Source organism: Bombina bombina, chromosome 6, assembly GCF_027579735.1.
Source record: "Bombina bombina isolate aBomBom1 chromosome 6, aBomBom1.pri, whole genome shotgun sequence".
NCBI lineage: Eukaryota > Metazoa > Chordata > Amphibia > Anura > Bombinatoridae > Bombina > Bombina bombina.
The window spans coordinates 572,441,060-572,513,148 of NC_069504.1; positions in this window are offsets into that span (position 1 = coordinate 572,441,060).

Here is a 72,089-nt window from a genome sequence, read left to right on the forward strand (position 1 = left end):
AAATGTACAAAATAAGGAATAAAGAACGAAAGCAATAGAGACATGTTATGAGCAGCACCTATAATTGATAACTGGGGTACAAATAGCTTACACTATAATGTCTGTAGATATATATCATCAGAACCCAGCAAACTGCATACATTTCAGTGTTAGATGTGACACTGGTATCCAAAATCAATATTAAGGTAAATATAAAATAATATGTAAATAAATGAATACATAGTTAAATGGAGGACAGGTATCCTTTTAAGGACTACTAACATGCCCAAAGGTACTAAATAATAAACTGGATGGAAAAATAAATAAAAGGAAATAAACTGCGGTAAACTAAAAGTAAGGTCCCTAATAAACCAGTTACTGCCAAAAATTAATCAAGTCGAACTCTGAGTTGAGTCCTAAAGGCAATCTAGTTTTTAGCCTAAAAATCCAGAACATTTCCTGACGTTCAAGACTTTTTGTACGGTCTCCACCTCTACCCACTAGTGGTATTCTCTCTATGATGTTCCAAGCAAAAGTATCAATGCTCTTATTATGATGATAAAGAAAATGCTGTACTAGGGGTGTTTTTGCTTTGCCAATTTGTATGGTAGAAAAATGTTCCCTGATACGAGAGTTCACGTCCCTAGTCGTGAGCCCTACGTATTGTAGGGAACAAACTGTACAGGTGATCAAGTAGACCACAAAGTTATTAGTACAATTAAGGCAATTGCGTATAGCAAAGGTTTCTCCTGTCACTGCAGATCCGAAATGTGTACCCACAAGTGCATGTTCACAAGGTTTACACCTGGATTTACCACATTTGAACATGCCTTTGTGTTGTAACCAGGAGGAGACCCTAGGTTTTTGTTTGATAACCTCAGAGGGTGCCACTAAATTCCCAATCGATTTAGCCTTTCTGTATGCACACCTCATACCTTTGTCAACCACAGAAACCAACCGATCATCTGCAGTTAACATCCTGAAATGTTTACGCACTATATTACACACCTGGTTATAGTGTGCACTATAGTTAGTAATGAAAGTGACTCCATCAAATTTAGTTTTGGATAAATCAACTTTATCCTCCAGCAGGAGGTCTCTATCCAAATCTTGAACCCCCTGTCTAGCTCTATGTATCACATGTTTCTTGTAACCTCTATCTCTCAAGCGATGACAGAGCAGATCTGCCTCTTTTTCATAAATAGCATTGTTGGAGCAATTTCTTTTAGTGTGAATAAATTGCCCCTTCGCCACAGCATGTGGCACATGGGAGGGGTGACAACTTTTAGCACTTTGGCAAAGCAAAAACAATTGGCAAAGCAAAAACACCCCTAGTACAGCATTTTCTTTATCATCATAATAAGAGCATTGATACTTTTGCTTGGAACATCATAGAGAGAATACCACTAGTGGGTAGAGGTGGAGACCGTACAAAAAGTCTTGAACGTAAGGAAATGTTCTGGATTTTTAGGCTAAAAACTAGATTGCCTTTAGGACTCAACTCAGAGTTCGACTTGATTAATTTTTGGAAGTAACTGGTTTATTAGGGACCTTAATTTTAGTTTACCGCAGTTTATTTCCTTTTATTTATTTTTCCATCCAGTTTATTATTTAGTACCTTTGGGCATGTTAGTAGTCCTTAAAAGGATACCTGTCCTCCATTTAACTATGTATTCATTTATTTACATATTATTTTATGTTTACCTTAATATTGATTTTGGATACCAGTGTCACATCTAACACTGAAATGTATGCAGTTTGCTGGGTTCTGATGATATATATCTACAGACATTATAGTGTAAGCTATTTGTACCCCAGTTATCAATTATAGGTGCTGCTCATAACATGTCTCTATTGCTTTCGTTCTTTATTCCTTATTTTGAACATTTTTTCTGTATTATCTTTTTGCACGTTTTATGTCAGGTTTTTTGGTGTGATTCGGTATGTTTTTTGTATTATTGATTCTCCATATATGTTTCTGCATTTACCGATGTTGCATTATATTGACTTAGATATTATGTCATATATTTAGGTTTAAGAGTAAGATAATATTAGGCACGGTATCCTATCTCACTATTTGGTTACTGGCCATTTAAGTACTGTTCTAGTGTTTAACTTTCCCAGGTGTGTTAATGCAAATTTTGCTACATTTGTTATTAACCAATCAGTGCACGTTTTAAGAATTTAAAAAGGTGCAGTGTGTCAGGTTGTTTAGGCTATGATTATGGCTCACGCCGAAACGCGTAAGCCAATCTGACACACTACACCTTGGATAAGGACCTTGGCTCTGAAGATTTTACACTTATGTGTTGAATAAAAGTTACGTTTTATTTTTCATCCACATCCGGACTAATCGCCTCTTTATCCTAGTTGTTATTTGCTCCGGATACTGGGACTGCCAGCTCTAACCCATTGGCTATTGCCCCGCATGTGACAGCTCCACCGCGAGAGTGGGGACGTTGCCGTAGGACGCCGAAGACTGGAAGCTGTAGCTGTACACAGTGGACGGGACACTCTTACCGGATCACGCAGGATTTATGTAAGCGTGTCTGAGACTGGGCTCGGAATTTATCGGGTGCCGCAAGTAGTTGAAGTGGTGTCCGCACGAACGGAACGTCAGGTGAGCTGTACTTGCACTTTCTGTGGGCTGACTGCTTAGCCATTGGGTTGAATCTTTATGTGATAAGAACTGGTTGAGAGCTGCTTGTTTCTACAGCAGCATCTTTGTCAAAAGGATATTCTTCAATATCACTTCAGCTGTTTAGCATTTTCTCTTGGAACTTTTATTTATTTAAAGGGACATAATACTCATATGCTAAATCACTTGAAACTGATGCAGTATAACTGTAAAAAGCTGACAGGAAAATATCACCTGAGCATCTCTATGTAAAAAAGGAAGATATTTTACCTCACAATTTCCTCAGCTCAGCTGAGTAAGTTCTGTGTAAAAAGTTTTACTCAACTGCTGCTCAGCTGCAGGTAAAAAATAAAATAAATACATGAACAGCAGCCAATCAGCATCAACAGTGCTGAGGTTATGAACTCTTTTACTGTGATCTCATGATATTTCACTTAACTCTCATAAGATTTAATTGTAAACTTCCTTACATTGAATAGAGAAATAAGATGAGAGTGCACGTAAGCTCAATCCTTCGGCTGTCCCAGGACAGACATACAGATTTGTTGTTTAGAAGTCCTTTATAATGGGATGTGGCTACTGAGGAATTTTTGAGGTAAAATATCTTTCTTTTTTACATAGAGATGTTCAGGTGATATTTTCTAGTCAGCTTTTTACAGCTATACTGCATCACTTTCAAGTGTTTAAGCATTTGGGTATTATGGCCCTTTAACAAAGTTTTAAATGTTATCCATGTAGCCTCTGTATTTTTATTAGAGAATAATTTGTCCCAATTTATGTTATTTAATTATTTCCTTACATCATTGAATTTTGCTTTCTTAAAATTAAAATTCTTAGTTAAACCTTTAAGACACTGGTTATGAAAAGAGATTTCAAATTTCTTATGATCACTGTAATCTAAATGTCCTTTGACTTCTATGTCTGATATTATATCTGTATTGTTTGATAGCACTAAATCCAATATAGCTTTACTCCTAGTTGGATCCTCTATTAATTGTGACAAGAATTTATCCCTGAGAACATTTAAAAATATATCCCCCTAAGCTGAATTACTAGTTTCATTGACCCAGTTTATATCAGGGTAGTTAAAATTTACAATAATTACAGCACTCTTATTAGCAGCCTTACCTATTTGCATTAGTAGTTGAGTTTCCTCCATGTGACTAATGTTGGGGGGCTTGTAGCATGTTCCAAGTAATATTTTCTTAGGATTTTTCCCCACTCTTTATTTTAACACACAGGGTCTCTACATTGGCACCTGTACCATTATAAATATATTCCCTTATTGTAGGTTTAAGGTTAGGTTTAATATACATGCTGATTCCTCCACCTCTTTTATTATTCCTGTCCTTCCTAAATAAAGTATACCCCTCTAAGTTAACTGACTATTCATGTGAATCATCCCATCAAGTTTCAGTTATAATGATAATATCATAGTCCTCTTTTGCAACTAAGAGCTCCAGCTCCCCCATTTTACCCATCATGCTTCTTGCATTTGTTGTCCTACATTTAATTTTTATGTGCTTTCTGCGGCTACTTGGTGTGCCTTCCTCCATACTTTCTAATATGACATTTCTTAAGTCATCCCTTCCTTGAGATAGTATAGGAGTCACATATTCACAGACTGATCTCTCTGTTCTATTGTGTTCTAACTGACACTCCCCCCTTTGCCTAGTTTAAAATATTCTCTAAATGTGCTACCACCCTTTCCCCCAACACACCTGCACCCATGTCATTCAGGTACAATCCATCCTTAGGGGCCAATTTATCAAGGGCCAAATGGCCCCTGATGCCCCTGTTTCTTTGCGAGCCTTCAGGCTAGCCAGAAACAGCAGTTACAAAGCAGCGGTCTTAAGACCGCTGCTCCATAACTGGTCAGCTGCCTCTGAGGCTGCGGTCTGCAATCCGCCGGATCTTATACGATTGAGCTGATTGACACCCCCTGCTAGCGGCCGATTGGCCACAAATCTGCAGGGGGCAGCATTGACAAGCAGTTCTGGTGAACTGCTTGTGCAATGTTAAATGTCGACAGTGTATGCTGTCGGCATTCAGCAATGCTTTTCGGACATGATACGCTACAGTGTATCATGTCGGACAGACATTGATAAATTGGCCCCTAACTGTACAAATTGTACCCAAGTGAAAAGTCCGCCCAGTGCTCTAAAAAGTCAAACCCCTCATTTTTACACCATGTTTTTAACATGAATTAACAGACCTTAGCTCCTTCTGCCTTACTGAGTTAGCACAAGGCACTGATAATATCTCTGAAAATATTACTTTGGAGGTCCTTGCTTTAAGATTGCTACCTAAAGTCAGTTTTTAGGACTCTCCATCACCCGTTGATTCCTTCATTAGTACCAATAGATACCATGACTGCAGGATCAGACCCACATCCCTCTAACAATCTATCAATATGTTCAACAATATGCCTAACACGAGCCCCTGGAAGACAGCAAACTTTTCTATTTAAAGGGTCTTGGTGACAAACTACCTTATCAACCTTCCTCCTTCCTAATAATAGAGTTTCCTACCACCAACATCTACCTCATGCCTTGACTTGTATGCCCCTCTTCCATGACTGAAGGACTGTTAACTATAGTATTCCCCTCTACCATGACTGAAGCACTGCCCACCATAGTATTCTCCTTTTCCTTAACAAAAGGACTGTTCCCTATACTAGGCAAAACAGCCCTCTCTGCCACTGCCACCCCTCAACTTATATCCCCAACATCTTCACTTAATCTGCCAAATTTGTTGGGGTGTACCAGCTCAGATTTGGCCTGTTTCTTCCGCTTACCATTACTTCGCCCTCTAACTGTGACCCAGCTACATCCTGGAGTCTCCTCATCTGAATCCTCCCTATTCCCACTGCTAGAACCATTAACAACCAGCTCAGTCCTATCCATTTCCCTTTCAAGTGTCTAAATTTCATGCAGTGTTGCAATTTGTTCCTCCAGAACTCCAATACGAGTTTCTAAAGAGACAATATGCTCACATTTGCCACAGACATAAAACCCCTGAAGTGGCAGCTCCAGTGATGCAAACATATGGCAAGCTGTACACTGAATGAGATTCTCACACATTATTGATAAAAGTTAAAAAGTTAAAATAATTATATTTCCCCTTGGTTACTCCAAATCCTTGTTTGCCTAACTCCCTTGTTTAGCTAGCTACTTTTCTTAAACAGACAATCTTACTTTAACAGATAATCAATGCAGCAGACCCTCTCAGAGCAGGCTCCAAGAGTTACTACTCTAAATGTATAGTCTAGGTAGGCTCAAACAGGTGAAAATAACACCTCCCCTAATTACCCACACAGGAAACAAACAAAAAAGAAGTTAAGAAACAAACTTAAATAAAAACAGTTATTATTTATTTTTTTAAATGCACTCCATTACACAGCAAACAATTTAAAAGTTCCCTTGTTATTGCTAACTGCTTTACTTAAACAGAAAAATCTTACTTTAACAGATAATCAATGCAGCAGACCCTTTTAATGCATTAATAAATAAAAAATTAGAGACCAGAAAATGTAATTTTTTTTGAATATTTGGGAATCCAATTAAAGCTTGGCCAAAAAAAATGGAAAAGTTTAAAAGTAAGTTTATGGGGCCTTCAGGCTCGCCGGAAACAGGAGTTAAGAAGCAGCGTTCTTAAGATTGCTGCTCCTTAACTCGTCCGCTACCTTTGAGGCGGCGGACAGCAATCTGCCCAATCACATATGATTGGGTTGATTGACACCCCCTGCTAGAGGCCGATTGGCCGCAAATCTGCATGGGGCGGTTTTGCAGAAGCATTGTTTGTGCAATGATAAATGCTGACAGCGATGTGCGGCGGACATGATCCACTACAACGGTAAATCGGCCCCTTTATATCTACCAATTTTAAAAAATTTTGGAAATCCAGACTTTCCAACAGATGTAGCGCCTTGAGACACATAAGGGTGATTAGCCGCTCTTTATATTATATTATATTGTACCCTATATTGTACCTTATATTTTTTAAAACTTACTCACATTTGAATCGTGTATATAGTATTCACGATCATACCATCTTGGTATTACTATTTTTCAAATTACTATTTTTCAAAATATTTATTAATTTAAATTGCCCAATGAATATACATAGATGTTCACTTTATTTACCTAGAGTGCCTGGTGAGCATATATGGATGTTTCTCTTGAAAGAGTCAGAGAGCTAATTCCGGAACACTAAGTGAAGTGAAAATCTTTTTTCTTTTTTCCTCCTTTTTTCTTTTTTTCTTTTTCTTTTTTTCTATTTTTAGTATATCAAGTAATATATCATTTATTTACTTATTAGCAGCAATTGGTATAGTGTACTGTTGTTAACTAATGCATTTTAATATTGTTTTATCAACTGCAACATCGATAATGATTAAATCCTCTTGGTTAGAATGTATCCAATCAACATAGAATACCTGCTATTTAAATCGAACAACGGATGTAGTAAGCATCTTGATAAAGGCCCCTGGTGGCTGAAACACGTAGATTTGCTCACTTTGGGTACAAATATATCATTTGGGTTCAACCGGTGTGGTCTAACTGTGAGTAGATAGGGCAGGTACATTGAGCTATTCCCCAAACTCGAATTGTCTCCAAATGTATAATTCCTGTCCCAGGACCTACTTTTACAAATAAGACCCATCGATCCCATTGATTCTTCTACTATTCCGGTACCAATCATTGCCTAGGATTTCAAATCTCTAATACATCCTACAGGAACGGCTTTGACCTAACAACCGGAACTAATTTACCTGCAGCGAGGACACACTGTTTCAAGTGGTTGTCTAGCACGCTGAAGACACACTGTGCTGCTCATAGCACTTAAGCTAATGATTTAGCCAACGGAGATTCCTCAGCACAGTTTCAAATATCAGGTACTCACATAAACGACCCTGCTAACTCACGGAACTTTGTTATACAAGCCGAGGACATAAGGTGTAAATAGGGAAAATCTCAAAGACGCTACACAAGCTTCCCTCACAGATACATAGTATCAAGCTCTGATTGCTAGCATATCATCTGCAGCCTGTCTTGAGCTCACATACATTATATATCGGTTGCTTAGATCATTTGTATGTATAATATGTGCTTTTATTGTGCTTCATTTTTTTTAGAGTATTATGAATATTAAGTATTACATTATCTGATGCCGGCATCTTCGTAGAAACTATCAATTACGTAGTTTATAGAAATTATCAATTGTGAGCTGCTGGTGCAATGCTGAATATGGAGAGCGTATTGCAATGAGACAAAATTTTACAGACAAATACAGGAGGAATTGTGGGCCCTATTCCCATGGGAACTTACAATCTAGATGGGTAGGAAGATGGGAAACAGGAGGTTGCGACTGCAAAGGTGAGAATGATATTAGTGAGGAGATAGATGAGGGCAACTGTTAGGTAAGTGAAGTTAATTTGTTAATGAGTTGGGTGATAAGCTTCCCTGAAATAAAGGTCTTTAGGGAACGTTTAAAGGAGGAGAGGTTAGGGAAAAGTCTGACAGCTTGAGGAAGTGCGTTCCAAAGGGTTGGTGCCGTACAAGACAAGTCCTGTAGCCTAGCATGAGAGGAGGTGATGGAAGAGGACGCAAGAAGCAGGTCATTGTTGGATCTTAGGGGACAGGCTGGAGTATATTTGTTGATGAGTGAGGACATTTAGGGTGGGGCAGCATTGTTGAGGGCTTTATAGGTCAGGGTGAGAATTTTAAATTTAATTCTGCTGTGAATGGGGAGCCAGTGAAGGAACTCACAGAGAGGTGCAGCAGAAACAGAGTGTCGAGAGAGATAGATTAGCCTTGCAGAAGCATTTAGGATGGATTGAAGGGGAGAGAGGTGGGAGAGAGGGAGGCCAGATAGTAAGTTATTACAGTAGTCAAGTCAGGAAATTACCAGGGAGTGGATTAGCTGTTTAGTAGTTTCAGCACTCAGAAACGGACATAGATATTCCATAGGTGGTTGCGGCAGGATGAAGAGAGCAATTGGATGTGGGGAATGAAGGACAGATATGAGTCAAGTGTGACTCCGAGGCAGCGGACTTGGGGTGATGGGGAGATAGTGGTGCCGCCAACAGTGATGGAAAAATAAGAAACTGAAGCAGAGTTAGAGGGAGGAATTAGAAGTAGTTCAGTCTTGCACATGTTTATTTTTAGGTGGTGAGAGGCCATCCAGGAGGAAATGCCAGATAAGCAGTCGCTGATGTGAGAATCGACAGAAGGAGAGATTGCAGGGGTGCAAGGTAGATCTGGGTATCATCAGCATAGAGGTGATAGGTGAAACCATAGCTGTTGATAAGTTTACCCAGTGAAGAAGTGTAAATAGAGAAGAGCAGAGGACCCAGGACAGAGCCTTGAGGTACTCCAACAGACAGAGGCAATGGAGAGAAGGAGTCACCAGCAAAAGAGATGGAGAAGGATCTGTTAAAGAGATAAGAGCGAATCCAGGCAAAGGCAGTGTCACAGAGCCCAAGAGAGCTGAGAGTCCATAGGAGAAGGGGATGGTCACCAGTGTCGAAGGCAGCAGAGAGGTCAAGTAAGATGAGTATAGAGTAGTAGCCTTTGTTTTTAGCAGAAAGGAGATCATTAATAACCATGGGAGGACAGAAGCCAGATTGCAGGGAGTCGAGCAATGAGTTGGAGGACAGGAAGTGGGTTAGGCAATCAAAAGCTAGTTTTTCAAGGATTTTTGAAGCTAGCGAGAACAGTGATATGGTGCAGTAGTTTGCAGGAGAGTTATGGTCAAGGGAGGGTATTTTGAGGATGGGATGACATTTGCATGTTTGAAGGAGGCAGGGAATGAGCCAGTATAAAGGGATAGGTTAAATATATGAGTAAGAGCCAGAGTGAGGGTGGGAGACAGAGAAGATATTAGATGTGAAGGAATAGGGTCAAGTGGGCAGGTAGTGGGGTGTGAGGGAGACAATAGGGAAGCCACTTCACTCTCAGTGGTTGGGAGGATGGTGCAGAGAGTGGCAGAGGGGGTGACTGGGAGTGAAGTTGGGAGATTGCAGGCTTGTGTTGGAATGTTTATTCGGATGGTATGCTGTTGGGATTTTTTCGATATGAGGCGGACATGATACACTACATCATATCATGTCCGCTCGCACATTAATAAATATACCCCTAAGGCTGACTTAGTGAATTATGAATATAACTTAATACTAAGGCATAGATTAGAAGTGGATTGCAAAAATATTAGTGCTATTGTGCTTTTTTGCTCATAACACAAAACTCATAATCTAGATGATTGTAAGTCAAAATGGGTGTTTAAACCTTTTGATACCAAGGTGTCCAAAGCATGGATCCACTTTGTCTCATGCTGCAAGAGGATTTTCGCTCTGCCCCCCCCCCCCCCATGACTAAGGGGCAGGACATTATTGATTATAATGTAACGTAAGTCAGCCACAGTATGTTTGGCAACCAAAAAATGTTTAGCCACAGGTTGATCACTCACACCAGTGTCTATTGCGTGTCGTATGGCAGGCATGTGATTAGCCATCCGTGCATGCAAGTCATCGCTGGTCTTACCAATTTAACATTTGCCACAATTGCAATGTAACATGTACACTACATATTTTGTAGTACGTTACCCTGTGCTTAATGGCATATCTCTTTTTGTGCCATGGATGGACAAAATGGGTACTCTGTACCAAACCTTTGCATGTTTTTCATCCACTGCACCTAAAACAACCTGGTTTAGGTGCACCAAGCCACGTAGATGTGGTATAGCTGGGTCTATGATCAGATCTCATCAGTATATCCTTGATTATCCTTCCTCTTCTATAGCCAGTTCTGGGTAAGTCAAGCTCCTTGAATGGTAGTCGAGGGTCACTGGATAGAATACTCCAGTTTTCTTTCATAATACTGCTCAACTGTCGTTTGTCCGGAGTGTACTTAATTACAGACGTCAAACGTGATCTATCCTCTGTCAGGCTTGTCTTCTTCATACACTAGTTAAATCCTATATCTGAAGGTATATATGTATAAACTATGTTTATTTTCAAAAAGCCAATTTGATATGATCACTTGGAGTAAATTACAAATGTATATTGTCACTGTGATACATTTTTTAATATGTCATTTCCAGTTCCTAGATAGAATATATACTAGGATTGTTTGCAAACACTTACCTTAGGGTATAATTATAGTTAGCCTTTGTTTCTTACTGTTTGTTTAAGAAGAGACACATGGCACTGAGTGGAACTTACAAGTTGGAGTATGACAACATCCGGTAGTTATGAAACTGGAAGTGATGTAAATTAACTACTTCCGGTTTCACAAATAGGCTATTGCTAATAACCGCATAAGAGGTTTTGATATGCATGTTTCAAGAAAGTATACGCTTAACATTATTTGTTATAACACTATTAAAGGGACACTGAACCCAATTTTTTTCTTCGTGATTCAGATAGAGCATGCAATTTTAAGCAACTTTCTAATTTACTCCTTTTATCAATTTTTCTTCATTCTCTTGCTATATTTATTTGAAAAAGAAGGCATCTAAGCTAAGGATCCAGACAATTTTTGCTTCAGAACACACATGCAATATTTTAACTTTGGATTTTTGAGCTCATTGGGTTAGTGCGAGAGAGAAAACAGTTTTCTTTCCACTCATAATATGAGCGCAACCCGCAGTTAACGCTGGAGCGGGAGCATTAGCTAGCACTCTGATTTTAATCTGGCCCTAAATCTTTAAATAGGTTTTCCACAATGTTTTGAAGCCCTCTGAGATTCATGGAGCTTGACTGTGGAGGAGTGGCAGCAAAGAGAAAGGGAACCAGGGCTGCTGGATCCTGATCAGCAGTCTGGCTCTGAGCTTATAGACTTGGACAAGGGAGTCACCCCAGCAGAGGTGCTGACAACAGGGCAGAGAGCCGCCGGCCTCTTCCCAGCACCTGTAACAGCTCCAGGAAACCTGGGAGCGGAGGTAGTTGTCCTCCCTCCCCTTACAGAGAACCCCTTGCCGGTAGAGATGGATGTCAATAACTCTCCCCAGCAGCAGAACCCCTTCCCGGGAGTGGAGACAGTTGATCTCTCTCCCCAGCGGCAGAGCCAGGAGCCGGGAGAGGAGACAGTCTGTCTCTCTCCCCAGCAGCAGAGCCATCCCCTGGGAGCAGAGGTAGTTGTCCTCCCTCCCGTAAACAGAACCCCTTCCCGGGAGTGGAGACAGTCGGTCTCTCTCCCCAGCGGCAGAGCCAGGAGCCGGGAGAGGAGACAGTAAGTCTCTCTACCCAGCGGCAAAGCCAGGAGCCGGGAGAGGAGACAGTCGGTCTCTCTCCCCAGCGGCAGAGCCATCCCCTGGGAGTGGAGGTAGTTGTCCTCCCTCCCCGTAAACAGAACCCCTTCCTGGGAGAGGAGACAGTCGGTCTCTCTCCCCAACGGCAGAGCCAGGAGCTGGGAGAGGAGACAGTCGGTCTCTCTCCCCAGCGGCAGAGCCATCCCCTGGGAACGGAGATAGCCGTCCTCCCTCCCCGTAAACAGAACCTCTTCCTGGGAGAGGAGACAGTCAGTCTCTCTCCCCAACGGCAAAGCCAGGAGCCGGGAGAGGAGACAGTCGGTCTCTCTTCCCAGCGGCAGAGCCATCCCCTGGGAGCAGAGGTAGTTGTCCTCCCTCCCCGTAAACAGAACCCCTTCCTGGGAGAGGAGACAGTCGGTCTCACTCCCCAGCATCAGAACCAGGAGCCAGGAGAGGAGACAGTTGATCTCTCTCCCCAGCGGCAGAGCCATCCCCCGGGAGCGGAGGTAGTCGTCCTCCCTCCCCTTACAGAGAAACCCTTGCAGGGAGAGACGGGTATCGATATCTCTCCCCAGTGGCCGAATCCCTTTCTGGGAGAGGAGACAGTTGGTCTCTCTCCCCAGTGGCAGCACAGTTTCCCATGGAGCAGAAGTAGCAGACCTCCCTCCCCAGCGGTAGATCTCCTTCTTGGGAGAAGAGACAGACGGACTCTCCCCTCAGTAGCTTGGCAGGGTCTCTACCCTTTTCTAGTCCCGGAGTATTTCTCACAGGGGGCAGGCGTTGCATTGGGCAAGGAGGATAAAAGTGTATTCAGTTGGTGTCACATGTTTGGGCACCCGAGCTTTACCTGCCCCACCAAGGAGCAACCTCCCCCACTGGTCTGGGGTGGGAATACAGCTGGGAAAACGGCACTAGCTTTGTTTGTGGGTGGGTCAGCCAGTACTCAACAGCGTGTCACAGAGGAAGACAGTTTGGCCATGGAACTTAAGGACACTGGAACTTGTGGAACAGCAATTGTTTGGGAGCCGGCCTTAGCAAACTTGTTTGGGACTTTGCATTATGTGACTATCCCTGCGCCCAGGGCGCAGGGTATAAACTCCAGCAGGAACCCCCCCAGGGTGCCCCAAGATCAGGAGGGATGGGATAACCTCTCTCAGCAACCGAGAAGTGGAGGGCCACCGTCGGACAGCCCTAGGCCGACCCGTTAAAGGTCTAGCCGAACTGGAGGGGGGGATATGTCACAGATATCAGACGGCTAAGGCTACCCCCCATCCCCCTACAACCTCACCCCTGTTGTTTCTCAGTGGTTTTAGGCTCCTCAGAGCAACCACCATCTCTGGAGACTGTTTGTTTGCTTTATGTTAGCATGTTTTTGTGTTCAGAGAAGCGTTAGTTTATGACCAGGAAAACCCTCCTAGGCTGGCCGGGCTCCTGGAACTCCCAGTTGGCCGCCTCACAACGGACACCCGCCTAACCCCTCTCAGGCTGGCCAGGCTCCTGGAACTCCCGGTCGGCCACAGGACAGCAGGAAACCCCCTAGATTTACCCCATGTCACTCCAGCAACCATATGCCCCAGATCTCCGCTCTTTTGGGGATTAGTAGCCCCTAGGGAGGACAAGAGGTGGGGTAATTACCGGAGGGGAGCTCCGTTGGGAACTGGGGGTTTTGGACACCCCTAACCCCATAATTTCAACGGACTGTAACTCCAGTCCCCAGTAATGAATCATGCTGATTTTTGGACTGTGGCATCTGGGGACCGAGAGCTTTAAAATGACTCCCTGAAAGTGCCGCCACTCCACCGGGATCACCCGAAACTGCCACCCCTAAGTATTGGGATTATGTGAGACTGTGGCTCCTATGGAGGTGCCGGGCTGTCTGGAGGGACGAGAATGGCTGGAAAATAGTGGGATTGTCCAGGGTCTTATCAAGATGAACTGTCTGTATAAAAGGAGTGTATGTCTTCAATATAATCAGTTCCTGTGTAACCGGAATACTAGTGTATCTAGTTATTTGGGTGAGCTCCAGCTAAAATCACTATCCTGAGCTACATAGCAGCCTGTTCCAGGCAGAGGAAGGACACGCTGGAAGAATTACCTAGTCTGGGTAGCTGGAGTCTGCCACAGGGTGGGACCCTGAGTACTGGTGCTGTCAGGCATCAGGGGTGGCTACAGGCTGTGGTCACTTGCCAGCTACATAGCTGCAGTCGGCAGGGAGGAAGCAGGACCCCTTTTGGTGGAGCTACCCAGTCGGGGTAGCTGGGGGTATCCGTCACAAGTACCAAACCACCAAAGAAAGTACTCCTGTTAGAAAATCTTTAAAGAAGACAGGTCATACAGTCTGGTTATTTATTACCACATGATGTCCGTAATGCCTATATATATATATATATATATATATATATATATATATATATATATAGCTCCAAATGCCTATAAACATGGCACAGCTTGAACAAAAGACCCTGTCCAATCAGCTTCAGGGAACAGCTTATGAGATCCAAGTTTTCGCTATCACATAGCTACCTTCCACAGCTCTGGAGACCCGGAGCAGGAGTGATGCGTCTTGCTGTGCTTCTCCTCCTCTCTCCACGGGTCGATCGACAGAGTCTTCCATTACACGTGACCTCCGCTGGACCAATCAAGGAGCTCAGTCGGCAAAACACGTATCAGTGATGTATGCAGGTAAATGAGACCAGTATTCCAAACCAAACACGGACCTTATCCTGAAGAATGGAATGGAAATCTCTCAGAGGGGAGAGGGACTCCTTGTAATCCCAATAATAATGGGAAAAAAAAGTCCTGGAAACTTCCGTAATTGAATAAAGAAATATTTTCCACTATGATATGGGGATTTGAAGAGAGTTGTTGAGGGTGGATGCAGATGTGTCTTTTTTAAGATCTTAGCAATAGGTAACATTCTTTCACCTAGCCAATTGCCCACCACTTCCCCTATGAGCTCTTGGCTCAGCACTAATGGTAAATATAGATGAGCAATGTGAGATGCAAGTCTTGTGATTTTTTAATCACAGGCAATGATTTTTATTCAAGTGTTACAGGACAGCACTTTGTCATGAAAGGATGTATCAATTGTTCAACATCCTATGTAGTGTATTTCAGAGAATGCACTCAACATCATATGCAATATGTAGGTATGACCACTAGGACTGCCAGATCTAGAATACGTGAACAATTGGGGTATATTACTACTGAAAAATGTTGCTCATTCCAGTCACATGCATATGGGAGAGGGAATAACTTCTCTCTATTTATGTATCTGTTTCATATGCATTAGGTCCTCTTTATAATTTACAGAGCAAACTTCATAGGCAAAATGATCTTTACCTCATAGTAATACAGTGTGCGTATCATCATTTGGACATTGTTTGTATCAACATTTATAATAACATTAGTATGTATTCGTACCTTTTATGCTTGTTAAAGATTGCACACATATCAAGGTTTGTGCTGATAATAGTACTCTTTACTTAGAACCAATGCTCGCATAATTGTACAATTTAGCAAATTTGTCCCTACTTTAATGTATTGATGTATCTTCCATGGCCTCCCAGTTAAAAGTTTATTTATGTTTATACTTATTTCTTATGTTCAAATATCACCTTACCCACATTTTGAATTATCTACAGACGCTTTAGTAATAATGTTGGACATGTGTGTTTAAATGTAAAGCCTACCCTGTGCCACTGGTGGTAGCCTGTTCCTGAATAAACCTTTATTATTTACTGGACGACTCAGCATTTCTTCTTCCTCGTGTTTATGGGGGTGTTAACCTCCAGTTCTTAATTAACCAATGATATCACTTTAATAGCTTTTTTAAACTCTGCTGACTAGTACATTGTGAAGTCTATGATTACAGCACCTTCCGAAACGCGTAATACCAGGTAGCCTTTTATGTCTGTTGTGCTCTCTTTTTAATCTGGTTCCCTATAAAGGCTATAATAAAGGAACCCAGTTATCAAAAATATAATCTGCTTATTTATTAGTATATATGTATTAATAGGCAAATTGGACTTCCTGTCATGTGTTGGTATTAAAGTTTTAAAGGCATTAAAGGGTGCATCCATTTTGTAATTTGTGTTAAATCAACCAAACTTTGGCTCATACATTTAAACTAAATTAGCATTACTCTGCTAGCAGTTTTTCTACCATAAATAACAATCTAAAGACAGCATATGTTACCAGAGTGCAAATGCATTATTTGTTATACCAAAATTCTGTGACAGCTTTTCACAACCATAGCAACCATTACCATTTCTGTTGTCAATGCAACTTTTACTACAGCCCCTAGTGTTGCTTGGAAAAATACAGTACCAAGAAAGTAAAAATGTAAAGTTTACATATCTTTTTCAATGGACATTCAGCAAGACAGCTGAATTCAACTAGGGACATACGGACTAGAATACGCGAGCATCTGGGTTATATAAAAAACAAGAAATTATGTTCTGCCTTATCAAGACACTTCATTGAGGTACACAAGGGGGATGTGAGATCCTTTAAGTGGAGGGCAATTGAAACCATTAGGAGACCCCCCAGCAGAGGGGATAAAGATAGACTCTTAGCCAGACAGGAAACTTTCTGGATCTTTAAATTAAAGACCCAGGCCCCTGATGTTTTCAATTCAGAATTCAATCTTATCAATCACTGGCATTGAATTATTGTTTGTACACACTATAACATCTTTGATATATGTTTGGCCCTCTTAAATTATCTCTGGGTATTATATCATATTAGAGGTATATCTATTATTATTATTTTCTACTATTCACAGGGTGTCGTGTTCTGCTTGTTCCTGATACCCTTTACATATTCTGTTCACACATATATATGTGTATTATTTTCTGACTGCTACTCTATTCGTTCCTATCTATACCAAGCATATCGTAATTACTGTGCATATGATTGAAAGCTTTGAATATCTATGGGTGTTTTAATAATATTACTGCATTCTGTATATGTATATAGTTTAATATGTATATATTTATTTAATATTAGGTCAATTAAGGAATTTACCATTTCACCTAGTTACCCCAGATGTATTCCTATAGTCTTGTAGCCTTTCATTGAATATGAATGTATATGGTTGGATATGCAGAGATTTAGTTTTCTAGTTATGAATGTCAAGTACTTTTGAACCATTACCTAACGTGTACACCAACATATTAAGAATTCTGAAAATGTTCAGTCCCAATTCATTATGTTATACAATATATATCATACAATATGGAAGTTCAGTCCTATTTCGTTTACTTTGTATATTTATGTAATATCTTGTTCTAAGTGAACAGCGAGTCCGATGAGTCAGGGGTTAATGAGGAGGTCCTGACCCTCCCTGTAAATCAATACCTGAGTGGTACACCCTTTTTAAATTACCCAAGATCCGTTGTACAGCAGGTTTATGATGAGCCGAAATTAAGCCATCTTGTTTTGTTTTTTATTGTCCTGTATTTTGGTGCTATGGATTTTATCCGTATTTAAATAAAGTTTGTGGATTTTTAATATTCAGAGGATCTCTGCACCTTCTTTTGTTTATCGTTTCATCAGGACTACAAGGAGTCCTTTTACTGGCAGATATCCTTTAGTGTCAGCACACTTGACTACCGTTATTGCCTAAGTCCGTGAAACAGCTGAGATGCAGCACTGCTTGAAAAATCAAGGAGGCCAGTTGGCCAAAAACCACACACCTACCCACACCCCCCCCCCGCTGACTTCACACTTAAGACCCAGAAACAAGCACTGGAGAGGAAACAGCGTCCATGTGAGTTGTTTTATTCCATTGGAATATCTCACACGCTACAGGCAATTATCTCCAAGAAATACTTGTAACAGGGGAAGCAAGGTAACGGGCAGTTGCTTTTGGCAGAAGGGTGAGTCATATGCTCCTTACTCCGCTATAAGTGGATGCCGAACAATATAGTATTGGGGTCCCTGTGTGAGGGCTCCACTCAGTAATACCAGCACACACAAAAGTGTGCTGGCATTACAAGTAAAGCGCAATGCGAACGCAACCTCATGCTCACATTGCATGGAGGCTTTGCACTCATGAGAGCGTGCTTCCATAGGCTCCAATGGGAGCCTCTTTCTCATGCCGTTAGACATGGCTTAGAACCTAGTGAAGCGAAGGGGGTAAGTTGCACCGCGTTGGGCAGCAAATATTAAATATTTATGTATATATACATATATAGTTATGTGTTTATATGTGTATATGCACATATTAACACATACATATATATGTAAATAAGCATATACATAAAAATTTATAGAGAACACACATATAGGGGCATATGTATCAAGCTCCGAATGGAGCTTGAAGCCCTGTGTTTCTGGTGAGCCTGCAGGCTCGCCAGAAACAGCAGTTATGAAGCAGCGGTCACAAAGACCGCTGCTCCATAACCTGTCCGCCTGCTCTGAGCAGGCGGACACACATCGCCACAATACAACCCGATCGAGTACGATCGGGTTGATTGACACCCCCCTGCTGGCGGCCCATTGGCCGCGAGTCTGCAGGGGGTGGCGTTGCACCAGCAGCTCTTGTGAGCTGCTGGTGCAATGCTGAATACGGCGAGCATATTGCTCGCCGTATTCAGCGAGGTCTGGCGGACCTGATCCGACACTGCGGATCAGATCCACCAGACCATGATAACTAGAGGCCATAGACCGCAATGTAAAGACACTTTTAAATGCGTTTTTTATTTTTCTAACACCCCACACCCGCTTACTTTAAGCCCATAAAACTGCTTTGTGCAGTATATTAAAAAAATAAATAAAGATGCTGATATTTTATATTTTTAACAGGGATATGCACATTTAAGTCTGGGGGACCTTTTTTAAATTAACCAGAGGTCTAACCTCTGGTTAATTTTCGGAGCGCTAATTGCTTCAGGTTGCAATAACCAGCCATTTGTAATGGCTGGTTATTTATAGTGGACCCATAAACAGGTGAATTTGCACTCCACTTGAAATCTAGCCCAATGTGGGGACATATATTTTTAAACCATAAAAATTGGATATTTTTAAGGTTGCTGTTACTTTAAATGTTACTTCTGGGCTGTACACAGTGTATTTTCCTTCACCTGTGCTAAATGTCTTCTTGTTTCCTTCAGGTTTTTGGCTTTAGCTTTTTAATGCACCTTTTCTAAGCTTTAATCCATTCCTGTTTCTTTGTTGCTGTAACCTATTCAGCATGTATGGAAGGCTCCAAGGAAGGGTGGAGGGCGTGAGGCACTCTGATTAACAGAGCTTTGTTAAAAATGTATTGTACCAATTTTATTTAACCTTTTATGTGCTGTGTTTTTTTTTTTTGCTGTTTTTTCATCACTTATTTGAGAGTACCTTATGATTATTCTTACTGTTTCCCTCAATTTTACATCCTGACATTTTTTCCCCTTCAGGGTTAAATATCTGTGTGCTTTGTACTGCTTATTTTTTTTAGTCTTTCTCTGATACTTAACCTATTTACTTACTGTTACTGTGGAAAAAACGAGTGCAGCTCAGGCCTCTAGTCCATCAGCGGATATTATAGAAGAGAGACCTTCTAATACTGTAACCCCTTCCAGTTTGTGTTTGCTTTGTAAGAATTTTCAGGCTTCTTCCCCTGCTGAGCTATGTACCTCATGTGCTGATGTCAAATCTTAAATAGGGTTTTGCTGAACTTCAGTGTGTTCAGGGGGTTTTACCCTCTGAAAGTTGTTCTCAGGAGATTTCATCTGTACTTTCTTAAGAACTTAAAGAGTAATCACTCTATTATTAATGAGGTTTTAACTATTTTGCAGCAAGCTGTTACATTTGCAAGGATTGAAAGGTGCACCTTTTTTGGCCTTTAACTCATCAGGGACTTCCCTTATGAGTGGCCGCTCTAAGTTACCCATTCATGACAGTCTCTAATTCTAATGATAGTCTCTCTTAGTCACAGGACTGTGTCCTTTAATTTCAGGCTTGAGCATATTTATGCTTCATTGCAGGAAGTTGTATTTGCTTTAGTGGTAGAGTATTGTCCTGCTACTGTAAAGCAACCAGTTAAGAGGATTGATACATTTTAAGGCAGCTCCAAATCAGCCAACCTTTATTCTCATACACAAATCAGTTTCTGAACTTATTTCTAAGAAATTGCAAAAGCCAAGTATTCCTTTTGTTTTAATTGCCAAGTCTACATCTATCATCTGTTTTCCTTCTGTGAAGACAGAGATTTGGGAAATTATTACTAAGATGGATGCAGCTATTTCTATTCTTGTCAGGCATACTTTTTTTAAGGATCCTTTATATAGAAAACCTGAAGGTTTTCAATTAGTGATCCTGCCAACTTTGGAAAAATACAAACAATTCATTATACAAAAACAATTGTAAAAGGTAAAAGTAAATGGTAAGAATAAATGCTCCCCTTCAGGAGCGGAGCCGTTGCCTCCCACAGTTTCTCTCAGCAAACTGTTAGTAGATATGGTTTGGATAGAGGGGCGCTTGCTCCAATGTGTAATCCACCAATTCAATGTCAGTCCAGAAGACTCCAATTTTGTGTTTGTATACATTTAATAAAAATAAGTGCAGTATACACACTGAATCAAAAATCCAGTATCAGCGATGCCACAATATGACAAGAAAGAAACCTTAATGTCTTTATAAAAACATAGGTTTATTAAGCTCTACGCGTTTCCACGAACCAGTCTTCTTTTTCAAGAGCAAATTAAAAGGCAAAACAAAGTAAGGCTTACTTTGTTTGCTTTTTAACTTGCTCTTGAAAAAGACGACGCTTCGTTGAAATGCGTAGACCTTAATAAACCTGTGTTTTTATAATGCTATAATGCTATAAATGTTGCAATAGCTGTTTTGCCTACACAAGTTTTGTGGTTTAAGTCTTGGGGGTTTATTTATCATACCATGAGTGAACATGATGATTTGTTATAGAGAATCATGTCCGTTCTGCATCGCTAAATGCTGACAGTACAAGCTGTCTAAATTTAACATTGCACAAGCATTTCTGGTTAAATGCTTGTGCAATGCCGCCCCCTGCACATTAGCGGCCAACCGCCGCTAGCAGGGGGTGTCAATCATCCCGATCATATCTTATCATGATGATTGCAGTCCGCCACCTCAAAGGTGGTGGATGAGTTAAGGAGCAGCGTTCTTCAGAGACCGCTGTTTCTCAAATCCTGTTTCCGGCGAGCCAGAAGGCTCATGTGGAATAAGCATTGCTTGATAAATGTACCCCTGAGCTGATATGGTATCTAAACACAGATTGCTTTCTCTCCCCTTCCAGGCTAAATCTCTGTTTGTGCCTGGACTACATGTTATTACTGCCCCAAGCACTGGGAGAAAGGAGCATTTTACCCCAAGGTAAAAAAAATCTTAGGATAAGCTTAGGTCTGCAGGATATATTCATTTTTTTTGCAATCTAAGGCTCAGAAAGGTTGCCCTCTTTGCCCACACTTGTGGCTGCTCCAAAACCACTAGTCCAAGATGTCTACCTCAGCCTCTAAGACTGCATAAAGATGCAGCCCCCACACTCAAGGATGCCACACATCCAGATTCCAGTTTGGTCATGTGACATCTGCTAAGGTGCAAAATGTGCAGGAAAGAAAGTGAAATATGCTTTGCCTTACAAGCACCGATCTTTCAGTGACAGTGTCAGGAGGTCTGTGCTAACGGCCAGTTTTACAGACTTAGGGCCCCACACAGCACCGTGCAAGAGAGAAAGCATGTTAAGCGCTGGTATAAAGCAGCATCAAACAGGTCCCTGACATTGACTTCTATGGGGAATGCGAAAAGGCGATGGCGTTTGCGAGATCTCTGTTTTTTTTCCACTTTTTTTCTGCATTGATCTCTATGGGGGAATACATGCACATGCACGTGAAAACTTGTTAGGTTTTTCACACTATTCGGGTTAACGCTAGCTCAAAAAACAAATGCAACCCAGCAACCTGTGAAAATGAAAATCCTAGTGGAGTTCTCGCGTCCGCAAAAAAAAAAAAAGCGTGCCAGTTGTAATCTAGCCCAAAGTGTAATTACTGTTTTATCATAAAATAGGATGAACATGGACATGTATGAAATTGTCTCTCAAATCCCAGGATAGATTTTTAAACATTTTGGCCCTACAGATCTCTCTGTATTTTCTTGCAAACTAAAAGTTTGCAAGGTTTTGACAAAATAAGCAAAATACTTAATACCCTAATAGAAAAACACATGCATACAAAAATAGAGGCGATTGTAAGATGCTATGCACAGAAAGCAGCACAATGTGATTTGTTTTTGATGCATGATTACATTTTTAAAGTTCGTCCCCTGCTTACTGCTAACTTTGTTCTAGCCAGCAGTTTCCCCTTCCAAGGAGCTCCATTACTTTCTATAGAAGTTGTCTCGCCATTCGCAAGAACTGTCCATTGTTTTAAGATAGTTCCATCAGGGCAGTTCCCTTGCGAGGGTCAGCATAAAAAAAATCACGTCTGATCCAGCAAAGTTTAGATAATTGGGCCCTAAACCTCTTTCAGGGTGCTTGTGGGAGATCTGATCAGGACCCCTGGATATTGCAGATCATTTCCCAGGGGTATCAAATAAGCTTTCATTCAAGTCCTCCTTGGAGAAGATTCTTTCTGTCTTGAGTTCCTCAAGTTAAAGGCCCAAGCTTTCTTGGCTTGTGTAAGAGATCTGAAATTTATTCATATCTCTTAATAGTAACAAAGAAAAAGGGTACTTTTTGGCCTGTTTTGGATATCAAGACATTGAACTAATTCCTGAAAGTTCCTATTTTCAAGATGAAGACAGTTCACACTTTACTTCCTTTAGTGCAGGAGGGTCAATTGATGTCTACCAAAGACTTAAAGGATGCTTATTTGAATATCCACATTCACAGAGATCACGTCAAGTTCCTGAGATTTGCTTTTCTAAACAAGCATTATCAGTCTGTGGCCTTCCCTTTTGGTCTGGCTACAGCTCCCAGAATATTTTTAAAAGTGCTGGGCTCAAGGGATTTTTGTAGTTTTTTACTTTGAAGACCTTCTGGTTCAGGACCCATCGTTTCATTTGGCTGTGTCTCACACTCAGATGGTACTTCAGTTGCTTCAGAGTCACTGTTGGAAAATAAATCTTCCAAAGCAATTTCTTCTTTTTTTTTCTCTTTTTTCTTGTTTTTTTCGAGTATAATAAACAGTAACACAAAAATATGCTTTTTAGATGTCTTACAGCTTACGCATCAATAGAAAGGTACAAATTCATAAATACAAAACAAAGTGACTAAGTCTAATATTGTTCCCTAACTCTCTCAGTTGTATTACATACAATAAAATTCTTAGAAGCATTTTAACATTATTCGTTTCCGTTATCTTAAATCACTTTAACTTAATATCAATCGAAAAATACACGTACCAAGAAAAAATAATATAATTTCACTTGGGGGCACAGCTCCACCAGCCTTCAGATATCACTGCAGTAATGTTTCTATATGCCACCAAGCAACCTCGCTTAAATGTTTAAACTTCACTTATTTTGATTTTGCGAACTTAAATGTACGTAAATCTTCATATATGCTACCGGTTACTTCTCATCTTCACAATACATGTATCAAAAACAAAACAAGACAAAACAAAAAGAAAAAGAAAAGGAAGAGAGAAAAAAAAAAGAAAAGACACCGAACCCCCCCTGTCCCCTCCACCTATCCTTTCTTGCCCTGTACCATATAAAGGTCACCTATCTGCTTATCATCCATTGTTGTGGGAGAATATTTTTTAGTATAAGAAGTATAAACTCTGGAGCGCTCCGTAGGAGATACACTAATTGAATCTGAACTGTCAAGGGCCATTCCTTTATTATATTCAACCATTTAGAAAAAAAGGACTTTAGTCTCTTTTCTGTCATAGGTTTGATATCCAGTAGCTCAATGGACATTTGTGTTTCCATTGTGTTTATTAGTTCTGTAAGATTAGGGGCCTCTGCCAATTTCCAGTTTTTAAATATTCAGTTTTGTGCTGCCATAATGGTCATATTTATCAAGAGTTTGTCGCCTTTATACTCGCAATCGTCATAGAGAAGAAAGATATTCATTGGAGAAAGAGAGAACCTAACACATACAAATTTATTCAGCCAATAGTTCACTTTCCCCCAATATTGTTTGATTTTCGGACAGTTCCACAGACAGTGCATAATATCAGCACTCTCTGCCTTACTTCTATAGCAATTGCATTGTTGCCCTACTGTTGTCCACTTATTTATTCTATCAGGAGTTAAATAAAAATGATTTAATAGTTTAACCTGTTTCAGATAACTGTAGTTGCTTCCATGTTTCTTAAGCACTTTGTATATCCTGAGTCTGCACCTGGGGAAAAACTTATTTAAAGGGACACTGAACCCAATTTTTTTCTTTCGTGATTCAGATAGAGCATGAAATTTTAAGCAACTTTCTAATTTACTCCTATTATCAAATTTTCTTCATTCTCTTGGTATCTTTATTTGAAATGCAAGAATGTAAGTTTAGATGCCGGCCCATTTTTGGTGAAGAACCTGGGTTGTTCTTGCTGATTGGTGGATAAATTCATCCACCAATAAAAAAGAGCTGTCCAGAGTTCTAAACTAATAAAAAACAGAATTTATGCTTACCTGATAAATTACTTTCTCCAACGGTGTGTCCGGTCCATGGCGTCATCCTTACTTGTGGGATATTCTCTTCCCCAACAGGAAATGGCAAAGAGTCCCAGCAAAGCTGGTCACATGGTCCCTCCTAGGCTCCGCCCACCCCAGTCATTCGACCGACGGACAGGAGGAATATATATAGGAGAAACCATATGGTACCGTGGTGACTGTAGTTAGAGAAAATAATTCATCAGACCTGATTAAAAAACCAGGGCGGGCCGTGGACCGGACACACCGTTGGAGAAAGTAATTTATCAGGTAAGCATGAATTCTGTTTTCTCCAACATTGGTGTGTCCGGTCCACGGCGTCATCCTTACTTGTGGGAACCAAAACCAAAGCTTTAGGACACGGATGAAGGGAGGGAGCAAATCAGGTTACCTAAACGGAAGGCACCACAGTTTGCAAAACCTTTCTCCCAAAAATAGCCTCCGAAGAAGCAAAAGTATCAAATTTGTAAAATTTGGCAAAAGTGTGCAGTGAAGACCAAGTCGCTGCCTTACATATCTGGTCAACAGAAGCCTCGTTCTTGAAGGCCCATGTGGAAGCCACAGCCCTAGTGGAGTGAGCTGTGATTCTTTCAGGAGGCTGACGTCCGGCAGTCTCATAAGTCAATCGGATAATGCTTTTAAGCCAAAAGGAAAGAGAGGTAGAAGTCGCTTTTTGACCTCTCCTTTTACCAGAATAAACAACAAACAAGGAAGATGTTTGTCTGAAATCTTTAGTAGCCTCTAAATAGAACTTTAGAGCACGGACAACGTCCAAATTGTGTAACAAACGTTCCTTCTTTGAAACTGGATTCGGACACAAAGAAGGTACAACTATCTCCTGGTTAATATTTTTGTTAGAAACAACTTTAGGAAGAAAACCAGGCTTAGTACGCAAAACCACCTTATCTGCATGGAACACCAGATAAGGAGGAGAACACTGCAGAGCAGATAACTCTGAAACTCTTCTAGCAGAAGAAATTGCAACCAAAAACAAAACTTTCCAAGATAGTAACTTAATATCTATGGAATGTAAAGGTTCAAACGGAACCCCTTGAAGAACTGAAAGAACTAGATTTAGACTCCAGGGAGGAGTCAAAGGTCTGTAAACAGGCTTGATCCTAACCAGAGCCTGAACAAATGCTTGAACATCTGGCACAGCTGCCAGTCTTTTGTGAAGTAAGACAGATAAAGCAGAGATCTGTCCCTTTAGAGAACTTGCAGATAATCCTTTCTCCAAACCTTCTTGTAGAAAGGAGAGAATCTTAGGAATTTTTATCTTATTCCATGGGAATCCTTTGGATTCACACCAACAGATATATTTTTTCCATATTTTATGGTAAATCTTTCTAGTTACAGGTTTTCTGGCCTGAACCAGAGTATCTATCACAGAATCTGAAAACCCACGCTTTGATAGAATCAAGCGTTCAATCTCCAAGCCGTCAGTTGGAGGGAAACCAGATTTGGATGTTCGAATGGACCCTGAACAAGAAGGTCCTGTCTCAAAGGTAGCTTCCATGGTGGAGCCGATGACATATTCACCAGGTCTGCATACCAAGTCCTGCGTGGCCACGCAGGAGCTATCAAGATCACCGAGGCCCTCTCCTGATTGATCCTGGCTACCAGCCTGGGAATGAGAGGAAACGGTGGGAATACGTAAGCTAGGTTGAAAGTCCAAGGTGCTACTAGTGCATCTACTAGAGTCGCCTTGGGATCCCTGGATCTGGACCCGTAGCAAGGAACCTTGAAGTTCTGACGAGACGCCATCAGATCCATGTCTGGAATGCCCCATAATTGAGTTATTTGGGCAAAGATTTCCGGATGGAGTTCCCACTCCCCCGGATGAAATGTCTGACGACTCAGAAAATCCGCTTCCCAATTTTACACAAAGAAGGTACAACTATCTCCTGGTTAATATTTTTGTTAGAAACAACTTTAGGAAGAAAACCAGACTTAGTACGCAAAACCACCTTATCTGCATGGAACACCAGATAAGGAGGAGAACACTGCAGAGCAGATAACTCTGAAACTCTTCTAGCAGAAGAAATTGCAACCAAAAACAAAACTTTCCAAGATAGTAACTTAATATCTATGGAATGTAAAGGTTCAAACGGAACCCCTTGAAGAATTGAAAGAACTAGATTTAGACTCCAGGGAGGAGTCAAAGGTCTGTAAACAGGCTTGATCCTAACCAGAGCCTGAACAAATGCTTGAACATCTGGCACAGCTACCAGTCTTTTGTGAAGTAAGACAGATAAAGCAGAGATCTGTCCCTTTAGAGAACTTGCAGATAATCCTTTCTCCAAACCTTCTTGTAGAAAGGAGAGAATCTTAGGAATTTTTATCTTATTCCATGGGAATCCTTTGGATTCACACCAGCAGATATATTTTTTCCATATTTTATGGTAAATCTTTCTAGTTACAGGTTTTCTGGCCTGAACCAGAGTATCTATCACAGAATCTGAAAACCCACGCTTTGATAGAATCAAGCGTTCAATCTCCAAGCCGTCAGTTGGAGGGAAACCAGATTTGGATGTTCGAATGGACCCTGAACAAGAAGGTCCTGTCTCAAAGGTAGCTTCCATGGTGGAGCCGATGACATATTCACCAGGTCTGCATACCAAGTCCTGCGTGGCCACGCAGGAGCTATCAAGATCACCGAGGCCTTCTCCTGATTGATCCTGGCTACCAGCCTGGGAATGAGAGGAAACGGTGGGAATACGTAAGCTAGGTTGAAAGTCCAAGGTGCTACTAGTGCATCTACTAGAGTCGCCTTGGGATCCCTGGATCTGGACCCGTAGCAAGGAACCTTGAAGTTCTGACGAGACGCCATCAGATCCATGTCTGGAATGCCCCATAATTGAGTTATTTGGGCAAAGATTTCCGGATGGAGTTCCCACTCCCCCGGATGAAATGTCTGACGACTCAGAAAATCCGCTTCCCAATTTTCCACTCCTGGGATGTGGATCGCAGACAAGTGGCAGGAGTGATCCTCCGCCCATTGAATTATTTTGGTCACTTCTTTCATCGCCAGGGAACTCTTTGTTCCCCCCTGATGATTGATATATGCAACAGTCGTCATGTTGTCTGATTGGAACCTTATGAATTTGGCCTTTGCTAGTTGAGGCCAAGCTCTGAGAGCATTGAATATCGCTCTCAGTTCTAGAATGTTTATCGGGAGAAGAGACTCTTCCCGAGACCATAGACCCTGAGCTTTCAGGGATTCCCAGACCGCACCCCAGCCCACTAGACTGGCGTCGGTCGTGACAATGACCCACTCTGGCCTGCGGAAGCTCATTCCCTGGGACAGATGGTCCAGGGTCAGCCACCAACGGAGTAAATCTCTGGTCTTTTGATCTACTTGAATCATTGGAGACAAGTCTGTATAATCCCCATTCCACTGTTTGAGCATGCACAGTTGTAATGGTCTTAGATGAATTTGTGCAAAAGGAACTATGTCCATTGTTGCAACCATCAATCCTACTACTTCCATGCACTGCGCTATGGAAGGACGAGGAACAGAATGAAGCACTTGACAAGAGCTTAGAAGTTTTGATTTTTTGACCTCTGTCAGAAAAATCCTCATTTCTAAGGAATCTATTATTGTTCCCAAGAAGGGAACTCTTGTTGACGGGGACAGAGAACTCTTTTCTTTGTTCACCTTCCATCCGTGAGATGTGAGAAAGGCTAGAACGATGTCCGTATGAGCCTTTGCTTTTGACAGGGACGACGCTTGTATTAGAATGTCGTCCAAGTAAGGTACTACTGCAATGCCCCTTGGTCTTAGAACCGCTAGAAGGGACCCTAGCACCTTTGTGAAAATCCTTGGAGCAGTGGCTAATCCGAATGGGAGAGCCACAAACTGGTAATGTTTGTCCAGAAAAGCGAACCTTAGGAACTGATGATGTTCTTTGTGGATAGGAATATGTAGGTACGCATCCTTTAGGTCCACGGTAGTCATAAATTGACTTTCCTGGATGGTGGGTAGAATCGTTCGAATAGTTTCCATTTTGAACGATGGTACCCTGAGAAATTTGTTTAGGATCTTCAAATCCAAAATTGGTCTGAACGTTCCCTCTTTTTTGGGAACTACGAACAGATTGGAATAAAATCCCATTCCTTGTTCCTTTATTGGAACTGGGTGTATCACTCCCATCTTTAACAGGTCTTCTACACAATGTAAGAATGCCTGTCTCTTTATTTGGTTTGAGGATAAGTGAGACTTGTGGAACCTTCCCCTTGGGGGTAGTTCCTTGAATTCCAGGAGATAACCTTGAGAAACTATTTCTAGCGCCCAAGGATCCTGAACATCTCTTGCCCAAGCCTGAGCAAAGAGAGAGAGTCTGTCCCCCACCAGATCCGGTCCCGGATCGGGGGCTATTCCTTCATGCTGTTTTGTTAGCAGTGGCAGGCTTCTTGGCCTGCTTACCCTTGTTCCAGCCTTGCATTGGTTTCCAGGCTGGTTTGGGTTGTGAGGCATTACCCTCTTGCTTAGAGGATGCAGAATTAGAGACTGGTCCATTTCTGCGAAAGGGACGAAAATTAGGCTTATTTTTAGCCTTAAAAGACCTATCCTGTGGAAGGGCGTGGCCCTTTCCCCCAGTGATGTCTGAAATAATCTCTTTCAAATCAGGTCCAAATAAAGTTTTACCTTTGAAAGGGATGTTAAGCAATTTTGTCTTGGATGACACATCCGCTGACCAAGACTTTAGCCAAAGCGCTCTGCGCGCCACGATAGCAAACCCTGAATTTTTCGCCGCTAATCTTGCTAATTGCAAAGCGGCATCTAAAATAAAAGAGTTAGCCAATTTAAGTGCGTGAACTCTGTCCATAACCTCCTCATATGGAGTTTCTCTACTGAGCGACTTTTCTAGTTCCTCGAACCAGAACCACGCTGCTGTAGTGACAGGAACAATGCATGAAATTGGTTGTAGAAGGTAGCCTTGCTGTACAAAAATCTTTTTAAGCAAACCTTCCAATTTTTTATCCATAGGATCTTTGAAAGCACAATTATCATAGTAGTGCGTTTGTTTAGAGTAGAAACTGCCCCCTCGACCTTGGGGACTGTCTGCCATAAGTCCTTTCTGGGGTCGACCATAGGAAATAATTTCTTAAATATAGGGGGAGGAACAAAAGGTATGCCGGGTTTTTCCCACTCCTTATTTACTATGTCCGCCACCCGCTTGGGTATAGGAAAAGCGTCGGGGGGCACCGGAACCTCTAGGAACCTGTCCATCTTGCATAATTTCTCTGGAATGACCAAATTGTCACAATCATCCAGAGTAGATAACACCTCCTTAAGCAGTGCACGGAGATGTTCTAATTTAAATTTAAATGTCACAACATCAGGTTCAGCTTGATGAGAAATTTTTCCTGAATCTGAAATTTCTCCATCAGACAAAACCTCCCTCATGGCCCCTTCAGATTGGTGTGAGGGTATGACAGAACAATTATCATCAGCGTCCTCTTGCTCTTCAGTGTTTAAAACAGAGCAATCGCCCTTTCTCTGATAAGTAGGCATTTTGGATAAAAGATTTGCTATGGAGTTATCCATTACAGCCGTTAATTGTTGCATGGTAATAAGAATTGGCGCACTAGATGTACTAGGGGCCTCCTGCATGGGCAAAACTGGTGTAGACACAGTAGGAGATGATGTAGTATCATGTTTACTCCCCTCATTTGAGGAATCATCTTGGGCAATAATATCATTATCTGTGGCAGTACTGTCCTTACTTTGTTTGGACGCTATGGCACAATTATCACATAAATTTAAATGGGGAGACACATTGGCTTTCATACATATAGGACATAGCTTATCTGAAGGTACAGACATGTTAAACAGGCTTAAACTTGTCAACAAAGCACAAAAAACGTTTTAAAATAAAACCGTTACTGTCACTTTAAATTTCAAAAAGAAAACACTTTATTACTGAATATGTGAAAAAGTATGAAGGAATTGTTCAAAAATTACCAAAATTTCACCACAGTGTCTTAAAGCCTTAAAAGTATTGCACACCAAATTTCAGAGCTTTAACCCTTAAAATAACGGAACCGGAGCCGTTTTTCAATTTAACCCCTATACAGTCCCAGCTATAGTCTTTGCTAAGACCCAACCAAGCCCTGAGGGGAATACGATACCAAATGACGCCTTCTAAAAGCTTTTTCAGAGATTCTTAGATCCTCACACATGCATCTGCATGCCCTGCTCTCAAAAAACAACTGCGCATTAATGGCGCGAAAATGAGGCTCAGTCTATAACTAGAAAGGCCCCCTGACTGAAAAAGGTGTCCAATACAGTGCCTGCCGTTTTATAAGCGTTCCCCAAGATTATAAATGTCAAATGTTAGCCTAAATCTGAATAATATGCACAAATAAAGCAATCGATTTAGCCCATAAAAATGTCTACCAGTTTTTTAGCCCATAATAAGCCCTTTATTCTGTTTGTTTGACTAAGAAAATGGCTTACCGGTCCCCATGAGGGGAAATGACAGCCTTCCAGCATTACACAGTCTTGTTAGAAATATGGCTAGTCATACCTTAAGCAGAAAAGTCTGCTAACTGTTTCCCCCAACTGAAGTTACTTCATCTCAACAGTCCTATGTGGAAACAGCAATCGATTTTAGTTACTGTCTCCTAAAATCATCTTCCTCTTACAAACAGAAATCTTCATCCTTTTCTGTTTCAGAGTAAATAGTACATACCAGCACTATTTTAAAATAACAAACACTTGATAGAAGAATAAAAACTACATTTAAACACCAAAAAAACTCTTAACCATCTCCGTGGAGATGTTGCCTGTGCAACGGCAAAGAGAATGACTGGGGTGGGCGGAGCCTAGGAGGGACCATGTGACCAGCTTTGCTGGGACTCTTTGCCATTTCCTGTTGGGGAAGAGAATATCCCACAAGTAAGGATGACGCCGTGGACCGGACACACCAATGTTGGAGAAAAAAGCTTAGATGCCTTTTTTTTCAAATAAATATAGCAAGAGAACGAAGAAAAATTGATAATAGGAGTAAATTAGAAAGTTGCTTAAAATTGCATTCTCTATCTAAATCACAAAAGAAAAAATTTGGGTTCAGTGTCCCTTTAAGTATCCTTTAAGCTTACCTAAATGATTAACCCCTGACTTGTCCAATACTAAGTTATACCAGATTGCAATCGATCTTAATCCTGCTTTTTTAGAGTTTGATACCTGCTTCAATTTCCTGCATATTCCAGTCACTCCCATATAAATGTTCTTTTTGTCTAATATAGCTCCTAATCTGAAGGTAGGCATAAAAATGTTTTGCTGGCAAATTAAATTTACTTGTGATCTCTGCAAATGTTTGTATATTATATGAACCCTCTTGTTTAAATTGTCCAAAATATCTTAGTCCCTTTTCTTTCCATGCTTTAAAAACCCCATCACAACTGCCGGGTGCAAAATCTGGCATACCCATTATGGGAAGATACTGCGATACCTGAAACTGGCTATTCATTGTATTACAAAAATGTTGTCATGCCTTAATAATATTAGAAAAGGTGAGCATCTTGTTTATATTATTTGGTAGTTCCTTCTGTTCAAGATGTAAGACCGCTTTGAGATCAAATGGTAAATAATTCTTTTTCTATATTATAGTATGTTACCTGGTCGCCTTCTACTAGCCAGTCTAAGGCAAATTTTATCATTGTAACCCAGTTATAATATTTAATACTAGTTAGCACAAATCCACCCTCTTTCTTTTGTTGTATCAATCTGTCTAGTGCCAGACGTGGTTTCTTGTTATTCCATAGAAAATGTGTTATCATACTGTTATATTTTGCCAGGTCTCCATTTGTTATAAACAGTGGTAAATTTTGTAACAAAAACAGGATCTTTGGAAAATCAATAGTTTTAATCAGCATAATCTTAGCCGTCAGTGATAGATTATATATTTTCCATCTTTCTAGGATGGCTGGTAAATTATCAAATACTTCTTTATAATTGAGCTGGTTCCATTCGCAGGGGTTTTTACTCAAGTTGAGACCTAAATATTTTATATGTTGCACTTCTTGAAACCCAATGCGCTCTGAAGCTACTATTTTTTTTTAGCGATCCAGAGAATTTCTGATTTTTGCATATTTATTTTATATCCGGAAAATTTACTATAGTTACTGATAATTTCTAGACTTTGCAGGATGCTTTTAGGGGTGTTATATAGAAACAAGATTATATCGTCAGCATATAATGAAATAACTATTTAGTTATTAAGAAATAGCAATTTCTTAACTCCTCAAACCTGTGTGTCTTTTCTGGGGTTCATTATTTATTTAGTGGCTATGCATTTGTCTCTGTCAGCTCAATTCAAACTAAAGCTACAAAAGGCCTGTGCCCTTCTGCAGCTGAATCCTCTCCATTTGGTTGCCCAGTCCACAGAAGTAGTGGGTCTCATTGTGACTGCCTCATATGCAGTTCCTTTTGCCAGAATGCAGATGATGCATTAATGTAATGGGGACAACAATGATCTGTTACAGATGATTCTTTTAGATCACAGGAAAATACAGTCCCTGATTTGGTGGCAGATTCACCATTCCAAGGTTCTGGTATGGGTAGTAATTTCCAGAGATACCAGTCTGTTAAGTCGAAGTGCAGTCTGTGTTTCTGAGAGAGCACAAGGAGTTTGGTCTGCTCAGGAGGCGAGGTTACCAATACATATTCTAGAACGATGTGCAATCTTCAGTGCTCTTCAGAGTTTGCCTAACCTCAGACAGGAATCTTTTCTACGTATTCAGTCAGACAATGTCACAACAGGGGCTTTTATCAATCAACAGGGAGGTGCTTGCTTCTTTAGCAATAAGGGATTTGTACTGCATCATCACCTGGGCAGAATGCCATCATTGCATGATTTCTGCCTTCTACATTCCAGGTCTAAGCAATTTGGATGAATAATTTCTAAGTTGACAGTCTCTTCACATAGGGGAATAGTCTCTGAATCAGAAAGTTTACTACAAATTTGTGAGATGGGGTCTACCAGAGATAGCTCTTATGGTCTCTACATTGATTCCCAAACTGCCTCAGTATTGTGCCAAGTCTCGAGACCCTCAGGTGAGTCTGACAGATGCTCTAATCATTAGTAAATCACGTTGAATGGCCAGAGAACCATTAGGGTCTAATGGTTCTCTGGCCATTCAACGTGATTTACTTTTTCCTTCATTTGTTTTACTATCCATTGTGATAGCCAGAATCTAGCAAGAACAAGTCTCAGCAATTCTGATTGCTCCATCATGGCCTTCCAAGATTTGCAGATTTGGTTCAGATGTCCATGTACCCACTTTGGAGGCTTCTGCTAAGAAGTGATTTTATCTCTCACAGTGCTTTCTTTTATCAAAATCTCAAAACTCTCAATTTGATGGAATGGCAATTGAATGCTTAATTCTGTCTCAGAGAGGTTTTTATGACAAGGTTATTGATACCTTGATTCAGGCTAGGAAAACCTCTTACCAGAGTCTTTTTTGCATGGTGTTCTCGCAAGTGATATTTCTGGATTTTTTTCAGAATTCCTAAAGTTTTTGAGCTCTTGCAGGAAGGTCTGTATAAGTGTTTGTCTGCCACTTCTCTGAAGCTCAGATTTTGGAACTTTTTGGTTTGATTAATAAGAAAATTGCTAAAATTCAAGCCTTTGTTTAGGCTCTGATCAGAATTAAATCTGTCTTCCGACTAGTTTCTCCTCTCCCATTTATGTAATGTTGGAGGGGTTAGGGTTTTTTCACTAAAAGAGATGATAGCTTTAGGGCAATGCCCTACATTTTAAGGGCTATTTGTAGTTTATTTCTAGAATAGGGATTTTTTTTTTATGTTGGTGTTGTTTTTAAGGGGCATTAGAATAGGATTACATTTTTTTATTTTTGGTAATTAATTTTTTTATTTTATGTTATGTTATTTTTTTTTTATTATTTTAAATGTTAGGGTTTTTTATTTTTGTGTAATGTTAGTTTTTTTATTTACCTGTAATGTTAGTTTTTGTTGTGTAAGTTAGGTTTCTTTAATTTGTGTAATGTTAGATATTTATTTTCAAAGGTAAGATTAGGTTTTTATTTGATTTTACAGATACGTTTTTTTGAAAGTAGTTAGGATTTTCTTAGTTAATTTAGGGGTATTTTAATTTGGGTTAAGTTAGGGGGTGTTAGGTTAGGGGTTTAGATGTTAGTTTATAACTTTACATTGTAGGGGGTGGCGGTTTAGGGGTTAATAGTTTTAATTAGTGTTTGCGATGGGGGATAGCGGTTTAGGGGTTAATAGTTTATTTATGTACTTTGGGATGTGGGGGGGATGGCAGTTTAGGTTTAATAGTTTTAATTTGTGTTTGTGATGTGGGGGGATGGCATTTAGGGGTTATTAGTTAATTTAGGTACTCTGCAATGTGAGGATAGCGATTTAGGGGGTAATAGTTTATTTCGGTACTTTGCAATGTCGGGGATGGTTATTTTGGGGTTACTAGCTTTAATTAGTGTTTGCGATGTGGGGGGATGGCGGTTTAGTGGATAATAGTTTATTTAGGTACTCTGTGATGTGGGGGGATGGCAGTTGCGTGGTTAATAGTTTTAATTAGTGTTTGTGATGAGCGTGATGGCGGTTTATGGGTAATAGTTTATTTAGGAACATTGCGATGTGCGGAATAGCGGTTTAGGGATTATAGTTTATTTAGGTACTTTGCCATGTGGGGGGATGGTGGTTTAGTGGTTAATAGTTTATTTATGAGTGTACTTTGTAATGTATTTTTGTTGTGTTTTGTGCAACTTTTTATTTTCGGAAACCAGTTTACCACAGCTCTTATATTGCGGGAAAGGATTGAAGCATAAAAGGCGATTGCACTGGCGCAATTGCGATTTCGCTGAAATTGTAGTATCAGTGGAATGAAAATGGCTTGAGAAATTGTGATTGCGCTAGCGCAAAACCTTTTGCACCTCACTTGTAATCTAGCCTAAAGTCTTTATAACTGTTATTTCTGCCTAGAATTCATACATAGTAGGAATTTAATACTTGCAGAACTGTATAATTAAGTAGAGTCTTGTCATTCAGAATGAGTATGATCACATGATTTAAGATGAGTTTTTACTAAGAGGTCTTAGAATAGCTCTAAATGGACAATGGTGGTGTCATGGTTAAAGTAGATAAATAGTTATGAGAATATTAAACTATAGTAATGGAAAGGTGCAGAGAAATTATTATAAAATAGTTGGAGATCTTTCTACTTAATAATATGATCATTTTAATAAATTTATAAAGTTATGGGAAAAAGACTGCAATATAACTCTATGTTCTGAAGTGGGTTAAGCAATAATAAAAGATTTAGTGAGTCCTTTTTCATTTTATTGTACAAAGCAAGATGCAGTAGTTTCCACTTTACATATTTGAGCACACAATTTGTTGGATTTAGTGACAATGCTAAATCTTGTTTTCTTTACCCTAATGCCAAATTAACTTTAATTAAAACTGTGATGCAAGCTGTGATACAAACGTACTCTCATTTCAGTGTTACTTAAGACTGTGCACAACAGCTGACAAGGTATAGGGACATTATTCTCCCCCTGTCCCTGGTTATTTTTCAGTTTTATAACACAGGCCTCATTAAATAGATGTAGACAGTAATGGCAATGAAATAAGAGACAGCAGCAACTGCCTTGGTAAAATATAAACAGAAAGGGACATTAAATACTAAATACTTTTCATGCACTCCCCACTAATTATGGGTGCTGCCCTTTTGGAACCTAAGTTTCACAGCAATTATCTAAGGAAATGTTTCTGCACATAAGCAAAGACATGTGGAATGCAATAAAAACTAGATTTCGACATGGCAGCTCCCATGAGTAAAGGAGCATGGAAGATATCTTCAATACTATGCTAATACAATCAATTTGTGTTTAATGTGCCTTTAACACCTCAGAATGTTTTACTCTCCTAAAACAGATGACATGCACTATGTATTTGTGTGTTTCAATCAAAATTTTGCTCTCTTATTATGATTTGCCCCCCAGTCCTACTGGCTCTAATCAAAATAAACCAAGGACCCAATATTTAATAAATATGAATACATGCTTCTTGCTTAATATCTGCTTCATTGTCTTCTTGAAGTATTTGAGGAACAAAAGGAAGAGGAAAGACCACAGCAATATAGCATATTTACAAGCTTTATGATCACATGTCTGCTAAGTAGGGCCTATCTCCTGTGCCTAGCATAACACCGGACATTATTGATTCCCATATATATTTTATTAATATTTAAATTTAAACCTTTTTATTGTCATTTTTCAAAGCTGATCAAGTCTTTTATTTTCATACTCTCACACTCAAGACTTACTACTCATGCTGCAACTAACAAGCCCTATGTGTTTATATGTGTGCAGAATCTACACCTATATCCATCCAAACTTGAATCCACTTTTCTCAAGGTATGATGCGCCTAACATCGAAACTCATCAGATATTGCTCCCACAAATACACTATCCCTATGATTCTCCTTTGTTGATTAACGTCCCTAAGACACCATCCCACTGGATCTTCTGGGACATCTAACAATATAGAGCACAACTATTTCTCAGAATATTAACCAATGCATCCTGCCTTGATCAAATGCTTCATTATTCACCTACCTCTATGACACCAACCTCTAACCCCCTCACTTTGCCACCTATCTGCTGCTGTTTTTTGCTGCCCTCAGTTTTTAATAAAGTTAAGTTTCTAATCTATCCCCTCTTTAGGGCAATTCAAATTAAATGTTTAAAAAAAGACCTAAAGGATCTAACATTGTAATCTATGCATGAATGAGGATGGAGACAGACAGCCCTGCTTATCATAGAACATTACTGTTCCTTATTAATTAGAAATAGATCTTAATGATAAAATAATATAGATTACAAGAGTCGTGCTATTTAGCACTATAAAATATATAGATATATTCTATGGATTATTTAGAATATTTTACAGTATGTTTAATTTTTTTTAATTAATATTTAATATGTAATATTTAATTAACTCGCCTTAAGATTACTAAGTTTTCATGTGAACTAACCCACCTGGGTTGAAATCTTAATTGTGAAACAATTTGCGTAAAACACATATTTTGCATTCCTATGTTCTTCACATAGAAAATAATGTACTTTTTATTATTAAATATATATTTCTATATATATCTGATACTGTTCATGTAAAATACATATCTATACCAGTATATACATAGAAATAGATATGCTGTATAGGCATGAGTATATACAGATTTATATAGAAATATATATTTAAGAATAAAAAGAACATATTCTGCTATGAACATTAGAATGTGAAATGTGAAAATAAATATTTAATGTCGGGTTTAGCACTCTTGATTATACAGGGCCGGGTTAGCGTGCAAGTATGGGTGGTAGTTGTTGCTTTTTGGCAGTTTTCACACTCCTTTCAAGTCTATGGGGGAAGAATTTAACTTCGTTACAATTTTTATTTTTAGCGCAAAAACTTTTTAATTTTAACTAATATGAGCACATACCTTACACTTGCATAAAAGCGTCCATCTAGCATAGTCTAGGCTTGAGCTAAATAACGCTTCCCTCGTAATCTAACACAAAAGAGTTTACATGAATAGAGCTATCCTGTAAACTTAAGAGGTGTGAATGGGCTATTGTATCTGTCAACATTGGGAGGCCTCCCAGTTTGTATTTTGAAAAGAGGTACTTAACACATGAAAAGTCCTTTTCTGGAGCTTTTCAGTTGAAAACATTCATGGCAGCTGGTTTTAACAAACAATACAATATAGCATTGTGATCATTCGAAAAACTTGTCTCCCAAATCTGCCAGAAAGCAAAAGTGTTTTCGGGAGCAAATCAAAGATAGTTTGTAATCGACCCCTAATCTAGGACCCCCTAATCAAGCAAGTTGAGGACCTTGAAAAACTGTTTATTTTGTCTACAAACCATTTTTAAAGTATATAATTACAAAAACAATAACTACCGTAAACATTAACATAACAACACACATTTAAGGCACATTGTAGACACAAGTCTATCACCTAGATTACAAGTTTTGCGTTTGTGTTTGAACACTGAAAAAATGGTCATTTCAGCGTTAAAACAGCAACGCAGCCATTACGAGTCTTGTCGGTATAGCTGTACCGCAAACCTTTTAGCCTGTAACGCAATGTCAGTCCCGCATTCGAAAAAAATCGTGTTTTTTAATGGGATTCCCATAGCGCTGCCATTTCGAGTTTTGCGTTGAGGCTAAAAAGCTTGCATTACACCCTATAACGACATGTTCCGTACCGCCATCTGAGAGCAGTAGTAATGAGTTTTACGCAACAAAACTGTTACACAAAACTCATAACTAAACTGTTACAAAGTACACTTACACCCATAAACTACCAATTAACCCCTAAACCGAGGCCCTCCCACATTGCAAATACTATATGAAAGTTATTAATCCCTAACATCGCCGCCACTAATAAAATCTATTAACCCCCTATTCCGTCGCTTCCCCAACATCGTCGCCACTATACTAAAGTTATTAACCCCTATTCACCCGCACCCCAACATCGGCCACACTATAATAAATATATTAACCCCTATTCCACCGCTCCTCGACATAGCCGCCACTACATAAATTTAATAACACCTAAACCTCTGGCCTCCCACTACACTACCACTAAATAAACCTATTAACCCCTAAACTGCCAGTCCCCCACATCGCCAAGAACTTAATTAAACTATTAACCTAACAACCCCCTAACTTTAAATTCAAATGACAATCCCTATCTTAAAATAAATAAAAACTTACCTGTGAAATTAAAAAAAAACTAAGTTTAAACTATAAATTAAACTAACATTACTATTAGACTAAAATTAAAATAACTATCAATTAAATTAATTAAATTACACATTAAAAAAACCTAACCCTACTAAAAAAATTAAATCTACAATTACAAAAAATAAAAATGATTAAATTACAAAAAATAAAAACATTCTAAATACAAAAAATAACAAACACTAAATTACGAAAAATAACAAACGAAATTATCCAAAATAAAAAAATGACACCTAATCTAATAGCCCTATCAAAATAAAAATGCCCCCCAAAATAAAAAAACACCCCCTAGCCTACAATAAACTACCAATAGCCCTTAAAAGGGCCTTTTGTAGGGCATTGCCCTAAAAAAATCAGCTCTTTTTCCTGAAAAAAAATACAGACCCCCCAACAGTAAAACCCACCACCCAACCAACACCCCAAAATAAAAAACCTAACTCTAAAAAAAAATAATCTACCCATTGCCCTGAAATGGGCATTTGTATGGGTATTGCCCTTAAAAGGGCATTAGCCTCTTTTGCCTGCCCTTAAAAGGGCACCCACCCCAAAAAACCTTACACTAACCCTTCTTTAGGTACTCACAGTTGTTGAAGTCCTGCTTGAACGATCTTCATCACGGCAGCTCCATCTTTATCCAGACGGCTCCATTTTCATCTATAGCGGGACTGGCATCTTCTTCATCCCTGCGGACGCAGAGCGGTCAATCCGCAGAGGTTCAGGCGGAGGTCCAATGCGGAGGTCCAAGGCGGAGGTCCAGGCAAAAGTCCATCGATCTGACGTGGAAGTCCTATTCATGCGATCATCTGCCACACACTGAGGATTCAAAAGCAAGGTACCCCTTTTATACTGGGGGTACCATTGCATTCCTATTAGCTGAAAATTTTAAATCAGTCAATAGGAATTAGGGCTGCTAAAATCCTATTGGCTGTTCAAATCAGCCAATAGGATTTAAGCAGCTCTCATTCCTATTGGCCCTACAAAAAGCATAAAAACAAAAAGAATGGTGCAGTATGTTACAACAAAATGAATCTTTCCCAACATACACCCTCTCTAAAAGTAGGTACTCAGAAAGAGAGTGCACTATGGTACAGTGGTATTTACACAGGCTGGATTGATCAGAGCCCACCAGCTAGCTCCCACAGGATTTGATGTAACCTTATTTCTGTAATGAAGGGAAAGAAGACAGGGAAGGGGGGCAGAAAGACTCCAATAGTGCAGATGGTCACTTAAAATTCCATGCTCCCAATAATAAATCCCCACTGAGATTGGATACTCACATAGGCTGCACACTATAATGCAGTGCAAGTAACATAGGCTGGTATATCAGAGCCCACAAGTTGACTCACTCCAGATTATAGGATCCACAGAGGAAATAAATCCCTCAAATAAAGCTCACAAACCAAAAAAAATAAATATCCCAAGAAATTGGATATCATTTATTAAAAGATAAATTAAAATCAATACAAAAAGTTTTGCTACGGGTTTCAAGATGCTAGTGGCACCCTTTCACGGGTAAGTATGTATTTAGTTTTAAATAGGTATTATTTAGTTAAAGGGACACTGTACCCAAAATGTTTCTTTTGTGATTCAGATTGAGCATGAAATTTTAAGCAACTTTCTAATTTACTCCTATTATCAAATTTTCTTCATTCTCTTGGTATCTTTATTTGAAATGCAAGTATGTAAGTTTAGATGCCGGCCCATTTTTGGTGAACAACCTGGGTTGTCCTTGCTAATTGGTGAATAAATTCATCCACCAATAAAATAGTGCTGTCCAGAGTACTGAAACCTAAAAAAAGCTTAGATGCCTTCTTTTTCAAATATTGATAGCAAGAGAACGAAGAAAAATTGATAATAGGAGTAAATTAGAAAGTTGCTTAAAATTACATGCTCTTTCTGAATTACAAAAGAAAAAAATTGGGTTCAGTGTCCCTTTAATAATTGTAACTTTAATTTAGCTCTATTTTAATTATGTTAAAATTAGGGGGTGTTAAGTTTAGGGTTAGGGTTACAGTTAGGTTTAGGGTTATTGTTAGGGTTAGGTTTAAAGGGCTAATATAGTTTAATTTAGGTTGTTGTGATTTGGGGGGCTGGCGGTTTAGGAGATATTAGGTTTATTTAGTGGTAGTGATGTCAGAGGCCAGAAGTTTAAGGGTTAATAACTTTATTTAGTGGCGGCGATGTTGGGGTGCGGGGGAATAGGGCTTAATAACTTTAATATAGTGTTGATGATATCGGGAGCGGCAGATTAGGGGTTAATAGATTTATTTTGGTGGCGGCGATATCGGGAGCGGCAGATTAGGGGCTAAGAACATTATGTAGGTGGTGGCGATATCGGGGGCAGCAGATTAGGGTGTTTAGATGTGGGGTTTATGTTAGGGTGTTAAGGTTTAAACGTAACTTTTTTTTTCCCATTGACATCAATAGGGCTGCATAAATAAAAAGAGAGAAGCGCTCAACCTGGGAACGAGCAATTGCCTGGTATTTTGAGGCTGGACTGTACATTTAAGTCAGGATCAGACTGATAAGCTTCAGGAAAGTTCTTCTCTGTAAAAGGCACACCTCACTGACGAGGCCCACAATAGGCCGAAACATACTGTACATCTGGGGTTTTGCTGTTTCTCTCGTTTCAGAGAGGGATTGTCTGGTATTTCGGGGGTTGAACTGTACTGTTAAGTCAGGATCAGACTGATATGCTTCAAGAAACTTCTTCTCTGTGAAAGGCACATGTTGAGCAAAAAGAGGCTGCTTCTTGGGTGGTAACTAGCCATAGAACAAGCTATTATGCTATTGTTCGTTCCCAGGTTGAGCGCTTCTCTCTTTTTATTTATGCAAATTATGACACTTAGGGAAGTCTCCCTAAGTGTGATGCGGAAATCCAGACGTGGACCCCTTGCTCAGTGTGCCTAGAGGGATATGGCTGCATCTCACTGACAAGGCCCACAATAGGCCGAAATGTACGTCTGGGGTTTTGCTGTTTCTCTCGTTCAGAGAGGAATTGCCTGGTATTTCAGGGCTGGACTGTACTGTGAAGTCAGGATCAGACTGATATGCTACAGGAAACTTCTTCTCTGTGAAAGACACATATTGAGCAAAAAGAGGCTGCTTCTTGGGTGGTAACTAGCCATAGAACAAGCTATTATGCTATTGTTCATTCCCAGGTTGAGCGCTTCTCTCTTTTTATTTATCAATTGGGCTGCGTTACGGAACTTTTCATTCTGCGCTTCAGGTGCTAGTTTTTTTTCTAACATTCTCTCCCCATTGATGTCTATGGGGAAAGCGTGCACGAGCATGTCAAAGCATTGCTTGTATTTTGTGCGGGATGGAGCTCAATGCAACCATATCGCACGCACAAGCCGGCTTTTCCAAAACTCGTAATGGCAGCGCTATGGAGGGTGAAATAACGCAACCCTCTATAGCACAAAATTTGTAATCTAGGTGTATGCATTAAAATTGTTTGGTCCAAAATATGGTCAAGAAGAATGTAGTCTCTGAAAATAAGATTTAACAGAGATATTGTTTAAAATAATTCTATTGTTTTTTATTATTATTATGGCAGCATATTTCATTATCATGTCATAAAATATCCTATTGGGACAGTTTTATGGGTGACATTTGTGCCTGACAGTTCTTTTTTGTACTGTATTTTTATCTATCTGTAAATATAGTTAACTATTTAAAGAAAATACTTAAAGCAGTTGATAATTTAGAATTAGAAATTAAACATTATTTAAAACATATAAACTATATTGAGGAAAAAGTGCTAAAGGGAAAAAAGGACAAGAGCAAATATCAAATTTAATGCAAAAAAAAAAAAGAGCATAAATTATACATTTGATAATCATAAGAGTCAAAAAAGCAATGGCGCATATATTTTGAGAATAACACCAAACAAACCAAATATTTAACAAGTGCTACTTTATACCAAAAGTATCAAGAATTACAGAGAGAGGAACAAAATAGAATAAAATACCACTACAAACCCATGTCTGAGATACAATACACTTTTGAGACATTGTGGCCTATTTATCAAAGGTCTTGTGGACCTGATCCGAAAGTGCGGATCAGGTCCGCAAGACCTCGCTGAATGCGGAGAGCAATACGCTCTCCGCATTTAACATTGCACCAGCAGCTCACAAGAGCTGCTGGTGCAACGCCGCCCCCTGCTGACTCGCGGCCAATCGGCCGCCATCAGGGAGGTGTCTTTAGACCGCTGCTTAATAACTGCTGTTTCTGGCGAGTCTGAAGACTCACCAGAAACACGGGCCCACAAGCTACGTTCGGAGCTTGATAAATGGGCCCCATTGTATTTCACAATTCCCAAACTGTGTTAAATTCAGCCACTCTATTTTCTAGGTCTCAACGTCTGCTATATCTCTCTAATAAAAAGTATACAATAGAACAGACAATTGGATTTCCAGCAGCAAGCAATTAAGGATTTCCTCTTAAGGAGTGACATTTTAGCAATTTGCAGTTAAAATAATTTTAATAAACCTATATCTGCTTAGGGTAAGTACTTGTGTTTGAGATAAGTGTAAACATTTCTCTTCATAGGGATAGGAAACAGACCAAATCACCATGAATGCATGATGTTACACACATCTCATTTCGTATTTCGAACAGTTCTTACTAATTTGTGTATCAAAATCTACTTTTGACCGTAGGCAGATAAAAAAGAGAGGATCTTGTAATTTTATCCAAGTGTATTGTACAAAAAAATGGCATAAAAAGGTTTTGGGACAGATTACAAGAGGTGCGCTAAATTATTTTGTCGCCCTAGATTGCGTATTACAAATTGAAAGCAAAAAAAGCGCACAAATGAAAGACCGATGTTAACTAACTTCCGGACTTTGGTTACCACACTAAAACTTGAAGTGAGAATGCTTTAAATTCTTATGTTCTTCAAATAGAAGAAAATTGTATTTTTAGAATTATATTTAAATATACTATATATATACATATATACATACATATATATATATATATATATATATATATATATATATATTATTTTTGTAAAAAAATATATTTATACCTATATATCCATAAATATATATAGAGAGATATATTGTACTGTATATATATATATATATATATATATATTTAAAAATAAATTATAAATGAAGAACAAAGGAATTTCAAGTATTTCTATTAAAAATGCATTAAAACACGTTAAAATTAGGGGGCGGAGCCTGGCTACAGCTAAGATGGTTGCGTAACTCCTGTGCTCCGTGAAGCAGGACTCTCTGATCACTAATCCTGGGTGGTGAAAATGAGTTCTACTTAATAAAAAGTGACCCGGAGTAGCCCTACGAAGTGGAGAATCCTACAGTTAAAGTTTCAACTTATACCTATCTATACACGGCAGCATTCCAGTACCTAGAGTGTCGGGATAGAGCGCAGGGTAACCTCAGCCCATATACGACCGCCTTTACAAGTCACGCTACACCCGACTCAAAAACATTCAGTTTGGAGTTCCTATTCTACTGAACCTTTGGAGACCAGAGGAGCTGCTCAATACCCACTTCAAGACCCAACACTGTACTGGGCGCCATCTTACCGGACGAATCTCGCGCCACTGGGATCTCAAGGTACGCATCCAGCTGCCTTTTGTGTAACCCCACACCCAGCTCACAGATCCCTAAACCGGAGTTCTTAACTTACTCCCACTCCCATATTTTTGGGGCACTGACAACGCTACATAGCTCTTTTTACTACTTAAGCTATAAGACATTTAACCAGGCAACGCCGACAGTCTGCAATCGCACTACTTCTCTTACAACACAATAAAGGGATAAACCTTAGCCACATGAAACAATTGCTAAGCTTATAAAGGGGAACTATATCTTTGCTATACAGGCGTACTCCCTACCCCTTCCTCAGTTTGAATTTTTCACTTGCCACACACTGAAACCATAAAGGATTTTGAACATTACTAACTTATTGAAATCAGAGCCTAAAACTACCAGATTAAGCTTGGTAAGTACAGTTAAGAACAGACTTTATTGGAGACGCTGCATAAATTGTATACTGCCTGGTTGCAACACACTCAGGTCAAACACTATTCTATAGGAGATCCCCCTCCTTGACCTTTTCTCTACGAAGACTAAGAGCAGGACATATAATATTTAGCCTCCAACATTGTATCCTGCACTGCTATTTAAGAACAACCTACCTGGAGAGAGGACCTTGCTCTTTTTGTCTGAAACATAAAAGTTAGCACACAATACAATCTACTTCCTAACTCTGCTGTTCATACACATACCTTAGCTACGCAATAAACCACACACTATCAACCTGCTCTCTTTGTCACATTGCGAAGTAATCTCACTTACTTATACCATGATGGCAGCCAGAAGACAAGCAAAGTCAGAGAGAACACTAAAACAAGCTAAAACAAGCTGCAACCAAATCCCACACCATGCCGTCCTTCTTTGATACAGAACATACAACTCCCTCTGTGAGCTCTCACGATAAACATACTCCTTCGTCTAGCCTGAGAGGCCATGCAGCTGAACTGACAACAGGTCTGACAACATTCCTGCTTTGCTACTGTCCCACTTTGCATCAAAACAAGAGATCTCTGACATCTTTAGGACTTGTCTCCGTGAGGAACTGACGGAACTGAAACAAGACCTTCACAACTTGGGTTCCAGAGTAGACATGCTAGAGGCAGAAGGAAGTAAGAGATGACATTCAAAGAATAGATGACAAAACTTCAACACACCAAGAAACAATAACAGCACTCAATGATCTTGAAAACAGGAGCAGACGGAAAAACCTGAGACTTTGTGGAATTCCAGAATCTATCTTACCAAGAGATTTTCCAGAGTACTACAATCTCTATTTACCTCCATAAAAGAATCCTCCTACCCAAATGACATTTTGTGGGTCAGAGCCCACAGAGCTCTTAGGCCTAAACCCCCGGACAACACTCCACCCAGAGACGTCATTATTCGTTTTAAAAATTTCCTTGAGAAGGAGATGCTGCTTAATCAGTCGAGGAGACACTAACCTATTAAATTCAGAGGTAATGTTGTACAATTCTATCAGGATCTTTCTACAAATAAGAAAATAATTCCTCCCACTAACATCCCTACTCCAAAACAAGAAGATCCCTTATAGATGGGGATTCCCCGTTCAACTGCTGGTTATACAGAATGACAGAAGATACATCTGCCATACACCTGAAGATATACCATCTTTTTGCAAAGACCTAGGTATAGACCAACCTCCAATGGAACTCTCAGTACCTTCCTCTCTTCAGATGTTGCCTAAAAGAATGAAAACAAACATCATGAAATGGCAAACTAAACTACCACGCAAGAACCCCGACCAAAGACAAGAAGAGAGAGAATAGAGGAACAACCGCACAGAAATCTCCCCACTCCTCCAGCCTTGAAGAGGGCTAACTTTGTCGCCCTCCAGACTTTCTGGACGCTTTTACAGAATGAACTGTCAAAGTGGGTTTCTCCACTGTACGCACCAAACTCAGAGGGTACCACACCTGGTCAGGTAACACTAATTGTATTTCTTTCTTAGTGTGATATTGGTGCAGACCCTCCCTTTCTTTTTACCTCCTCCATGGCCTTACCTGCCCTTAGGACATTTCTTTTTACCCATATTTTAATCCACTACCCAGGATTTAAACAAGGATCCTCTCCCGAAGCCCACTGAGGTGGAGGGTCAGAGGAGACACATTAAGGTTTATAACTAAGAGATCTGTTTCCTCTACCCCCTTTAACATCTCTACTCTAATTTATGTCTACTTCTAGACTTAGAGATGTGTTTATTTCTTTTTATATTTTTGATTTCAAAGTTTGTTCCAAGTTATTGGTTTATTGTTTTATTGTATTTTACACATGCTATGCAACATTTTCACAATTCTGGCCCCACTAAAAAATGTGGGGTTAGTATCCTACTCAAAAAGACACTACCCTTTACACTGACAAATAAATTAGTAGATGCAGAGGGCAGATTTTTAGGCCTGGTAGGCCTTATTTATGGTCCGCCCTTTAACCCTAGTCACCATTTATGCACCCAATACTACCCCAAAACCCTTCTTCATCAAAAAGTTCAACAGACTTCTAGATGCCTCTAGGGAACCCATCAATTTGGGAGGCGATTTTAACTTTCCTCTTAAACCACAGCTAGACAGCACCAACCCCCTAACAAAACCAAACACTAAATTCCTTACATATTTTTGGAAACACCTTAGACTTCACAAATTATATGATACCTGGCACTTTCTACACCCTGACACAAAAGATTATATGTTCTACTCTTATCTCAATAAGTCTTATAGCTGCATAGATTACATCTTCACTAATAAACTGGGCCTATCCCAAATCACTAAATGCGCCCTCACACCCACCCCATGGTCTGATCACTCTGCGGTCCAACTTCATATTAATTGGCCAGAACGTACATCTAACTACTATCACTGGACATCAGATAACACACTACTGCGTAGCGTCGACCAGGTTACCAAGTTAAATCAAACTTTGAACGAATGCTTTCTTATTAATGCCCCTTCCACACCTAATTGATTCTCCTTCTGGGAGGCACATAAATGCTTCCTGCAGGGAGAATTTATCAAACTAAAGTCACAAGTCTCCAAAGCACAACAATAGGCATACCAAGATCTTACCTCCAAGCTATCACACTTAAACTTCCAACATAAACAAGACTCAACAAACTCTTCCATCCTCTCCGAAATCACAGACACATGGAAAGCACTAGAAGACTTTCTACAGATAGAATATCACACTTTAAAAAGGAAGATGAACAGCTTGTTCCATTTTGTAGGTAATAGGGCAGGTAAATACCTGGCCAGGACCCTTAGGAAGAGAAAGCTTAAATCACATATATACAAAATACAAACCCTGAGTAGACCCCCTCAGAAAACCACTCCAGATATTCTCCAGGCATTCCATTCCTACTATTCTAACTTGTATAACATAAATCCCGAGACCGCCTCTTCCCAACTTACGCATGATATCACACAATTCCTTCAGAATTGTCTGCTCCCATCTATCACCAGTACTCAATTACAAGACTTCAACTCACGTATCACCCCTCAAGAGATTACGCTCGCAATACAAGAACTAAAATTATGGAAAAGCCCAGGTCCTGGCGGCTTCTCTGCGAGATATTATCAGACGTTTCGAGAAACCCTGGTGCCTCACTTAATGATATTATTTAATGATATAACGGACGGAGCAAAATTCCCCTCTTCCATGGTAGAGGCGCATGTAGTAGTGATGCCAAAGCCTGGCAAACCACCCACAACACCTTCAAATTTTCGCCCAATATCTTTATAAATTTAGATATTAAACTATGCGCTAAAATCCTTACCACCCGATTTAATAAGATTATCCCAGATATTATCCACACTAACCAAGTTGGCTTCACCCCTCGCAGGGAGGTCCGTGATAATACTATTAAAATATTGAATATTATAGAATATGCTACACATAACCACATCCCTTCTATAATTCTGTCACTGGATGCCGAGAAGGCTTTTGACCGGCTTGGCTGGCCTTTTCTGACTCATACCTTATGGAGATTCGGATTTGATGACCAATTTATTCACAAAATTTTTGCTCTATCTAACATCCCCACAGCCAAAATAAAATTAAATGACTCTTTATCATCCGCTTTTCAAATAAACAATGGGACCAGACAAGGATGCCCATTGTCCCCAACACTATTTATCTTAACAATGTTAGTTCTGGCAACTTATATTAGGACCACACCCTTAATCACTGGTATCACCATAGGGCAACAGGAGTATAAGACTTCATTATACACGGACAACATCATACTCACTCAAATTCCCTTTATTAATGGTATCGACAGAGTATTAAGTGGCGGATAAACTAGGCTATTAAAATATAACTTTTATTGGGACTTTTTTTAAAAAAGGTAAGACAAAACATTTAAAATTACAGAAACTTAAATCAATTAAATTAGGGACAGTGATGAGAATACCACTGGATGTGAGATTATATATAGTCAGAGATATTAGTATGTCTGGTTAGTACCTCTAGGTGCTCCAACTACTGTTTACATCTATATATTAGTAGTTTTACCACTGGAGATGAGATTGTATTAGGTCAGAGATATTGATATATCTAGATGGTAACTCTAGATACTCCAATTTATATAAATCTTTCTATTAGTGGTAATACACAAACAATCACAAAATACTAGATATACTTATTGTGTAATAGATAGATATGCACATTGTTTGGTGTTCACAAGTTGAAGTGGTTATGGCATATTGTGATATACCATTTACATAGAATTCACATAATCTGTGAAGTGAAAAGAGCGTTGTTAACTTTCCGTAACTTGGTATCAAGTTATTATGTGTGTAATCACGTGATTGGATGAGAGTTTAGTAGTACTTAGTGTTAAAACTCTATTAGAGGAATCCAATATTGTATAGAATTACCTTAAATTAATTGGTGACCCAAACACTACGTAGCTAATAATTGGACTAGACTCCATAAATGAGCGAATAACCAAAATTTTATTCAGAAGATATACCTTTCTATACGATACAACTGGTACAATATATAGATGCATATTTATACATCCATGGTGGTTTTGCCAACAATATCTTAATTACCTAGAGTAAAAACATCATACTTAAAGGGGATATTTTTTATTAATATCTAACCTAGTTACAGAAATTTCTGACTAATCTATGAGTTCCTAATATATACCCTTACTCAATAGTGTTATAATCATAAGGGTATGATACCAAGTTACGGAAAGTTAACGACGCTCTTTTCACTTCACATTATGTGAATTCTATGTACATGGTATATCACAATATGCCATAAACACTTCAACTTGTGAACACCAAACAATGTGCATATCTATCTATTACACAATAAGTATATCTAGTATTTTGTGATTGTTTGTGTATTACCACTAATAGAAAGATTTATATAAATTGGAGTATCTAGAGTTACCATCTAGATATATCAATATCTCTGACCTAATACAATCTCATCTCCAGTGGTAAAACTACTAATATATAGATGCAAACAGTAGTTGGAGCACCTAGAGGTACTAACCAGATATACTAATATCTCTGACTATATATAATCTCACATCCAGTGGTATTCTCATCACTGTCCCTAATCTAATTGATTTAAGTTTCTGTAATTTTAAATGTTTTGTCTTACCTTTTTTAAAAAAGTCCCAATAAAAGTTATATTTTAATAGCCTAGTTTATCCGCCACTCAATACTCTGTCGATACCATTAATAAAGGGAATTTGAGTGCTACACATATGTACTTTTTGTAGAGGTCATACCTCTAAGTTGGTTTTTAGTCTAGTAGTGTACATAGCACCAAACAACTATACTATTTATTTTATCGCTGAGAGTGAAATCAATTTCTCCTCTCAGTTGTAATTATCTATATTTATATTCCCTTTTTTATCCCTCAGTAGTGCCTTTGGGCCCTCTCCCCATAACATTATACTCACACTTACGAATCCCCCTACTTCTATTCCCTCCCTGCTACTTCTCTTTCAAAAATTTCGTATTAATAATACTTCATCAGAATTTATTAATATAGAGACATCACCCGAAGACTTACGCATACTTCATTCACACCAATTTAAACACCAACCGATAGCACTTAAATACCTAGGGATTCTGATCTCTCCACATCTACATAAAATTGCCCCCTTAAATTTTGACCCCTTGAAAAGCCACATAGAAAGCAATCTCCTGGTTGGGTAGAGTAAATGCCATTAAAATGGTACTATTTCCTAAAATCCTTTATGTTCTTCAGGCATTACCCATTCCTATCCCCGATTCCACTATCTACTACCTACAGAAACTTATCAATTCATATATTTGGAATCATAAACGCCCACGGGTCGCCACACAAACTTTATACCGCACTAAACTATAAGGAGGACTCGGAGTCCCGAACCTATTATTATACCGCTATGCGACTTTTATGACCAGAATAGTGGATTGGTGCAGACATGCTAATCATAAGGAATGGGTGGGTCTGGAACACAAATTCTCGTGGCCACCTAGGAGGTAGATGCTGGCTCACAATAAAACACGAACAAGGCTCCCAAGGTCCTCCCCTTTTAGTCCGAGAAACATTTAAAATATGGGAAAACATTTTTTTTAAGGGGATACAAGACAGTCTCTACACCTTGCTCTCCCCTAACACCTCTCTCAGATAACCCTACAACCCCATTCAAGCTCACATCCTATAACGCCGATAACCCTACACTCTCCCGGACGATACTCTACTACCTGCTCTTACAAAGCAGCAAACTTAAACCTAGAGAGGAGATAACTGAGATTATAGGCCTTGCCCTAAACAATTGGCTCGTATACCACCAACTTGCACACTACCTTTCAACGCACACAGAACGACACAATCTGACACGGCCCTTAACCCATTTCGAATCATTATGCCACCTACCATTTCCTATAATGGGCACCCTCTCTATATCCTATAAATTACTACTCTCACACTGCTCAATACACCCCCATATTATAACACTAGCTGGGAGAAGGAGCTTAACGATCAAATGCCACTTAAAACATGGAAAATAATATACAAATAGATGAGCTCCTCTGCCTCCTCTATAAACATAGCGGAAATTAACATGAAACTCCTTAGTCTATGGCATTACACCCCTGACAAATTAGGGAAATTTTTCCCGAGCTCCTGCACTGACTGCTGGAGAGGGTGCACACAGCGAGGCACCTTTGCCCACTTATGGTGGTCCTGCCCTGTTGTACAAACATACTGGTCACATATTAGAAATGAAATAGAATTGGTAATAGGTGTTTCTCTCCCACATACCCCATGGACTTTCCTTTTCAATTACTTACCTCAGATAACCTGTTCATGAAGACTTAAACTCCTTACTATAATGATCAACACGGACAAAAGATATATCCCATACTACTGGAAACAATCAACTCTACCAACTTTACACTTCTAGTGAGACAGAGAGTCTACTGCTATAGACTTAGAACAGTATCACTACTCAAAACTGCACAAACAAAGATGATTTCTTATCAATCCGCCTAATTTGGGATGAATATCTACATTCTTTGAAGCCCTTCGCTGCTATAACTGCCTAATCAACAAGGCCTCCCCCTCCCCTACCCCCCTGGTAATAACGGTTTAGAGATACATACAATATCTCAGATCTCTTAGTGAATCTACATTCACCAATATTCATACCCCCTTCTCCTATAACCTGCACAGGGAATTATAGACTACTGGACCTATAGTACCCATTTTATCTCTCATGGCTGTGTAAAAGTTCTGGAATTTATTACTTGTTTGACTGTTTATATGTTTGTATCAAGTTGTATATACACCACAGAGTGACTCCCAGGTCGGAGTCCCGATTGACGACCAATGGAGAACACTACTAATATTATGAGACAGTTTGATGTATTGTTCATTGTACCTGTTTGCTCTGCTATTGTGTAATGTATGCCTCAACTTTATATAATAAAGTTTTTTTGAAACAAAAAAAAAAAAAACACGCTAAAATTATATTGTATGTTTGAAGCTATTTGACTGGAAAGGCTCAAAAGTGTCTATTTATTTGTATATATGTGATATGTGTATAAATGTATGTATATGTGCAAATATACATGACCACTGCTTCTCTTACATTGCGGGAAGCAGGCTGGCATCTGCAAGGGCTCCAAAGCAACTTTCGCTACTTAGTACATAGAGCTCCGATATTCTATATCCCTTTTAACAACTTTTTATTAATATTAATACATTTATTATTTATTTTAATGTTTTTGATGTGTTTTGTGGATTTTTGTTTTACTCTTACAATTTACTTAAAGGGACAGTCTACACCAGAATTTTTATTGTTTTAAAAGATAGATAATCCCTTTATTACCCATTCCCCAGTTTTGCATAACCAACAATAATATACTTTTAATCTCTGTGATTATCTTGTATCTAAGCCTCTGCAAACTGCCCCTTTATTTCATTTAAAAGTATATTTATTTCAGTTAAAAGTACATTAATATAACTGTGTTGGTTATGCAAAACTGGGGAATGGGTAATAAAGTGATTATCTATCTTTTAAAACAATGACAATTCTGGTGTAGACTGTTCCTTTAAGGTCTGAATTTGTGTTAAATATTCTAGATCAGTTTAGGCTTTTGCTTGAGTGAAAACTATAACTTTCAATTTATAATATGGGCACAAACCAGCAAGGTCGACATATCCATTAAAAGTATAGTTTGAGTTTTGAGCAAAGTCACTAACTCTTCTCTGGTTAACTTGCTTTACCATAGACTTGTAATATCAAAGTTGCGAGCTAATGGTATTGAGGTTATCGCACCCACACTATGAATAGTCATCACTAGTTGTAATCTGGATCTTTTTATTTCAATTCTCCATATCAGTAAATAGGTTGCCTATGACTTACCTTCAACTAAGCACGTAAGGTAGAAAAACATATTCTGTATACTGAGAGAATAATTTTAAGAAATCTTTAAAGGGAGACATCAATCTCTGCATGTGAGAAGCATATTGTTGTGCGGTCTTGTGCATTAAAAAATGGCATTAATGTAAATCACCAATAACATTTACTTAAGCACAGCATGAACAATGCATAATAAATTATTAAAGGAAGTAAAAGTCAAAATTACATTTCATTGATTCAGATCGAATATTCAGTTTACTTCCATTTTTAAATTCACTTCATTCTCTTAGTATCCTTTGTTGAAAAACAAAGTTCAAAGCTCATATATGTGTATGAGTCTGTGATTGGTTGACAGCTGTCGTGTGATAAGCAAACAAGGTAATGAAATGACATTTTGAAATTCATAAAAAAAAAAAATCTATTACTCATTTAAAATTCAAAGTAAGCCATTTATATAGTCTTTTTATTATGAATTATTATTCTTACTGTACTTTATGGTCTTTTATTTTGCCTAATTTTTCTAAAGGATACTGGAGTGCATACATGATATATACTTCAGTACAACATACTACACTGTAATTGCTTAAAACAGTGCAGGAGCTTATTTATATCTGCCTTCATTGTCTATAGCAAAATAAAATAAACATACATAAAGGGCTAGATTACTAGTGAAGCGAAAATTGTGCTTTTGCAAGCGCGATATTTACGCTCCACTCATAACACCAGCGCACGCAAATGTCCTCTGGTATATGAAGTACAGCACAATGCATGGAAGCTTTGCGCTCAATAGAGTTCTCTTCCATAGGCTTCAATGGGAGCCTCATTCTTATTCTGTGAGACACGGCAGAGAACATAGCGCAGTGAAGGGGGTAAGTTACGCAGAGATGGGCAGCAAATAATTTGGTTCCCCTCTTTCCCTTTACTGGGACAGGCAGCTATTTATGCACGTAAAGGGACAATCAACACCAGAATTTTTGTCGTTTAAAAAGATAGATAATCCCTTTATTACCCATTCCCCAGTTTTGCATAACAAACACAGTTATAATAAAACACGTTTTACCTCTGTATTTACCTTTTATCTAAGCCTCTGCAGACTGCCCCCTTATTTCAGTTCATTTGACAGACTTACACTTTAGCCAATCAGTGTTTACTCCTCTGTAAATTCACGTGCGTTTGCTCAATGTTATCTATATAAAACACATGAACTAATACCCTCTAGTGGTGAAAAACTGTAAAATGCTTTCAGATTAGAGGCGGCCTACAAGGTCTAAGAACTTAGCATATGAACCTCCAAGGTTTAACTTTCAACTAAGAATACCAAGAGAACAAAGCAAAATTGGTGATAAAAGTAAATTCGAAAGTTGTTTAAAATTACATGCCCTATTTAAATCATGAAAGTTTTTTTTGGACTTGACTTTATGCTCCTTGATTCCTATCAAAATAGGTGGGGGGGTTTTAGGCACCCTTCTCAGAAGTGTTAGTGGGGCATTTCAGTGATTCATTTCTCTGTCATTCTACTTGTTGTTGTGATTTATATTTGTTAATATGTGTATATACACATATAGGAAGTCACAGAAGAAAGTAGACACAAAGCTGCAGGATATCGCCAAATCAGTATTCACAGGAACTCCAGAAAAACAGTCTGTAACAACGGTATCAAAAACCTGCAGTATAAAGCTCCAAGACAGCTCCCCCCCCCCAAACGCCAATGCAGGGAATCAGATACCTGATGAATCAATGTCGCGTCTGCACATACCCCAGGACAACTTAAGCTCCGGCGCTGTTCAGGGACCTGTGATACACTGCGTTGGTCCCACAGCTTCCATCCGGCGTTCCTGTAGTGCACGCTTCCTCACTGTACCAAACCGAGGCTCCACTCGACGTCTCCAATAACGTACTTGCGGCGGGGGGGAGGAGGGGCTCCAAATGGAAATCCTGGATTGACAGCCAAACACCCGACCAGGCGGGCACAGCGGTTCCAGGACTGGTGTAAGTCAATGCAAAAAACTGGAAAGGAACCGCTGTGTAAAAGCAAATAAATATTATTTAGAACGTAAGTTAAAAACAGATAGCATCCCAAACAAAAAGGTGGACAGGATTGCTAACATGTTTCGGCCAAAACATGTTAGCAATCCTGTCTGCCTTTTTGTTTGGGATGCTATCTGTTTTTAACTTACGTTCTAAATAATATTTATTTGCTTTTACACAGCGGTTCCTTTCCAGTTTTTTGTATATACACATATAAATACAGAAATATATATGTATAGAAGCATATACATATACAGTATATTTACAGAGAACACACAGTCCCCATAGACTGCAATTTAAAGGCACTTCTTAGTGCCGTTTTTTTCTTCTAATACTCCACACCTGCTCACTTTAACCCCTAAAAACTGCTTCGTGTTGTTGTTTTTTAAAAAAATAAAGATGCAATTTTTTTATTATTATAGAAGCTTACATTTAAGTTTGAGGGCAATTGGGGCACATTTTTAAAATGAACCAGAAATCTGATCTCTGGTGAATTTTAGGAGTGCTAATTGCTACTGCGAGCTCGCTGTAGCCTTAACCAGCCACTTGTAATGGCTGGTTATTTATTGTGTGCTAGTAAACGGGCGCATGATAAATTAGAGCTCCACTTGTAATCTATCCCAAAATAGATTTTACAAAGAGTGTAGAAAACATGTTGATTTGGTAACCAAATGATCATTTTAAATGTTTATAACATTTTTAGTCTAAACTTTCACAATGTAGTGTTTTATTGATGATAAATATTACATTTTAATGACCCTTTAACAGCTGATAGTAATGACAAATTCTGTCCTTAAACAATATACTACAGCTATTGACCCATTCATGCTCTGTGTAATCAAACACTACATTATCTAATTGTAATTCTTATTTATTATAGCCATTTTAACTAATATGGCAGAAGTCTGCCATTGTAGCACAAAAACAGTCATAGAAAATACAGAAAGGAATTAGAGTGCCTGTATTTCAGTAGAATTTTGAAACATACAGAACAAAAGTTGCACCACAGAGCATAATTCCTAAAAGAATACCCATATAGTAAGGGGGTATTGAAAATAACTGACAATTGTGTAGGCACTAACATTCAGTGCAAGTACAGCAGGCTGCACTCACAGTCACCAGCAGACTGAATCTCGCTTTATGACCTTTTACTTCTTCTAATAAGTGGGCACAAACCAGTAGTCCCATAAACGTCTTCTTTTTGCTTTCAAAGAAAATAACTCATTCAAATCGGCAACACATTTCTCAGCGGCTCAGCCAATTCTGTTTGTTTCCTCAAGTATGATTTCTTATTTATCAAGGTTATACCTTTATGGTCTAAACATATAACCAGAGGCAATCCCTACAATATCAGTCCACAATCTAACGTCTTAGTGTTGGATCATTCCATTATAGATCATATTACATATTTGCATCATGTATTCAAATGTAGAATAGAAGTATGTGATGCTTGAATACCTGAAAAGTATAAAGTATAATATCAAGTCCGATCCAGCCCATCAATTTATTGATTAGGCAAGTTTTTGGTATTGTGTAAGATGTTGTGGGACTGGAAATAGACAAATTAAATGATAGTAAGATTGTGAGAAACACTGCTCAAGAAAGTGACAAATAATTGTCAAAGGTAGATAGCGGCTGATGTAAGATATATAAGTGGACAAGACATAACATTAAATAAAATGCAAAATGAATGTGTGAGTACAATACTAGATGGTGCAGGTTATTGGAAGAAGAATGAAGAGGCAACCCAACTGCATAGAATTTAAATGAAGAAAAGTAGGAATGTGTTAAATGAAAACAATTTGTGAAAATGACAAAAGTTGTTTGTTAATGACAAGAGCTGTTTAGTGTGACTGTGATGTGCTTTTTATAATGGTAACAAAATTGCTTCTGCGTGGACTTTTTCACTTTTCTTTCACCACACTGCACAACCGTTGTTACCATTATAACAGCACATCACAATCACACTGAATAACTCTTGTCATCACCAAATAACTTAACGGTTGTTTTTTTTAATTCATTGTAGTCCCAATTTTCTTCATCACCTGCCAATTCACATCATTTCTCTTTTTTAAATTATTTCAAATGTTATTGAGGAACCAATGCAGTTTTTTTAATTTTATTTTTCATTGCTTTTTTCTTTCCTATACTTCCCCACCCAACATTCACTTTTATTCATTTCAATTCTACCCATCCTCCTACCCCTCTAGATGGTAAGTTCCCACGGAAACAGGGTCCTCAATTCCCCTTTATTTGTCTGTAAAATGTTGTCTTTTATTGTATTGTTTCACCTTTGTACTTATTTTTTTTACCCATGGACAGCGCTGCGGAATCTGTTGGTGCTTTATAAATAAAGAAAAATAATAATAATAGACGCAAAAACACATTTTTAAATTGGGTTGCTGCTACATTCTTCTTCCATAACAAGAACTATTATTGCACTCATCCCACTCCTATCTTTATTCAAATACCAATACCATTTATTACTATTTAATCATAGGGGACATAAAACCAGAAGTTTTTATGTCTTGATTCAGATAGAGCATACAATTTTAAACAACTTTTCAATTTATTCATTGTATCTAATTTTCTGTTTTCTTGGTATCCTTTGTTAAAAAGAAAGCATATCTAGGTAGGCACATGAGCTGTTAGCTAGCTGCTGACTGGTCGCTGCACATATATCTCTTTTGTGATTGGCTTACCTATGTGTTCAGCTAGCTCACAGTAGTGCATTTGCTGATCCTTCTAGAAAGGATACCAAGAGATTTAAGCATAATTGATAATATAAGTAAATAAGAAAGTTGTTTAAAAATGTATGCTCTATCTGAATCATGAAACATTTTGGGTTTCATGTCCCTTTAAAGTACGCTTTTATATACTGTATTATGTGTTTCAATGTATTACAAGTGGAGAGTCAGAAAACCTTTGATATGTAAATGTGTGTTATATAATTGTATTTAATTTAATTCTACCATTTAATCTTTATTTATTTTTTCATATATTTGAAAGTTTAATGAGTCTAATTTGTTCATATTATATATGCTTATTTGCCTGTTTAGGTCTTTTTGGCTAATTCTTATCTTGTCTGAATTCATTTATCAGATTATCAACAATCTCCTTACCCTCAAATGTTCTAGCTAGAACGCAATACTTATTTAGTAGTTATGCTAAAGCAGAGTTATAATAAGGAAGTCCTGAAGTAATTGGGTCATCAACAAAAGCAGACAATTGCTTGTAAACATTTTAGAGTCTAATTGGATTAGAGATGAAAAGTTATTGAAGAGTTTTTTCTTTTTAAATATTTTTAAAAGTGTCATTAAATAGCAATTAAAGTGAAAGCCAAAAAAAAGAAAAGCATCTCATTTAATTAATATTCTAAGCAGAAGGTATAGAAAATGCTGCTGTTTTCTATAGGTATGTTGTGAGTTTTTCAGATAGTTAAAGAGATCCTATTTATTACAAGAAATTTAATTTATTTTGCTATAGAATATCATTCAAATGTAAACATTTTTTTTTAAATATATGCATTTTTTTGCTGCAGTTATTTTTCAGTAGTCAAACTCCCATCACCATTTGCCTTATTTGGAGGTGCCGATCTTTACTTGTTAATGGAGTAGTCAAGGTTAGCCACAGTCATGTTAGCAAAAACTGCATTTACTGTATGTCCAGTCGTTATCTGTTAAGTCCATTTAGAGAAAGATATGCAGCAAGATTAGCATTGATAAGACTATAGTGTGCATTTAGCGTTTTGAGAATTAAAAAAAAACAAAATTTTTTAGAGTTATATTACATGAAAATGGGAGGAAATTACAATTGAAAGTAGAATGCAAAGTTGTTTTGCCATCTATAATCAAACACATTTTTTTATTACAGTGTCAAGGAGTTTACTGTCGCTTTAAACATAACAGATGAGCATTTAATGAGATTGTTACTCTTGTAACTCACTTTTAATCGTCCCAATTCGACCACAGCAAAGTAGGTGAGATATGATATGGGAAAGCTAGAATATGCCATGGCAACAATATACAAGGCCTACTTATCAAGCCGTCAACTTACTTGCATTCAACGGCAACAATACGCTCGCCTGACATCGCCTAGCATCACGGCCGCGGACCTGAATACGCTCTCCATATTTATATAAAAAGCTGTCAAAAAGCCGTGCACCAAGTACGGGGCGATGAACAGAGAACTGTTGTTATTATTATTATTATCGGTTATTTGTAGAGCGCCAACAGATTCCGCAGCGCTATAAACAAAGGGGGAGTACAACAAAACAATTATAGGGTAGAGGGCCCTGCCAAGAGTTGCACTGTTGTAGTTAGCTCTTAAGAAGGTGATCTACAAACAGCTGGACTTTTAGGCTTACATGCTAAGAGGGTTCAGGGGATTGCAGTGGAGGAGAGGAACTGGTATTAGGAAAGGTTAGCGTAGGTTGTATGCGTCCCTGAACAGTAGAGTCTTTAGGGAGCACTTGAAGCTTTTAAAACTAGAAGAGAGTCTTGTGGAGCGAGGCAGAGAGCTCCACAAGATGGGAGCCAGTCTGGAGAAGTCCTGTAAACGGGAGTGCGATGAGGTGACAAGAGAGGAGGAGAGTAGGAGGTCATGAGCAGAGCGAAGGGGACGGGAGGGAGAGTATCTGGAGACAAGGTCTGAGATGTAGGGGGGAGCAGTGCAGTTGAGGGCTTTGTATGTAAGAGTGAGAGTTTTGTGTTTGATCCTAGAGGCAAGAGGAAGCCAGTGAAGGGATTGGCAGAGAGGCGCAGCAGATGAAGAGCGACGTGTAAGGAAGATGAGCCTGGCAGAGGCATTTATTATGGATTGTAAAGGAGCTAGGCGGCAGGCTGGGAGACCAGAGAGGACAGAGTTGCAGTAATCAAGGCGGGAAAGAATGAGAGAGTGGATTAAAATCTTAGTTGTGTCTTGTGTAAGGAAGTGTCTAATTTTAGAGATGTTTTTAAGGTGGAAGCGGCAGGCTGTAGCCAAGGACTGAATGTGAGGAGTGAAGGAAAGATCTGAGTCAAATGTGACCCCGAGACATCGGGCATGCGGGGTAGGGGTAATGATGGAGTTGTCGACAGTTATAGAGATATTGGGGGTGGAGATTTTGGAAGAAGGGGGGAAAATGAGGAGCTCGGTTTTGGAGAGATTTAGCTTGAGGTAGTGAGAGGACATCCAGGAAGAGATGTGAGAAAGACAGTTAGTGACACGGGTTAGCAAGGAGGGAGATAGTTCTGGTGCAGAGAAGTAGATTTGGGTGTCATCGGCGTACAAATGATATTGGAAACCGTGGGACGTAATTAGGGAACCTAATGATGACGTATAGATTGAGAAGAGAAAGGGACCGAGGACAGAGCCTTGCGGTACTCCGACAGAAAGTGGTGACGGGGCAGAGGAGGCCCCAGAGAGGGCAACACTGAAGGTACGGTTTGACAGGTAGGAAGAGAGCCATGAAAGGGCTGTATCACAGATGCCGAAGGATTGGAGGGTTTGGAGCAAAAGAGGGTGGTCGACAGTGTCAAAGGCTGCGGACAGATCAAGGAGGATAAGCAGAGAGAAGTGGCCTTTTGATTTAGCTGTAAGTAGGTCGTTGGTGACCTTAACAATAGCTGTCTCTGTGGAGTGATAGGGACGAAATCCAGATTGCAGCGGGTCAAGAAGGGAGTTTAACGTAAGGAAATGGGATAGGCGTGCATATACTAGTTTTTCGAGAAGCTTTGAAGCAAGAGGCAGGAGGGAAATAGGGCGGTAGTTGGATGGGGAGGTAGGATCAAGGGAAGGTTTTTTGAGGATAGGTGTGACCAGTGCATGTTTCATCAATGAGGGAAATGTACCAGTGCTGAGGGAGAGGTTGAAAATGTGTGTTAATATAGGGGTAAGGGTAGCAGAGAGAGAGGGGAGCAGCTGTGAGGGGATAGGGTCAAGGGGACAGGTAGTGAGATGAGAGCGAAGTATTAGTGCCGAAACTTCTTCCTCAGTAACAGGGGAGAATGAACTAAGTTTCGGGTTATGAGGGTTGTGGTTGAGTGAGAGTATTTGAGGGGGGGAGAGAATGGAATTGTGTTGAGAGCTGATTTCATGTCTGATGGAGTCAATTTTGTTAATGAAGTGACTGGCAAAGTCTTGAGCTGATAGAGAAGTTGTATTAGGAAGTGGGGGAGGGCGGAGGAGAGTATTGAAAGTGGAGAACAGACGTTTTGGGTTTGAAGAAAGATTAGAGATAAGAGTAGAGAAGTAGTGTTGCTTGTGGAGATTAAGGGCAGAGTAGTAGGAGTTCAAGATGAATTTGTAATGAAGAAAATCAGCTGAACTCCGTGATTTTCTCCAATGCCGTTCAGCAGTACGGGAACATCTGCGTAGGTACCGTGTCAGAGGAGTATGCCAGGGCTGGGGATGAGTGTGTGATTTCCGAGCAGTGGTAAGAGGGGCGAGAATGTCAAGGACGGATATAAGGGTGGAATTATAGTGGCAGATAGATTGTTCAGGGCAGGAAAAGGAGGAGAAGGATGAGAGGAGCGGTTTAAGGGAATTAGCGAGTTGTTGCTGATCTAAAGACCTAATGCTTCTGTGAAGTTTGGTGTGAGGAGTAGAAGGTGGGAAAGTTGTAGGAAGGGATGATATGTTGCAGGTAAGGAGATGGTGGTCAGAAAGAGGAAAAGGGGAGTTTGAGAAGTTTGAGAGAGTGCATCGATAGCTAAAGATCAGGTCAAGAGAGTGACCATCTTTGTGAGTGGGAGAATCAGTCCATTGTGACAGACCGAAAGAGGAAGTGAGTTGCAGAAGTTGTTTAGCAGATGAGGCAGTGGGATTGTTAAGGGGGATGTTGAAGTCGCCAAGAATGAGGGCAGGGGTGTCTGAGGAAAGGAAATAGGGTAGCCAGGCGGCCAAGTGATTTAGAAATTGAGTTGCGGAGCCAGGGGGTCGGTATATGACTGCAACACGTACAGAGAGAGGGGAGAATAAGCGAATCATGTGGGTTTCGAATGAGGGAAAAGTGAGGGAAGAGATAGGATGTATTTGTTGAAAGGTGCAACGAGAGGAAAGTAAAATACCTACACCACCTCCTTGTCTATTACCAGACCTAGGAGTGTGGCTGAAGTGGAGACCCCCATGTGACAGAGCAGCAGTGGATGCTGTGTCTAGGGGAGAGAGCCAGGTTTCTGTTAGGGCCAGAAGGTTGAGGGAGCGGGAGATGAAGAGGTCGTGTATAGAAGTGAGTTTTGTTGCAAACAGAGCGAGAGTTCCAGAGTACACAAGTGAAAGGGGTAGTGGCTTTAGATGAAAGAGGAATGTGAGTAAAGTGTGCATAGCTTTGTTTTCTGAGTCTATGGGATGGTACACATGGATGTGCATGGCTTGTCAGTGGTTGGGGACCAGGATTAGGGCAGATGTCACCAGCAGTAAGTAGAAGCAAGAGGGAGAGTGACATGAGATGAGATACAGAATTGCAGTAGTGAGACTGCTTTTGGGATGAGCTGCAGGGGGTAGAGAGAGTGTTTAGGAATAGGTAAAGTTCATGAGTAGAAAAGTAAGGTGAGTTTAAGAGATATGGGCTAATGAACAGTGCAGGTGGAGAGGGAGAAGGAGTAATTGAATAGTGTAGTTTGTTATAGAGACAAAGGGTAGCAAAAAGGAATATGAATATATTGAGCATTTTTACAGAATTGTGAACCAGTTAAAAACATAAGACACAGAATTACTGTAACAATTGCATAAGGGAACCAAAGGTATATGAAACATAATATAATAAAAGTACTGTGTATTCTATGGGGTTAAGGGAATGGAAGGATGTGCTGATCAGTGTTTGCACCTGTCATTTCAGGAGAGTGAAAGTTGTGTGGGAGACTATCTATAAATGAGGAAATGAGGAAATGAGCTTGGGGTGGGTAGGGTGGGAGGGAAGCTGTTTTCCAGAAGGCTACCTGTAGTAAGTTAGATGGCAGTTGTTGCAGCTGAGTGGAAAAGTCTGTGTAATTTCTCTGAGTTTGGGAGAGGATGTGTTGGAAATCAAACTAAAGGAGAGAGATATTAGGTTAATGATGGTCCAGCAAGATTGTGTTAAAGGAGTGGGAGGGTACATATAAGCTGGGGGTCAGTAATGCAGAAACAGAAAAAAACAAAAACCAAAAAAAAAAAACCACATCAACAAAATATTACAGAGATAAGAATGAGACTGAGGTATACCAGGGGTGAAATAAAACCATTAAACAAATATACAGATAACTGGGCAATAGCTGCTTAAGCTAACTTAACATAATGGCAGACATAAAATTGATAAAATATGCAATGAGCTAGAGCTATGCAAATTATGACTAGCACAGCCTGTAATTACAGAGTCATGGTAGTATATACATTTAAAATAAAAACAAAACAAAAGGAATTATCACTAAATATACAAACACATACAATAAAACAACTTGATAGGTAAAATATGATGAGGCTGTTTTCCAGAAGGCTACCTGTAGTAAGTTAGATGGCAGTTGTTGCAGCTGAGTGGAAAAGTCTGTGTAATTTCTCTGAGTTTGGGAGAGGATGTGTTGGAAATCAAACTGTAGTAAGTTAGATGGCAGTTGTTGCAGCTGAGTGGAAAAGTCTGTGTAATTTCTCTGAGTTTGGGAGAGGATGTGTTGGAAATCAAACTGTAGTAAGTTAGATGGCAGTTGTTGCAGCTGAGTGGAAAAGTCTGTGTAATTTCTCTGAGTTTGGGAGAGGATGTGTTGGAAATCAAACTGTAGTAAGTTAGATGGCAGTTGTTGCAGCTGAGTGGAAAAGTCTGTGTAATTTCTCTGAGTTTGGGAGAGGATGTGTTGGAAATCAAACTGTAGTAAGTTAGATGGCAGTTGTTGCAGCTGAGTGGAAAAGTCTGTGTAATTTGTCTGAGTTTGGGAGAGGATGTGTTGGAAATCAAACTGTAGTAAGTTAGATGGCAGTTGTTGCAGCTGAGTGGAAAAGTCTGTGTAATTTCTCTGAGTTTGGGAGAGGATGTGTTGGAAATCAAACTGTAGTAAGTTAGATGGCAGTTGTTGCAGCTGAGTGGAAAAGTCTGTGTAATTTCTCTGAGTTTGGGAGAGGATGTGTTGGAAATCAAACTGTAGTAAGTTAGATGGCAGTTGTTGCAGCTGAGTGGAAAAGTCTGTGTAATTTCTCTGAGTTTGGGAGAGGATGTGTTGGAAATCAAACTGTAGTAAGTTAGATGGCAGTTGTTGCAGCTGAGTGGAAAAGTCTGTGTAATTTCTCTGAGTTTGGGAGAGGATGTGTTGGAAATCAAACTGTAGTAAGTTAGATGGCAGTTGTTGCAGCTGAGTGGAAAAGTCTGTGTAATTTCTCTGAGTTTGGGAGAGGATGTGTTGGAAATCAAACTGTAGTAAGTTAGATGGCAGTTGTTGCAGCTGAGTGGAAAAGTCTGTGTAATTTCTCTGAGTTTGGGAGAGGATGTGTTGGAAATCAAACTGTAGTAAGTTAGATGGCAGTTGTTGCAGCTGAGTGGAAAAGTCTGTGTAATTTGTCTGAGTTTGGGAGAGGATGTGTTGGAAATCAAACTGTAGTAAGTTAGATGGCAGTTGTTGCAGCTGAGTGGAAAAGTCTGTGTAATTTCTCTGAGTTTGGGAGAGGATGTGTTGGAAATCAAACTGTAGTAAGTTAGATAGCAGTTGTTGCAGCTGAGTGGAAAAGTCTGTGTAATTTCTCTGAGTTTGGGAGAGGATGTGTTGGAAATCAAACTGTAGTAAGTTAGATGGCAGTTGTTGCAGCTGAGTGGAAAAGTCTGTGTAATTTCTCTGAGTTTGGGAGAGGATGTGTTGGAAATCAAACTGTAGTAAGTTAGATGGCAGTTGTTGCAGCTGAGTGGAAAAGTCTGTGTAATTTCTCTGAGTTTGGGAGAGGATGTGTTGGAAATCAAACTGTAGTAAGTTAGATGGCAGTTAACTGACAGTCATCGATCTCGCTGCTATTCGGCTATTTCACAGTTTTATTTATACCTTGTCACTAAACGCCGCCACTATACTAAACTGTTTAACCCCTATCCCGCCGCTCCCCGACGCCTGCCTCAACTTTAATAACCCCGCCGCAGCTAAATAATGGTATTAACCCCTATCCCGCCACTACCGGATCCCGCCGCAACTAAATAAAGGTATTAACCCCATCCCGCCACTCCCGACCCCGCCGCAACTAAATAAAGGTATTAACCCCTATCCCGCCGCTCCAGGACCCTGTCGCAACTAAATAAATGTATTAACCCCTAAACCTCTGGTCTCCCACATCACTACCACTTACTAAACCTATTAACCCCTAAACCGCCAGCCCCCACATCGCCATAAACTAAATTAACCTATTAACCCCTAAACCTAACAACCCACTAACTTTATATTAAATATTAACTCATCCCTATCTTATAATAATTTTAAACTTACCTTTAGATTTAAATTAAACTATATTAAACTACTAATTAATCTACCCTAACTATTAAACTAAAATTACATTAAACTATATTAAACTAATAATTAATCTACCCTAACTATTATACTAAAATTACATTAAACTACCAATTAAATTAACTATATTATATATTTAAAAACCTAACCCTACTCAAATAATTTAAATCTATAATTACAAATTTCAAAGTTACAAAAAATTAAAAAATAAGTTACAAAAAATAACAAACACTAAGTTACAAAAAAAATAAACACTAAGTTACACAAAATAAAAAATAAATTATCAAATATTTAAACTAATTACACCTAATCTAAGAGCACTATGAAAATAAAAAAGCCCCCCCAAAATATAAAAAACCCTAGCCTGCAATAACCTACCAATGGCCCTTAAAAGGGCCTTTTGCGGGGCATTGCCCAATAGAAATCAGCTCTTTTACCTGTAAATAAAAAAATACAAATACCCCCCCCAACAGTAAAACCCACCACCCACCTAACCAACCCCCCAAATAAAAACCTAATCTAAAAAAACCTAAGCTCCCTATTGCCCTGAAAAGGGTATTTGTATGGGCATTGCCCTTAAAAGGGCATTTAGCTCTTTTCCAAAAGCCCAAACCCTAATCTAAAATTAAAACCCACCCAATAAACCCTTAAAAAAGCCTAACACTAACCCCCGAAGATCCACTTACAGTTTCTGAAGAGCTGAATTCCATCCTCAACAAAGCAGCAGAAGTCCTCATCGAAGCCAGCAGAAGTCTTCATCCAAGTGGGCCGACGTCTTCATCCAACCGTGAAAAGACGGATAGTATCCAGCACTTCAACCCAGGAACCAGGGGACCAAAGCAAGTAGCTGCCAACTTGCAAAAGACAGTATAAAATACAGACAAGGTGGTCTCCTTATGATATTCCTTCTTTATTTGTGGACATGAGGAACAGGAACAAATAAAGTCACGACGTTTCGGGGCTATGCCCCTTAATCATGTGATAACATCACTCATTACACACCTGTGATTTATAGGCAGTACCTGGGAATTTTAACCCTTACATTCTTAAAGGATCACAAAAATTTGTATATAGCGCCATCTTGTGTCACAATCAGTGTGAAATGAAAAAATTAAAAACAACAGATAAGAGGCCTCAATGGACTATTGTATACATATTATCAAGATTGATGGTAAATTTTGCAACAATTTAACAATTCACAGCTACAGTGGATCAACTTAGCTAAAAAAGTAAAAGTAAAACAAAAATGCATAATAAACAAAATATAAATAACAATGTATTTATATCGCTACATAGTCAGCAACAGCAACTCGAGGGAATCAGGACTGGCAATGGTCATAGAGATCTAAGATGCAGAATAAGAATACAAATTATATTGTGTAAATGATGAATGGACATAAATCCCAATAAGAAATTTTTTTTTATAAATGTAATAACTTATAAGTAATGATTTGTAAAAAATGAAAATTAATAGAAATTAATAAAAAGGAGTCCAATCTATTTCTCGGTTCATACCTTTAGGTTCCAGGGTATCGAGCTTAAATATCCAAAATGTTTCACGCTGTTTGAGCAATTGCTCCCTATTACCACCACGTCTGGGGGTACGGATTTGTTCGATAACCTGGAACCTAAGTTGATTAACCTGATGGCCTGCAGATAGAAAATGGTGGGCTACGGGTGCAGATAGTACCTTGCATCTAATATTGCTTTTATGTTCCGTGATGCGGTCCCCTATGCGTCTTGTCGACTCCCCCACATAGACACGCCCACATGGGCATTTGATTAAATAAACCACAAATTTTGTATTACAGGTAAAAAAATCTTTATAAATAAATTTATAACCATTATGTGGGTGCAAAAAATGGGGACTTTTAATGATAGACCCACAATTGCTACAGCCTAAACACGGGAAACAACCTAGGTTTTTCTTTGTAATGTAAGTCTGCCTACAAATTTTACTGGGACCCAAATCGGCCTTAACAAGAATGTCACGCAAATTTTTAGACCTTTTAAAGGCAGGCATAGGAAATTGTTGGAATTCTTTTATCTCTGCATTGCAGCTCTTCAAAATGCCCCAATGTCGGCGAATGATATTTGTTATTTGTTTACTCTGTCTGCAATATTCAGAGACAAAAGTCATTCTACTTTGATCAGTTCTAGAGGGTTTAGATTTCAAAAGTTCTTTTCTCTGCAAGGGTAAAACATCCTGAATGGTTTTATTAATCAAATCTAGAGGGTACCCGCGTTTCAAAAACTTATCACCCATTTCTGTCAATCTTATTTTTGAAATGTCATCATTAGCAACTATTCTCTTTACGCGTAGCATTTGGCTGCGTGGTAAAGATTTGACAAGAGATGGGTGGTGAGCACTGTTGAAACACAAAAGACTATTGCGGTCAGTTTTCTTAGTGTATATGTCAGTAAGAAAACCATAACCATTCTTAATCACAGATACATCTAGGAAATCAATCTTAGTTTCACTGCTGACCAAAGTAAGCTTAATGTTGGAAGTGGATAAATTAAGATCAGCAACAAAAGATTCCAGGGCCCCAACGTCGCCCAGCCAAATCCCAAAAATATCATCAATATAGCGCCACCAGGTGGCGCCATATCGATGAAAAAGAGGGTGTTCAAAAACAAATTTTTCCTCATAGGAATTCATATAGATATTGGCATAATTAGGGGCGACGTTGGAGCCCATGGCAGTACCCTGTAATTGTAAAAAGAAAGAATCTTCAAATAAAAAATAGTTGTTATATAAAATAACCTCTAATAACTGTAAAAGAAAATGAATCCTATCAGGGAGACCAATCGTCGCTGGTACCAATTCAATTTTTTCAAGTATAGCCATTTATTTGGATAAAGTATTGCGACCCCTGGTTGAGCAGTCATCTTCTTTTATCAAAGACACTAACAATTTTCTGATTAAATTAGATAATTTACAACTACAGACTGACAAATTCATTTTGTTCAGTCTAGATGTCGGCAGTCTTTATACCTCAATACCACACGCTAGTGGCATTGGTGCAGTTAGAAATGCTTTACAATCTAAAGGCATTTATTCCACTGATAGGATTGATTTTCTTTTACAGTTATTAGAGGTTATTTTATATAACAACTATTTTTTATTTGAAGATTCTTTCTTTTTACAATTACAGGGTACTGCCATGGGCTCCAACGTCGCCCCTAATTATGCCAATATCTATATGAATTCCTATGAGGAAAAATTTGTTTTTGAACACCCACTTTTTCATCGGTATGGCGCCACCTGGTGGCGCTATATTGATGATATTTTTGGGATTTGGCTGGGCGACGTTGGGGCCCTGGAGTCTTTTGTTGCTGATCTTAATTTATCCACTTCCAACATTAAGCTTACTTTGGTCAGCAGTGAAACTAAGATTGATTTCCTAGATGTATCTGTGATTAAGAATGGTTATGGTTTTCTTACTGACATATACACTAAGAAAACTGACCGCAATAGTCTTTTGTGTTTCAACTGTGCTCACCACCCATCTCTTGTCAAATCTTTACCACGCAGCCAAATGCTACGCGTAAAGAGAATAGTTGCTAATGATGACATTTCAAAAATAAGATTGACAGAAATGGGTGATAAGTTTTTGAAACGCGGGTACCCTCTAGATTTGATTAATAAAACCATTCAGGATGTTTTACCCTTGCAGAGAAAAGAACTTTTGAAATCTAAACCCTCTAGAACTGATCAAAGTAGAATGACTTTTGTCTCTGAATATTGCAGACAGAGTAAACAAATAACAAATATCATTCGCCGACATTGGGGCATTTTGAAGAGCTGCAATGCAGAGATAAAAGAATTCCAACAATTTCCTATGCCTGCCTTTAAAAGGTCTAAAAATTTGCGTGACATTCTTGTTAAGGCCGATTTGGGTCCCAGTAAAATTTGTAGGCAGACTTACATTACAAAGAAAAACCTAGGTTGTTTCCCGTGTCTAGGCTGTAGCAATTGTGGGTCTATCATTAAAAGTCCCCATTTTTTGCACCCACATACTGGTTATAAATTTATTTATAAAGATTTTTTTACCTGTAATACAAAATTTGTGGTTTATTTAATCAAATGCCCATGTGGGCGTGTCTATGTGGGGGAGTCGACAAGACGCATAGGGGACCGCATCACGGAACATAAAAGCAATATTAGATGCAAGTTACTATCTGCACCCGTAGCCCACCATTTTCTATCTGCAGGCCATCAGGTTAATCAACTTAGGTTCCAGGTTATCGAACAAATCCGTACCCCCAGACGTGGTGGTAATAGGGAGCAATTGCTCAAACAGCGTGAAACATTTTGGATATTTAAGCTCGATACCCTGGAACCTAAAGGTATGAACCGAGAAATAGATTGGACTCCTTTTTATTAATTTCTATTAATTTTCATTTTTTACAAATCATTACTTATAAGTTATTACATTTATAAAAAAAAATTTCTTATTGGGATTTATGTCCATTCATCATTTACACAATATAATTTGTATTCTTATTCTGCATCTTAGATCTCTATGACCATTGCCAGTCCTGATTCCCTCGAGTTGCTGTTGCTGACTATGTAGCGATATAAATACATTGTTATTTATATTTTGTTTATTATGCATTTTTGTTTTACTTTTACTTTTTTAGCTAAGTTGATCCACTGTAGCTGTGAATTGTTAAATTGTTGCAAAATTTACCATCAATCTTGATAATATGTATACAATAGTCCATTGAGGCCTCTTATCTGTTGTTTTTAATTTTTTCATTTCACACTGATTGTGACACAAGATGGCGCTATATACAAATTTTTGTGATCCTTTAAGAATGTAAGGGTTAAAATTCCCAGGTACTGCCTATAAATCACAGGTGTGTAATGAGTGATGTTATCACATGATTAAGGGGCATAGCCCCGAAACGTCGTGACTTTATTTGTTCCTGTTCCTCATGTCCACAAATAAAGAAGGAATATCATAAGGAGACCACCTTGTCTGTATTTTATACTGTCTTTATCCAACCGGGCAGAAGTCTTCATCCAGACGGCATCTTCTATCTTCATCCATTCGGCGTGGAGCGGCTCCATCTTCAAGACATCTGGCGCGGAGCATCCTCTTCTGAGGACGTCTTCTTCGAATGAAGGTTCCTTTATATGACGTCATCCAAGATAGCGTCACTTAGATTCTGATTGGCTGATAGATTTCTATCAGCCAATCAGAATTAAGTTTGAAAAAACCCTATTGGCTGTTGTAAAAACAGCGGGTGAAGCGTAAAATATAGATGCCACATTTGGATGCGGTGCCGTATATGTGATTGCCAGATTCGCCAAAAATTGTTGACACTGGCTTTTGGGGGAGACGCCGTATATGTAATCTCGCCATAGTCTGAAACTCCAAGTGAGTAGTAGATTTTTTGAGAAAAAAAGGGTATATTTTGTTCCAAGACGATGCAGGCATAAAAAATAAATGGCATCACAAAGTCTTAGCTGAACTCAACATAGTAAGCAGCCAAAAAAGAAATGGTCTGACCGGTTTCGGTCCTTGCGACCGTAATTATAGACCTACATTATTTACTGATTAGTTAGTTTAAAAAAGGTTAAGAACATTGTCATTGGTTGCTTTACCTAATTGAGTAATTGATTAATAGTTAACCCTTAGTAGAGCTGAGCATAATGAGAGAGCATACCAAGAGGTCCTGCTAACAAATGTGTATATATGTTAATAGAAGAATACCAAATATAGTTGATATACAACACGTCAGTATTTTATAATACAGCATAATGCAATGCTTAATCAGGATATACATTCTCTCTGGTAGCAGATATACATTTATAGTGTTCTATCATTCAAAACTACAACTCTGCCTCCACTTGTACAGATATATGTGTAAACCC